We start from the raw sequence: 64,664 nt of genomic DNA, 5'->3' as shown, positions 1-64,664 counted from the left end.
GTAGCCTATGCATAGTTTCTATGCTTGTTTAATGGTTAAAGTGTCCTATGATGGTAAAAAAGGAGCTAAGTAAAGGGGCCAATAAATAAGCGGAAATCTACGATTTCTTGTAACACTACTTGTTTCTTATGAGGAACTGAAATGAGGAATATTCACGAAACGTGCCAAATTAAAAATCGCAATAAAGTGGGATTCAAACCGCGAAAAATCAAAGGACGACTATATATATATATATATATATATATATATATATATATATATATATATATATATATATATACACACATACACGTATGACAGCTAACTCTAGCTACATTTCATATAGATTGAGCGGACCATGAAAGAGTGCACATTTCCATTCAAATAAGTTACTCGTGCAGGTCTCATTGGTGCAATATAGGAACAAAAGTTTATGGACACCTGACCATAACATTCGTAAGTGTTTTTTGAACATCCCGTTTAATATTTAGTCCCTATTTGCAATTATAAAAATCTCCACTAGATTAACATTATGAGTGTGCTTTTGGAGATTTCTGCTAATTCAGCTATAAGGGGTGTTAGTAAAGTCAGGTACTGATGTAGGTGAGGTGAGGAGGCCTGAGGTGCAGTCAGCATTTACATTCATTCCAAAGATGTTCATTAGGTTTGGGAGCAGAGCTCTATAGCTTCAATCTATATCTACACTGAGCTGGCTTTGTGCACGGGGGCATTGGAAAGGGTTTGGGTCTCCTAGTTCAAGTGAAGGGAAAATATAAAATGATACAGCACACAAAGACATTCTATACAACTGTATTTTTGTAACTTTGTGGTAACAGTTTGGGGAAGTACCCCATGTGGCTGGGAATTTCAGGTTTGTTTATATAGTGTAGATAAAATTCAAGGCAAGCAGATTGTGCTGAAATATGTTTTTTTAGTGTATATGTTGACATCTGTTCATTTAATTTTCTTACACTTATCTACTCAAAGCTATGGTAATTTCTTTAATAGGATAGATTAACTAGCATACACTAGCACACACTAGCATACACACTAGCTAGCAAAAGCTAACTCAGTCCATCATGAGTCTGACATCCAAAATCAGGCTTCACAATGGGAGTCAGTGGCAGCATTTGGTCCAGTCATTGCTATGAAATGAATATCATCAGTGGTTTATCAGTAATGCATATTAATCCTACAATACAGTTGCATCATAAATGAGCAGGAAGTGGATGAAAAAATGAAAATGTTCACAAGGCTGCTTTGTGTTTCTTACACTGTTTCTGTGTATATAAACTATATTCCTTTTATTTACTCGTGAACAAATAAATGTTTAGTATGATCTTGGTACTTGTCCCTGTTTTTTTTATATATATATTAAATATAACATTGAGCCAGGCACAGCAAAGAGTTGCTGCATTACTAGCCAGATTTCCTTTAATAGCTTGATAGATTAAAGTTTTTGTTTAGACTTTACATGTTATAATGGACAGGGAAAGTAAGATAAAGCATAAATTGTGTTATTTTATCAGAAAGCATAAATACTATATATATATATATATATATATATATATATATATATTCTCACACCAGCTCTATTTCACTCCACTTTAAAAACAACCACAGTGATGACCTTGAGCAACACACAGCCCTGGATTTAAACAACATAACTTATTTAAGAAGCTGTCATATGACTCATTATATGGGCTTTAAATATATTTCTAAATCCTAGCATTAACTGTCCTGTCTGCTGCTCCTCCCAATCATGGGGCAGTGTAAATAAAATATAATTAATCAATAAACTTGAAATAAATAATCAGTATTAATAAAAAACTGTATTCATTATCAACATCATGAAATTAATAATTCATGAAAATAATCATTCACATTATCATCACCATCTTCATCTTCATTAAATTAATTATCAACAAGTTATATCGTCATTTTCCTCTTCCTCCTCATCATCATCACCATCATCATCACCAACAATCATCATGATTATCACTGCCACCGTCATCGTCGTCGTGGAGACATGTTGAACAGATTCAGATCCAACACTAGATGGCGCTGTGTCAACATTTATCGTGATTATTTTCTAGGGCTTTAACACACACACACACACACACACACACACACACACACACACACACACATACGCATGCACTGACCAATCGATAAAGAATATGTTAATGCTAAGTTGAAGGTGTATGTTACTGTGTGTGTGTGTGTGTGTGTGTGTGTGTGTGTGTGTGTGTGTGTGTGTGTGTGTGTGTGTGTGTGTGTTTTATTCTGTAGGTGTGTGTTACAGTGCTGTGGGTGTGTGTAACAGTGCTGTAGGTGTGTGTTACAGTGCTGTGGGTGTGTGTTATAAGACTGTGGGTGTGTGTTATAAGGCTGTGGGTGTGTGTTACAGTGCTGTGTGTGTGTGTGTTACAGTGCTGTGGGTGTGTGTTACAGTGCTGTGTGTGTGTTACAGTGCTGTGGGTGTGTGTTACAGTGCTGTGGGTGTGTGTTACAGTGCTGTGTGTGTATGTTATAATGCTGTAGGTGTGTGTTACAGTGCTGTGGGTGTGTGTTACAGTGCTGTGTGTGTGTTATAAGGCTGTAGGTGTGTGTTACAGTGCTGTGGGTGTGTGTTTCAGTGCTGTGGGTGTGTGTTTCAGTGCTGTGTGTATGTTATAAGGCTGTAGGTGTGTGATACAGTGCTGTGTGTGTGTGTGTGTGTGTGTGTGTGTGTGTGTGTGTTATAAGGCTGTGTGTGTGTTACAGTGCTATGGGTGTGTGTGTGTGTGTGTGTGTGTGTGTGTGTGTGTGTGTGTGTGTGTGTGTGTGTGTGTGTGTGTTATAAGGCTGTGGGTGTGTGTGTGTGTGTGTGTGTGTGTGTGTGTGTGTGTGTGTGTGTGTGTGTGTGTGTAACAGGGAATCCCGGATGCAGAGAGGCACTGTGATATAAGGGAAAGCACCCTTAGTGCCCATGCTGGGCCAATCGGGTCAAGATTTTACGACCATCTTTCCGACAGTGGAATTATTTTACCATTAAGAGCTTTAATATGTTTATAGTTCTAGTCAGAACTTTGGACACACCTTCTCCTTCAGTGTTTTTTATTTATGTTTCTTATTTTTAACATTGTACATAAATACTGAGACATCCAAACGATGAAAGAGCAAGTACAGCACTATGTAGTCAACAAAAAACGTGTTTAACGTCCAATAATATGTTTTATATTTGTAATTCTTTTAAATAGCTTGCTTTTGCTTCCCAGAGGTGTTGAGTGTTTGTTCGCTGCTTTTCATTCACTCTCCAGACCAACTCCTCTCAAAACCATCCCAACCGGATTGAGATCGGATGATTGTGGAGGTCATCTGATGCAGCACTCCATCACTCTCCTTCTTGGACAAATAACTCATACATGAGGTAGAGGTGTGTTTAAGGGTTTTGGAGACTGCACTTGGGGATGCATTTAAAGTTCTAGAGAATTTTTTGACTGACTGACTTTCATTTCTTAAAGTCATGATGAAGTGTCTTTTTTTTTTCCTTAACTGTGTGTTTCTTGCCATAACATGGATGTGTACAGTATTGTAGAAGCACTAATAGGGATACTGACTCTGTGCTCTCGCTTTCCTCTGCACGAGACACGTGATGATCTAATGTACATTAAGAAGGCAAGAAGGAAAGAAGGCCATGACTTTGCCAATCTAAATGTTATTAAAGCTTAATGGAGCTACTTTTAACGTTTTTGTTTACTACATAATTCCATACAGATTCTTTTATGGTTTGAATATCTTCAGTATATACATATACAGTAATCCCCCGTTCATCGCGATGGGTACGTTCCACCAGCGATAAACGAAAAACCCTGATAAACAGACACCACCCTGAAAATGCTATTTTATGTATACGGTATTGTTTTAACTTTTTACCTAATTTTATAATTAATAATTATATTTATTATTTCACCATAAAACTCCATAAAAAACATTTTGTCACTAATTTCATTTCATTTTCTTTTTCAACTCTATTCTAATGATGCTTTGTAATGATTTAATGATTTGGCAATATTGAATGTTTACAATCCGATAGATAGATAGATAGATAGATAGATAGATAGATAGATAGATAGATAGATAGATAGATAGATAGATAAAAGAAAACAGAGAAAGAAAGAAAGAAAGAAAGAAAGAAAGAAAGAAAGAAAGAAAGAATAAAAGAAATAGATAGATAGATAGATAGATAGATAGATAGATAGATAGATAGATAGATAGATAGATAGATAGATAGATAGATAGATGAAAACATAGAAAGAAAGAAGAAAGAAAGAAAGAAAGAAAGAAAGAAAGAAAGAAAGAAAGAAAGAAAGAAAGAAAAAGAACGAGACAAGCGGTAGACACAGCGAGCGCGTGTCTCTGCGTGCGTGCGTGCGTGCGTGCGTGTGTGTGTGTGTGTGTGTGTGGAATTATGTCACTGTTGACGCCGCATAAGTGCAACCTGCGCGCTGGCGTCGGAGCTCCACACAGATCATATGAGATCAGACCCAGGCGGAGAAAGTGCGCTTTCTCTCTCTCTCTCTCTCTCTCTCTCTCTCTCTCTCTCTCACACACACACACACACACACACACACATCTGAATACATGCAGCGGGAATTTATTCACATTGGAATATTAACCCGAGGTAAGAATCTGTGGTTGGATTTCTTTCTTTCTTTCTTTCTTTCTTTCTTTCTTTCTTTCTTTCTTTCTTTCTTTCTTTCTTTCTTTTCTTTCTTTCTTTTCTCTTTTCTTTCTTTCTTTTCTTTTGTTTTTTTTTCAGTGCACTAAGTACAGAAGTGTGTTGGGTGATATTTTGACCCAGCTGCAATACAACTGCACGCGCAGCTCAGATCCCACCTGAGTGTTGTGTTTGTTTGTTTGTTTTTTAGCTTTTTATTGCATCTCCAGGAGGACATGCACATGCAACATACAACCTGCATTAGGTACTCATGCAATGAGTGTGTAATGCATGGGAATGAATGTGCATCAGTGCGGGATAATAGAGAGGAGATGTATTGTACAAGAGATGTTTAGATGTATAACTGTGCAGAGTTTCGCACGCGCTTTTCATGTACACTTTGTTTCATAGAAATTGCATGGTCTTTACCCAGTGTACATGGTGTGTGCATATACATACGGTTGCCTGGACACTTAAATAGAGTGTCTGGTGTGTTACAATGATTTAATGCAAAGTAGTGAAGCCAGAAAAGTTGTGTAAGTCATACTTAATAGTATTATTTATATATATTTATATGAGTTGGGGAGTCCATAGGCAGTCAGAATTCAAATTTATATCTCTATAGCAGATCTTCCACTCCAACCCATTAAACCATATCTTCATGGCGCTGCCTTTGTGCACAAGGGAATTGTCATGCAGGAACAAATTTGGGTCTCTGAGTTCAAGGGAAGGAAACAATTTCATGCTACGGGATCCAAAGACGTCCTATACAATTGTGTTCCTCTGAATTTGTGGTAAAAGTTTAGGAAAGAAGAACATATGGCTGGGAAAGTGGGGTGTCCCAATACTTTTGGCATATGGTGTATGTCATGAAAAATGATTTTTGGAAAGGAAACCAAAATCAAATGGTAATGCAGCCTCTTTTTGGTTGCACGTGATGAATGATTACTCTTTTATGTGTTTTATATATGTTGTAGTTTGTAAAAAGGATTATTCTATTCGCAAGCTAAATGAGTTTTTATTATTGTGTGTGTGTCTGGAACACTAGAGTTCTCAGAGTCAGCGATCCCTTTCATTGTAAAGTCAATTTTACTTAGATTTATGTGGTGGACAGTAAAGAAGTTTATGTTATTGTACTTTAATGTTTTCAGTTATGTGCATTTCACATACATTTCTACATTGTTATGTTTTTTTTTCTGATTCACTACATTTCACAAAAAACAAGTGAATTCTGTAATCTTACATTTCTCTTGAGTAATAGAGAGTAAGAGTTATTTTACTATGTGTGTGTGTGTGTGTGTGTGTGTGTGTGTGTGTAAAACTATGGAAAACTCTATCCTTAGAAAGGTCTGATGTGCATGAGGAACACACAGCTGCATCCATTATTCCCATTGAGTTCTCATAGATCATGACTTTTTGTTTTCCATCCTGAAGTTAAAAACTGAAAACTTTTATACTTTTTACTTAAATAGGAATCAGACATTTTGACTCAAATTAAATAGTTTTGCCTAGTAATTTAATGTATATTTTTTATTGCTCTAGTTCCAACCGAGTACATTAAACTCATTCACATCCCATAATAAAAGAAAAAAAACTATTTTGTGTAGATTTGTGCTCATTCAGCCACAAGGGTGTTAGTAAAGTCAGGTACTGATGTAGGTGAGGTGAGGAGGTCTGTGGTGCAGTCAGTGTTCACATTCATAAATAGGGTTTAAGCTCTATAGCAGGAGATCGTCCACTCCCACCCATGTACAGCATATTTTCATTGAGCTGGTTTTGTGCACAGGGACATTGTCATGCTGGAACTGGTTTAAGTCTCTCAGTTCGAGTGAAGAAAACTGCACCATAGACATTTTATACAATCATCTTCCTCCACCTTTGTGATAACAGTTTTGGAAAGATCCATCGATGTCTGGAAAAGTCAGGTGTCCCGATATTTATAAGAACTTAATTATAAAAAATAAAACCCCGGGAAATGATCGGGTGTAATTTCCATTTTTCAGCTGGACTAGGTAGCTCGTGTAAGAGATTTATTTAGTTTCATGGTGTAAATAAAAAAAAAACAACAGATTATAAAGTGTGCAAAAAAACAACAGTATTAGATGTACAATGAATATACACAGGACAGTGTCTGCTAACCATGGATGTATGGATGGATGGATGGATGGATAGATGGATGGATGGAAAGAATCTTGTTTGCATCTTTATTAAGTAAAGTCAGAAATGTCAAGTGTCCAAATACTTTTGACCTTATATTGTACTGTACTGTATAATGTAACGTGTTTGAAGTGGTGTGTGTTGCTGATTTCCTATATCCTGCTAAGAGTGAGTGTGTCTGTGTGTGTGTGTGTGTGTGTGTGTGTGTGTGTGTGTGTGTGTGTGTGTGTCTTTATGTAAGAGTGCCTTGAAAGTAAATGAAGTCAGAGCAGAATCTTTTCAAGAAGCTTTGTTCAGATTTGGCGTCTTTTCCTTTGAATGAGGAAAGATAAATTCCTCATACACAGATGACGAGCTCTAGTTTTTCAGGGCACTTTACGGAGGACGCTCTGATATGTATCACAAACTGAACATGTTGATAAAGGAAAACTCCTGTTTCATTCTTCTATAACGGCGACAGCTGGATCGGAGACAGAGCGACGTGCCATGGGAGCCGAATAAATCACGTCATGTAATTAATTTAGAGCTGTTAAAGGGAACTGTTGATTTGTCTGTTGGACATCTGCATATCTGAATTACTGTGTGTGTGTGTGTGTGTGTGTGTGTGTGTGTGTGTGTGTGTGTGTGTGAGAGAGAGAGAGAGAGAGAGAGAGAGAGAGAGAGAGAGGAGCAGAAATGTCAGTAAAGCTTTAATGTGTGTGGAACAAAGTGAGACTGGGCGACATTGCAGAGAACAACTGAGACATCACCATGACTCTCATCCTGCTTTAGATACACAGATAGAGAAAAAAAGATAGAGTGGTGGAGAGAGAGGGATTGGATTGGAAGACAAATGGAGAGAGAAAAACAGACAGGCAGAGAGACAGAAAAAAATGACAGCGAGTGACAGAGAGGCAAAGAGAAAGAAAGAGGATACACAGAGACAGAATAAGGAAGACAGAAAGAAAGACAAAAGACAGGAAGACAAAATGTAAGAGACTGACAGAGAGGCTGGGAGAGAGAGATAGAGAGAGACAGAGAGACAGACAGAGAGATAAGGAGACAAAGACAGAGAGTGGCAGGAGAGAGAGAGAGAGAGAGAGAGAGAGAGAGAGAGAGGCAGGAGACAAAGAGTTAGACAGAGAAAGAGACAGGAGACACAGTCATAGACAGAGACAGGAAGTCCAAGAGAGTTAGACAAAGAGAGACAGGGGAACAGAGTCAGAAAGATAGAGAGAGAGAGAGAGACAAAGAGACAGACAAAGAGAGAGTCAGACAGGGAGACAAAAAGAGAGACAGGAGACTCAGAGACAGGAAGACAAAGAGAGAGTCAGACAGAGAGGGACAGGGAGACAAAGAGAGACAGACAGAGAGACACAGAGACAATGAAAAGACAGACAAAAAGAGGTCAATAGAAAGAGATAGAAAGAAGTAGGGAGACAGAGAGAAAGACAGAGAGACAAGAGAGACTAATTCAAATAAAGACATCCAAGTAATTATGTATCAGTTTTAAACACATCCATGCCAACATGCCTTTAGTGGGCTGTTTATGCTAAAATAAGTGTGTGTGTGTGTGTGTGTGTGTGTGTGTGTGTGTGTGTGTGTGTGTGTGTGTGTGTGTACAATAATCAGAAGCTCATGTGCCTCTGCTCTGTTGGGAGTCGATTTAAAGCTCGAGCACTCTCACTTGTTTACACAATGTGTTTAGTAAAGCGCAGGAAGTTTTAAGTCTGCAGTGTGTGTGTGTGTGTGTGTGTGTGTGTGTGTAGTGGTGATGGCATTGATAGAACACATCAATCTGCAATAAGTAAACAGTCTCCAGCCTCACAGATGTGTCAGTGTGTTTAGCTTTATCATTGTGTATTTGTTTCACTGCGCTGGTGTGTGTGTAATTTTTTAGATAGATAGATAGATAGATAGATAGATAGATAGATAGATAGATAGATAGATAGATAGATAGATAGATAGATAGATAGATAGATAGATAGATAGATAGATAGATAGATAGATAGATAGATAGATAGATAGATAGATAGATAGATAGATCATACATTAAACAAGGTAAAACTGCATTAAAAATCTATGCATGCTTTTAAATTACACTACACTGGCCAAAAGTATGTGGACACCTGAACATTAGATAGGTGTTTTTTGTTTAAATGACCATTAAAACCATTATAAATTTAGTAAATTTATTTTTTCAACATGGCCTACATACATGTAATGAGAGGCCACACTGCACTGTTTTTTTTTTTTTTTCACTTTTAACAATGAATCACTGACGTGAAGTGGGGACTGAAGAAATATCAGCCCACGTGCAAAATAGAAACGTTTCCATGCGCTTTGGTTTTTTTGGACTTATATCTCATTTGCATAGAAATAAGATCGCCCGATCGAAACTCGTACAGAATCGCTGATTAGCATTTGCTAACGTAAGCACAAACATGCTAGTGTGAGTCACTTATAGTAGCTTATTCCTGGAAAAGCTAATTTAGACAGACGTCCTCCAGAATAGACGTTCTGACGTTTTAATAATAGACTTCGGCTCGATTTTCTCCAGGTCCAGAGAGACGTAGTATATCTGAGGCATGTGTTCAGCAAGCGAGGGTATTTATTCCTGGTTATTTGTAGCCCGGGTTAGCGGAGAGCTACAGATGGCTACGATGACACATAGCGTGAAGGAAGTGAAGTTTATCTGTGTGGGAAGCTGGATGGTGGAAAAACAGAACCAAAGAAGTACCTTCATGCAGTTATCAGTAGAAAAAAACACCCAACACCACTAGCAGCTGTCAGATCACTCGTTTTCTTTGAAGCCTTTTGGGGGAATGTGATGTGTAGGCTTTATTAACGAGGAGCTGTCATGCTAGGCTTTAATGCTAAGCCTTAATGCCTTCAGTGCAGGACGCCGGATGACACATAGCATGCGTTTGTTTTCTCACTCAGCGAATCACCCTTCGCCCCGTGTTGTAGCTCAGCCTTGTTTGCATGCAGCGAGGACTGATTTGCATAACCCATCGAGATAGTTTCTATTGTGCGCCCACACTCTCTCGCACAAACACACAACCGCAGGATTAACGCAGTAAACACAAGAGTCCTGTCCACTCCCGAGACCCTGGCTTGCAAACTAAACAAATCTCTTGACTATTTCGGCTGCTCGCGCTTATTTTAATGCTGGGAGGTTATAGTACACGAGGGCCTGAGAGGATACCGATGAGGCGTTAAACATTGAATCCTTCATTGTGATGGGTTGATGGACAGAAGTGTTTTCTCATGCGTCTGTGGAGTTTTTGTGTGTTTTTACACTCGTCTCAGTGGTAGTAGAAGACGCCGTGCTTGGGTGCATTTGCAAAAAAAAAAAAAAAAAACAGACACAGGTAGACAATTGGGTTCAGTCTCAGAGTTAAAATTTTACTCAGAAGGCCAAGAGTTCCCTGTTCTAAATCTACACTATGTCTATGTTAGTAGTTGAATATTCTTTGTGTTTACTCATCATGTTGGTTGATTTCATTGCAATTTGGAAATCCACCCATATCTCAGATGGCTTTCAAATCAGTGTATAGAACCTTCATTTTAGACAATGTATAGAGCACTGTATAAAATGTGTATACACATACACACTGAAATTCTCTCTTTGCATATCCTGCTGATGTTAGAAAGCTGGGGGCAGAGCACAGCTCAGTCTCTGGTTCACAGAGGGTTAAGGGCCTTGCTCAAGGTCCTAGGAGTGGAAGCTTGGCGATACTGGTGCCTGAACCCCCAACCTTCTGCTCAGTAACCCAGAGCCTTAATCACTGAGCTACCACTTCCAAAAAGACAAACACACAACCTGGACTCTGACACTGGGTATAACTGGACTGATTAATCTGTCACAAAATTTATTTAGGAATAAGCTAGCTACAGTAAAAATCTAGATATTTCTACACTAAAAACACACAATCTGCAATCTGACACTGGGTGGTTATAATCTGACTGAAGAACCTGTCACAGAGTTTATTTAGGAATCAGATTAGCACAAGGCATCCTAGGCATCCGGTCCTAAATTATACAAAGCTCTGGTGTAGCCTACAGCAACCACACATTATTTAGGTCATGTGGCCATGTGTGATTCTTCCCCAAACTTAGCACAAAGTGTATTGTATTGTGGTCGCATGGAATTGTCTCTTCACACAAAACCTGTTTCATCATGACAGTGCACCTGGGCACAAAACCAGCACCATGAAGATATGCTTTACATGGGTTGAAGGTGTGTAGAAGATCTTGAGTTGCCCTCTAAATTGCTCTCACATCAAACCTATGGGTATGGGTGATGTATTCTTTCAAATAATTATTTAATATTTTATTATTATTATAATTTTTTTTCACATTTTAATGAAATTCTATTGATTTGAGGAAAATAAATCTCTTTTTTTGGTAGGCAGTAAAGTACATAAGCATTATATTCAGTTTAAAAGATTTGGTTCTTGTTTGGTTAGCTGAATGGTATATCGTAATATGGTGAATATTTTCAACCTTGCTACCTGTAACAACAACAACTTCTGTTGGCTTGGAAAAGTGTCTAATTTGATCGTATACTATGAAAAACTAAAATAGAACCTTATCTGATTCCCAACAAAACCATATCAAGTTCATAACCAAGTTATCTCACAGATTTGCAGATAGACAGTGCTTTTTGACATTTGGGATTTTTATATAAATTAGAAGGACAAAACTGTTACTGGGAAGGAGACATCGACTGTGTAAGAGCTGTCATACCATGATAAAGTGTTTTGGCTGTACAACAAAACTTGTGAAATCCCATTACACATTTCTGTCCAGAGTTGAAGGAAATCCAATTCTCTGCTGGTCCTGATCAACTAAGAGCCCTCGAGCAAGTGGCAACGTTTCCACATCGTTTAGGAAGGGAAAGCAAATTACCAGGTCAATTTCATGTTTCTGTCGTAGGAAAGTAAGGCTTTGGCCCTGTGTTGCAGATGCTGCGACCGATTGTGCACATGTAGGATAAAGATGATGTTACATTGTTTTAAAATAAACCATCTTGTATTGAACCATAATCATTTTATAAATGATATCATTTTATAAATAAATAATTGCATTCCGAGTTGAAATCACAATGATGGCCTGAAGAATTCAAAAGTGTGAAAGTATCTGTAGGAGCTAAAATCAGGAATAACAAGGGGTCTAAAAATGAACTTGGTGGAATACCAGATGCATGTCTTTTGTTAGACTGGGTAGGATCTATTATACAATACAGAAACTAAGCTCAGTGGTTACATCTCTGCTAGGCCCTTGAGCAAGGCCCTTAACAGTCAGTTGTATAAATGAGAAAGATTTTGTTGAATAAGGGTGTCTGCCAAGTGCCATCATTTATTTATAAATTATGCCATTTGGCAGACACCCTTATTCAACAATAATTTGCTAATTTATACAACTGATCAGTTAAGGAACTTGCTCAAGGGCCCAGCAGTGGCAACATGGAGGTGCTGGGATTCAAACTCACAACTATGCAAAGGGTCCACTGTCCTAACCATTTAACTTCTACTTCCTTACCAGCTACCACCAGTAGGCTACTACTACCCTAAAAACAATCAGCATTAAGGTGCCTTTTCCTACCAACTATATCCAATGAGCTGTCACTTCCCTAACATCTACCACATCTGAGCTACCCCTTCCCTAATAACTACCACTACTGAGCTACCCCTTCCCTAACTACCACAGCTGAGCTACCCTAAAAATTACCACCACTGAGCTACCACTTTTCTACCAAGTACCATTACTTTGGTACCATTTCCTCACCAACTACATTTACGGCATTTGGAAGATGTTCTTATCTAGAATGACTTACCAGCAAGCAGTTGAGGTTTCAGGACCATGCACAAGGGCCCAGCAATGGTTGTGTTGGGATTTAAACACAAACCTTCCCAACCAGATTCCAATGCCTTAACCACTGAGCTACAACCTCCCTACCACTACCACCATTGACCTGCCACTTCAACTACCCTCTATCACCACTGAGATATAATTTCCCTACCATCTATCACCATCACATTATAACCAACTTTGCACATGCACAGTTGACCTACCACTGACCTACCACTTCCTAACAACTATTACCACAAAGATTTTTAGCCATTTACCTACCATCTACCACCTCTAAGCTACCACTTACCTGACAGCCACCGCCTTTGAACTAGCATTTACTTATCATCTACCACCACTAAGGTACCACTCACATACCATCAACCAGCACTAAACTTTCACTTCCCTACCACCTATCACCACTAAGCTACCGCTTACCTACCAGCTAACACCGTTGTATATTGATGCAACTATCCAATGAGTGATCATGCAGCACACCATAACTGTACAGTTGGAGATCTTCTCAGAATCTTCTCACTTGTTCTATTTTTTTTCATATCCATTTTTGGTTTCCATGGGTACATCCGTGTGTCCAAATCCCTTTCTTATATTTCAAAAGTGGATCCTAATGTGGTTTTGACCTGTAATATATTCTTAGATTCTTTTTTGCTTACAACATTCAGAAAGTTCAGACTTGATTGAAGAAATCCACGAATCAGAATCTAAGAACAGTGTATTTTGTTACGATGGCATTTCCGTGGTCACTTCCAACGCTGACTTCCAGGAAACGGTGTGCCATCCTGCTTTACTCGTGTTAGCTCAGTGACCGTTATGTCGTGCCCTAGTTTCTTACCTCTGGAGATTAATGTGCTCTGAAGGCTTGCATCCCCGTAAATGACTCTAGTCCTGGATGATTCCTTTTTTCCCCCTCTGTGTGTTTGCTAGCTGTTATTTATAACTGTGACATAAAACTTAAGACCATATTGGGTCAGACAACATGGTGGGGTCAGCCAGATGTTGAGATTTAGAAGATAAATTAAAAGCAGAAAACAGGCTGATGATGTAAATGATGAAATGGAGAGCGATGGAGAGAGAGAGAGCCTGTATTCGGAGTAGGTGAACGTGTGGGTGGCTGATGATACATCGTGAGAAACGCTCAATGAGCCATCCGCATGCCAAGGTTTTGTTTTCTCCCAGGCTTGCACACCCTTCTGCATGCAAACACAAAGAGGGGAAAATAAATAAATAATAAATACATATATATATATATATATATATATATATATATATATATATATATATATATATATATAACATGCTTTTACACTTCATGCCCTATTGTTCTTCTGCCATGATTGTGAACCCTTTTACACCATGCAGCACGGATGTGGGCACTCAGCAAGATTCCCATGATGAGGAAGGATGTTGTGTAACAAGCCTCTCTTTCATGTGATGTCCTGCAGAGTGCATGTTCATGTACTGAAAGAATGGAATGCAGTGCCCAAGAAGGCAAACTTAAAAAAAGAAGACGATATCATAAAGCAGAGCAAATTGAATTCCTGAGCCCGTATTAAAGGGGCGGTCACAATACACTTTTCCTTCCATTGACTCACATTATAAGAGTTAAGGGTTGAGGGCCCAGCAGTTGCAGCGTAGTGGTGGTGGGATTTGAACTCATAATATTCTGATCAGAAGTCCAACATCATAACTAAGCATCACTGAGCTAGCCCTTAACAACTTTTGACCTTCTTAATCATTACATTTATGGCTTTTGGACAGCCTTATCCAAAGTGACTTACACCTGAAGGGCCTTGCTCAAGGGCCCAGTAGGGGTAACTTGGCGCTGATGGGATTTGAACTCGTGATAATTCGAGCTGAAATCCAAGGCCTTAACCTACCACCTATAACCTTTATATATTTTTTATCACTTGTTTAAAGATTGAAACCCGATTGGTGATTGATACATCTTTGAAAGAATATAAAACCAGAACACAATTTTCCTGATTTGGGTTTGTGTCGCTGCCTATAGGATACAGAGGGTAATCTTTTAACACCAGTGTGCGATATCATATCCGGTTGTTGTGCCGGTTGCTAATTTTTTCAAAGGAGACTGGCAACGATTCCACCATGCCATCTGTCTGTATACAAAAATATCTCTGTGCCTTTCCTTCACATCAACCAAAAGAGATAGACAGCACATAAACAACAGAAGAATGTACAACAAACCAAGAATTGTGTAAGGTGAAACTTGTAGTTAATGTGAAAGTAGCAATCGCTGCTCAAGCAAGAATCAGCAGAGGAAAAGAAGTTTAATTTCCTCAAATGTCTGGAGGAGAAATAGCTTAAAGCTCATTCAGATGCTAGAATGTTGTTAGAAATCTATTCACTGCAAAACAGCTACATTCAAGGTACATTCAAGGTTAGTCTACACTAAAACTTTTAAAACATTTAAAAGCGTTCAGCATCCGCGAAAACTTCAACCTGCATCATTTCCCCTGGGGTTCACAATTATACCGAACAAACTTATAAATTCTGTATGAATGATTTATATCTGTAAAGCTGCTTTGAGTCAATGTCCATCATTTAAAGTGAGATACAAATAAAAATTTATTATAAATAAATCGAATTGACAAAAAATGCATTATCGTTTTTCGAAAGCCTCCATTTTCACAGTCCACACTGCAATGCAAAAAACTTGAATGAAAACACTGTCTCAGTGTGAACGAAAGGTCAGAAACGTAGAAAAAAATATGCGTTTTCAAACGAAAACCTATTAGTGTGGACATGGCCGAACCCTAGCCAGTGACACTAAAATCTCTTCACGATAACAGGAAACAATGAATTGGCGATTGAACTGCATCGTAATTCTTAGTTCAAAACAGAATTCCAAACGCCTGTGACCTTCACAAATGCTGTTTAATGATAAATCGCACTTCCAGAGCCTCTGAGCGTCAATTTGATGAACAAGCATGTGTAAAAGTGCAGAAAAACAGCTTGTGCAAGCTACACCTACTAAAGCATTGAACCAATGACGTAAGACTAATTGCCTCTATTCCTGTAACACTACAGCTTTATTGGTTTGGTTTAGTTTATTAAGTTGCAAGTTGGTTAGTTAGTTACTTATTTCTTTTACATTTGTAAGAGTGCGATGGTGTCAAGATGTTAAAACACTTTTAGATGCAAATGAAGGTTCGGATTTTTTCCTAAACAAACGCAGACAAACCTAAAACGCAAGTCATAGTATAAGATTAACAGTCTGGCAATGCACAAATGAGATACACTTGGCTAGGATAAAAATACCAAAAAAATAAAAAAAATCAATATTTACATTTTATTTGTATTTGTAAAGCACTTTTAACAATGTATATTGTCTCAAAGCTGCTTTACAGATATACAGAGGTTATAAAGGTGTATCAGTTTGTTCCTTATAATTGTCAGTTTATCTCTAATGAGTGAGCCAGTGGCAATCTCATGAAAAAGTCCATGAAATCCCACAAGAAAGAAACCTTGAGAGGAACCAGACTCAAAAGGGGAACCCATCCTCATTTGGGTGACATCAAGAGTGTGATTATAGTTTTTAAAACAATAAAGAAACACTGGAGAGTGAGAACTAACATGAGCACTGGAATGTAAGATTATGAGTAAACACCAAATGTCCATTCATTACAGTTCCATCATTGTTGAGGTGTTTAGTGATGGGCACATAATACAAAGCTGTTCATGCAAACTGTGGCCCTGAGCCATTCTAACAGACTGTTGATATTAATTACAGTCCAAATCCATCCTCAAAGGGGAGTAAAAGATCTAAGGTAAGATCTTGATAGTCATGTGTATGGAAACAAACCATGAGTAAGATTTCCTGTTGTGAATGAGTTTGGAGTACTGTGTATGAGTGTATAATTGAAAACAGGTGTATTAGGGAAGTGGTGGCTCAGTGGTATAAGGCATTAGCTCTCTGCTCATAGGGTTGTGAGTTCAAATTCCAGCACCACCAATCTGCCCCTGGGTTTATGAGCAAGATGCTTAACCCACAACTGCTCAGCTGTATAAATAAGATTGTTATAAGTAGTCCTGGATAAGTCCTGGGAGCCTGCCAAAAGACATTTACATTTATGTACTGTTAATATGTGAATGATCAGATGAAATCTATGATGGTGCCAAAGCAAAGAAAAGAAAAAACAAGAACTTCCCTTTCTGCTTGTGGATCAGCGCTTTAATACTGGAAGCCTTGCTGATTAATGAAACATTTGATTGCTGTTAATAAATTAGCACTTTAAAACATTCAAAAACAATCCAGCAGCATGTCAAAATGATACCCTATTAAATGCTCCATTATATTTGTTCTGCTGGCTCCCTGTAGGTACGGATAAATCCTGAGGTGACAGCACGACACCATCACTTCTGTACGTAACTACTATAATGGTAACTGGTGTGATCACATAGAGACCTGAAATTCTGGTTTATGTGCTACGGTATAATCCTGCAACAATGAGGTGTAAAGTACTGGGGTATAATGACTTCTAGTCTGGCAGGGTGTGTATAGGATGAGCCAAGCTCTACAGGGGTGCAGTGTGTTTTAGATCATCATAGTTTTTCTGTTCGCCAACCAATTTAGGATGAAACAAATATTTTATTGTCCTTCAAAATGGCTTTACACACTCATCCATCTATGAACTCGTATATTCTTTCATTTTACAATCATTTTACAATTTTGTATAAGAAATGGTGGCTCAATGGTTACAGCACTGGATTTTAGATTGAAAGATCATTAGTTCAAATTCCAGCACCACCCATCTGCCACTCTTGGGCATTTGAGCACTGCCCTTAACTCTCAAATGCCCAGGTGTATAAATGACATTATTGTAAGTCGCCCTGGATACGAAAGAGCATCTGCCAAATGCTGTGTATGTCAATTTATTTTTCCCCATTAGCATGTGGTGTTTATTCACAGCTGGCATTTGGGATTGTTTTGTTTTAGAAGTGCATTATAGATTAGATATCTAAATACATTTTCATTACTTCTTGATCCTACTCACTCGTTCCAAACTGTTTTCATGGCATTGTACTTTGGAGCCGTAGATCATGAGTTTTAATCGTAACCACTACTGGGGCCCTAAACAAGGCCCTTAACTCCGTAGCTGCTCAGTTATAGGAATAAGATAAATGTAAGTAGCTCTGGAAATGTAAGTCTGCAGAATGCTGTAAAAATGCTGTGCATGGCTCTTTCTGTGGAATTTATATGTCTCGGATCCAACTAAGATCAATGATCGACATCTTAGCTTGTAAATCGTGCTTTTCAAAAACTTTAGTACTATTTATAGATGTTCTCGGCTGTTGTTTTTTTTTCAGTTCAGGCAGCTGGGATGTGTTAAAAACCATTTGTTCAATGGTAAAACTTGTAACATTTGGCAAATGCCTTTTCATCAAAGCAACAGCGATTTTATTATTTATACAACTGAGCAGTACAGGATTAAGAACCTTACTGAGGGGCCCAGCAGTAAAAACTTGCTGGGCCCCTCAGTGCCGGGATTTGAACTTACCACTGTCTGATTAGAAGTCTGACATCTTAAAAACTGAGCTACCACTTAGATTTACCAGTTGGATCTCACATCAGGAAGATTTCAGACATTGGATAAACAACCTCTTACCAACACTCAAAAAACATTCTACACATGCTGTTTCTCCATCAATGAACACTGAAAGGCTCTGGCATGGAGGAGTTGGTGTTGAATCTATAATGATCTCAGATCTTGAGCTAATTTATGAGTTGCTTAGGAGCTCTTGGTTCAACAAATCCAACTGACTGTATAAAACCGTAGAAAGGACATAATCACATTTCTCACTCCGATATTTGTAATGTTTTAACAAGAACATGGTGCTTACTGAAACTTAGCTTACTGATAGCTATTTATCTATGTAAGTGAAATGTTTTTAGCACTTTTGGAGGATGTTGAGCAACCTGTGTTAATGGCTTTAACAGATTTAACATTATTGCATTATTCTCCTGCAGCTAGCTAAATTTTACTGACATGCAAAAGCTGGATGCTAACAGAACAACGCCATTTTGGGCTAGCATCTCGCACTTGATAATGCCATAGAAATTATTCTGTTGCTGAGAATGTATGCAGAGTTGGAAGTCAAGTTGAAATAAATTCAACAGCTATAACATCAAGAAATGTAAAATGGTTTGCAAACAGTTTGTAATTAAATTTTTGTAGCTGACTTGCATACTTGTAGTATGTTATGCAAACAAAAAGCTAGCTAGTATGTTTGAAAAGGGGTTTGGGGTTAGTGTTACTGTTAGGGGTTAGTGGATTTAGAGGTTAGTGTTAGAGTTTGGGATTAGTGTTAGGGTTTAGCGGTTATGGTTCAAGGTCAGGGTTTAAAGGTTAGGGTTAGTATCCGAGTTATGGTTTAGTGTTAGGCATTAAGGTTAGGGTAGGGGTTAGTGTTAGGGTTTAGAGGTTAGTGTTAGGGTTCGAGGTCAGGGTTTAAGGGTTAGGGGTTAGTATCCGAGTTATGGTTTGGGGTTAGGGGTTAAGGTTAGGTTTAGGGGTTAGTGTTAATGTTAGGGTCTAAGGGTTAGGGGTTAGTGTTTGGATTTGGTAAGGGTAATGGGTTTGTATTAGCGTTGGAGTGCGTTAATACCTTTTGGTTAGTGTTAGGGTTAATAGTAAGGGGTTAGGATTAGTGTTAGGTGGTTAGGATTAGTGTTGGGGTTAGTGTTAGGGGTTAGAGGTCAGGGTTTAAGGGTTAGTGTCAGAGTTATGGTTTAGTGTTGGGGTTAAGGTTAGGTTTAGAGGTTAGTGTTAAGGTTAGGGTCTAAGGGTTAGGGGTTAGCGTTAGCATTAGGTACGTTAATACTGTTTGGTTAGTGTTGGGGTTAATAGTTAGGGATTAGAATTAGTGTAAGGGTTTGGAGGTTCGTGTTAGAGGTTGGTGTTAGGGTTTAATTCAATTAAATTTTTTATTAATTTTTGTTTGTATAGCACTTTTAACAATGAAAAGCTTGAAAGCTTTACACAGATAATGTAGTGATAAAATTAATAAGGTGTTCTTTATAAGTGTAAGTTTGTCCCTAATGAGTGAACCGGTGGCGATTCACTGAGGTTAGTGTTAGGGTCAGGGTTTAGAGGTTATTATTAGGGTTAAAGTTTATTGATTTCGTGTTAGTATTTGGGCTGGGGTTAGTGTTAAGGTTGGGGTTAGTGTTGGGGTTTAGTTTTAAGTTTGGGGGTTAGTGTTAGGGTTAGGGTTAAGTTTAGGGGTTAAAATAACTGTTGTGGTTAGTGTTAGGGTCTAAGGGTTAGGGGTTAGTGTTTGAGTTTGGGGTTAACAAGGCTTAGGGGTTAGTATTAGGTCAGGGTTAAGGATAGGTATTAGGGTTAGTAATTAGTAACGGTTAATGTTAGGGGTTAGTGTTGGGGTTAATGGTTAGTGTTAGGGGTAAGAGTTAGTTTAGTGTTAGGGTTAATGGTTAGTGTTAGGGGTTAGTGTTAGGGTTATTGGTTAGTGTTAGGGGTTAGTGTTAGGGTTATTGGTTGGTGTTAGGGTTAATGGTTAGTGTTAGGGGTTAGTGTTAGGGTTATTGGTTAGTGTTAGGGGTTAGTGTTAGGGTTATTGGTTAGTGTTAGGGTTAATGGTTAGTGTTAGGGTTAGAGTTAGTTTAGTGTTGGGGTTAATGGTTAGTGTTAGGGGTTAGTGTTAGGGTTATTGGTTAGTGTTAGGGTTAATGGTTAGTGTTAGGGATTTGTGTTAGGGTTAGGGGTTAGTGTTTAGTGTTTTAATTGTTGGGGGATAGGTTTAGTGTTTGGGTTTGGTGTTAGAGTTAGGAATAGTGTTAGTGTTTGGTGTTTTGGTCTCGCTTCGTCACTTCCTCAAGCGCTAGTGAATGCTTTGCCAGCTGAACAGGTCCATGAGACACGTGTTGCTGATACTGAGTGTGTGTGTGTGTGTGTGTGTGTGTGTGTGTGTGTGTGTGTGTGCGCGCACAGTGTGTAACATAACTCCGAGGTCAACACGCTGTTTACCGACTCAGCATACACCCGGCTAATACTGGAAACATGGAAACAAACTTCCCGGAAATTGCATTACTAGACAGATTGATGCTTCACTTTTTCATCCCACTATTATACAAATGAGTCTCATTTTACACACACAACAAAACAGCGGCGCGTCGTTTTACCGAGAAATCACATGGAAATATTTCATTATCTGAACTGTTCTGAGTAGAGAGAATCATACAGAATGAATTCTTATTGTTTATTACTACGGGAATAATTGAGTTCAATCAGAACGAGAAAATGGGTTCACCCAGAGTTCATTCTTTTTTTTAATTTTGAAGCTTATGTTGAATTATAGATTGATTTTGGATAGCGATTTGAAACCAAAAACACTGCTGTGATCGATAATTGGCTAATATTGTCTAGTTTGTCATTTAACCAGCTTTAGATTAAGGGCTGTAAACCTACTGCAGGAGTCATCAATCATTTATTAGGGCAGTGACAGACGTAAATATTTTAACAGTTTAATAATTGAGAAAGAGAAAGAGACTGAGGCAGTTTTCCGTCTCATTCAGGTTTTAGATTATTTTTTAGTATATATTTTCAAATGTATTTGGTTTATTAGGCATATTAATGTCGTTGGTTGAAGCATGTAGCATGTATCAACTAACGGAGGTCATAAAATATACAGTATACTTTGCCTATTGTCAGGAGAAATGTGTACAAACTGACATTGTCATAGTAAAACAGGTTTGGGTTTTCTAGATCAAGCAACGGAAAATTTTAACGTAACTGTATCTGAAGACATCCTTCACAATTGTGTGCTTCCAACGTTGTGGTAACAGTTTGGGGAAGAACCACATATGGCTGGAAAAGTCAATACTTTTGTCCACATTTTGTCTATTTTATTTTATTCTTTAATTTTTTGTTACGTTACATTCAATTTTATTTCGTTTAGTTTTGGGTGTCTAATCAATTGCATTGACTTTTTGGGTTTATTTCATTTTCCTTTAATTACATTTATTTTTGTTTTGCAGATGATACAATTTATTTAAAATGCTAACTTATAATTATTCATTTTTTTTATTTGCAATAGCTTAATTTTAACACGTTTGATGATAGTAATACATTACACTTTTTAGCAAAGAAAATATCCATTTGGTTATTTTTAGATATTTATATTTAATTATATGTTTAGGTCCCCCGGTGGTCTAGTGGTTATGATGCGGGTTCGATCCCCAGTCAGGAAACCAACACCGGCCACTCTTAGTGCAGGTCTCAAGCCTGGATAAATGGGGAGGGTTGCGTTAGGAAGGGCATCCAGCGTAAAAACGTGCCAATTCAAACATGTGGATGGTCCGCTGTGGCGACCCCTAATGGGAGAAGCCGAAAGAAAGTATGTTTAAGGTTCCCTGGTGGTCTAGTGGTTCGGATGCGACACTCTCACCGCTGCGGCTCGGGTTTGATGCCCGGTCAGGGAACCAACCCCAGCCATTAGGGTTGCACAAGCCTTAGTGCCGGTCCCAAGCACGGATAAATGGGGAGGGTTGCGTTAGGAAGGGCATCCAGCGTAAAAACATGACCAAATCAAACATGCGGATGGTCCGCTGTGGCGAAAGAAAGTTTTTATATTTGATTATATGTTTGGAGTGGAGTGGGTGGAGTGATTTGTGATAGAACAGTATCTGTGATAGTGAAAGGGAACGTTTACAGGACTGTGGTGAGACCTGCAATGTTGTATGGTTTAGAGACAGTGGCATTCGGAGAAGCCAAAAGAAGAAGAAGAAGATATTTGATTAAATGTTTAGTAAATGCTAAGATTATCTTATAACATACATTCTAGCAGCAATATGCAGCAATTACTCTCTTTTTTCTCTCTCTTAAAATAATGTAAAAACTTGCCCTGAAGTCTTCAACCTGGTGGAAAACTAAAGCAATCAAAGTGGAGACTCCTTCATAAATAATAATAATAATAATAATACATTGTATTTATGGGCACCTTACATTACATTAGAGGATTCACCTTACAAACAATAAAAACTAAATTAACAACAGTTTTTTAACTACTTAAAGATCAGTAATTACTAAATAAATGTCATGTTTAAACAAACACATTAATATTCACCTGTGATTTGCCCTGAACCAGTTTATAGTTATATATTATATACAGTGGAACCCGGTTATGTCGATGTCCTAGGGGGTCGCCAAAAAGCATTGAGGTAACCGATGATCGAGATAAACGAAAATCAAAATGGCGGCAAAATATTAACGTGCTTGAAATTTCTTTATGTACATGATGTGCGTTAATAAATGAGAATGCACATGCACGTGTTTTTAAAGGGTTTTTTTACACAACAGCGTTGCCGCGATTTGTTTGATGAAGGCATGCTATAAAAATACATACAGTACATGTTTATCTGTCATGAATCCACCTGCCACGCCCCCTTCGGCCCCCTTCAGCGTGTCAGGTGCTTTCTCGGCCACTTTCTCTAAAGCTCCCGGCTTCAATCGCGCACATATGGTGCTTGTTTATAACCCATCACCAGCTCCTATTTAAACTTCCACACTCTCACCGTCCGTTATTGTTGGTATATGTTGGTTCACGGCGGTCGTTGTTATCGCGCATGCGTATCCCGGTACGTGCCTTCCCACCGGCACTCTCTCAACGGCTGCGCTTTTCTTCCCAAAGCGCGCCGCGCCCCTACTAACACTACGAACACTAGCACTAACTACACAACACCTGTAGCAGCTGTAAGTCTTGATTTTTCCACCACTTTCGCGAGTTCTTCTGCGGCTGCACCGAGTTAACCGACGTTAAATGGCAAAATTTTTCCCCCCTTGTGCTCGAGATATTAGGGTTCGGCGACATAAAAAACATAACCGATAAAAAATGCTTAGAAAAAGCGAGAATTTGGCGGTTCCACTTCAAAAACGTCGACTTAATAGGGTTGTCGAGGTAACCGAGGGCGAGATAAGCGGGTTCCACTGTACTGCTATATATACCCGAACAATAGGAGGTGGGAATTCCTCAGTACTGTGTGAAGTAACACAAAAGTCATACACTCCAGTGCTTCAAGATAAATCCTTCTCACAAACACTTCCTTTTCCTGTCACTGTGGCTACTAAATAATATACTTAAACATGCTTGGAGTTTAAAACGGTAAAACATTGATTGGCTCACATTCTTCATTTATACGTGACATGCTGTACATGATACATATCACACTGAACCTGTATCTCAGGAAGGTTTCTCACATTTCATCTTGGAGGTTTTTTAAATCAGTATGATTATCGACCAGGCAGGAAGCCCTAAAGGCGGTTTGTGGCGTCCTTATTTCATGCTTGAGTGAATTTAGCTTTGTTTGTGTGTAAAATTGCAGTTTGTAACAAGGTACAAAAGTGCCAAGTGTATAGAAATCCTGTTTTGGGTCCCACATGGAATAAAGGTTTCTTGTTGGTTTCTTAAATGTTTAATGTTTTTTTATAGCTAGGTTGTGGTAGCATTACATTTTCCCTCCACTTAAATTGGGAAACTCAAACCTGTCCCAGCATGAAAATGCCCCTGTTTTCAAAGTGAGCTCCATGAAGATATGGTTTGCATGGGTTGGAGTGGAAGATCTGCTATAGAAGATCTGACCAATGGAACATGAATGAATGTGAACACTAAATGCACTCCAGGTCTCCTCCCACTCACCTACAACATGACCTGACTTTACTAACACCCTTGTGGCTGAATAAGCACAAATCTCAACAGTCACACTCCAAAATCTAGTGGAACATCTTTCAAGAAGAGTGGAGGTTATTATAAGAGTAAATGGGGACTAATTGTGGAATAGGATGTTCAGAAAGTACGTACTGTACCAGTCTTGTGGTAAGATGTCCACAAATCTTTGTCTATATACAGTAGTATTAGCTAGATAGGTAGATACAAATGGATGGATGGATGGATGGATGAATGGATGGATGGATGGATATGGATGAAATAAAATACCCAGGGTCATGTGCTGGAGAACAATCACGATCAGGGAGGTGTGAAGTAGCCCAGCTCAAATGCGAGAGTCAATTACTTTCCTTGACCAGCACATCCTGAAGTATGTTATTTTTCTTATACAATAGCACTTATATTTCTTTAGCACTTTATATCCCATAGAAATGATATATTAAAACACACCCTTCTCAATAGCTCATTTGTGAAATAGCTCAAGATGCATATTTGTTCATTATTAAAGTGGCTATTTACTTGCCAAATATACATTACAGCAAAATGTTTTTTTTTTGCATATCACAGAGATGTTAAGAAGCTGGGGTCAGAAGGCAGGGTGATACACCACCCCTGGATCAAAGAGGGTTTAGGGCCATGCTTAAGGGCCCATAATTGGCAGATTATTGATACTATATATATATATATATATATATATATATATATATATATATATATATATATATATAATGAATAAAATGTATATGGAAGCTCTAAAGCAACTGCTCCGTACCTCTGCTATGAATAAAACTACAGGATTAAAATATATCCCATTAATTAGACTGTATAATACAGCCTGACACAAATGCGCTATGAAAATGCCTATGGAGAAGCTTTTTAAAGTAGCCTGCAGTCCCCACCAGTGCCAGTAGGACACATTCAAGTGTTTAGAAAACAGCAAACACTATGCCATCTTGCATTTCTCTTCGAAATTCAGTTTGAAGTGCGGCGAAACATCATTCGGTCCTCACCATCAGGATAACCAAAATAAATATACCCACAGCAAGCTGTGTGTGTTCTTCGTAGCTGTTATCTCTACTCAACAGTGGCAGCAGTTTCAGAGCAAATAACGCAGGGGTTATCAGAACAGCCTGGTGGTCATATCGCTGACCCGGGAGAATTGCGACTTAAAAAAACAGGGGAGCAGAAAGGATGGAGTGTAAACATCCTTTAGATAATATATGGCAAAGAATGGAGTGTATGCAGGACCTTTAAACTGATTAGGATACAGACAAAATATACCATCAGCCTAAATATTTAAGGAAGCAGGAAGGATGGGGTGTAAACATCCTTTAAATATTATATAAAAAAAAGAATGTATACAATAAACTGGAGTGTATGCAGGACCTTATAACTGATTAGCATATAGACTAAAATAGCATCAGTCTAAAAACTTTAATACGATAGAATATGGTAATTTAATTAACATATGAGAACCTTTAAATAGGAGAATTGCTAATTAAGTACTGCTGAAAGAAGTAGGTTTGCTAGGGACCCAGACATGATGTAGAAGTTTGTTCCACCACCAAGGACAAAGAAAGAGAAGAATCAGGAAGCATGGCTTCTTTGTATCTTGAGAAATGGGCAGGTTTTAGTCAGTTGCATTGACAATGCAATATAATAATATTAATATTGGGATAAATGATATAAAAATCAGCTTTTTTCAGAGATATTGTGCATGTCATAGGATCCTTTTATACATTTTTATACCATTTCATTTTAATTTGTATTTTTTTTGTATTTATTTATTTATAAGACTTTTTTTTAAATACTGTAATGCTTAATACTATAGGCATTATATAATACTTTGATCATACAGGGAAATTGTTATGTCTTCACGTATCCTTCTAGGGTTAAGGGCCTTGTTTACAAAAAAAATGGTGGTCACAAATTATTGGTCACTTTTAAATAATAAACATATAACACATCAACTAATAATTATATATGCACATTGTATAAAAAATCTATATATAAATAAATAGTTATTTACCGATGGAAATGCGTTAAAAACAGTGCATCGATATAGAAATGCTAACTTGTATCCGATGCACACTTTTTTAAATCGATGCGTCACATCGTTAACCTTTTTCCACTGCACTGATGCGAATCTCACTTTCCCAAGTCTGTTTAACACACTTGAGTTCTTCCAGTCCAACCTTAACACAGCATGTCTGCAAAAATGGCAGTAATATTACACATTGAAGTGTCTGTTTTGGAAGTGATGCTTAACAACGAAGCTCCCTGATGTCATTTATTTCCAGCAAAAGTTGCCAATTTACAGGCTGTGTGTGTGTGTGTGTGTGTGTGTGTGTGTGTGTGTGTGTGTGTGTGTGTGTGTGTGTGTGTCAGCATGGGAAAACTCTTCACATAGCTACTTTCCATGTGCTTAGCTATATATGTATATAATATTCTGGAGTTGACAGAGCTTCCATAATTGATGTTTTAGGATTGTGAAGGTTCGAAGAAATGTGGTACGTTTAAAGATTTGATTTCAATTCTACTAGAAAAATACTCTGCCTACTACTTTTACAACTTTAATTAAACAAGTATACGATTATCACAACTACTGTCATATATATATATATATATATATATATATATATATATATATATATATATAGAGAGAGAGAGAGAGAGAGAGAGAGAGAGAGAGAGAGAGAGAAACGGTATATGTATTCATACCAAAATAATTCGGCACAGGTCTTTCGGAATGCATTACTTATTACATGTGGAGCATAGTTAAAATTCAAGTTTACTCATGAACGTATCAAGTGGTAGACCACAAGTTTGTTTAGCGCATATATTTGACAAATATTTTTACATTTAAAACATATACAACAATGCCAGGGTATAAAAAAAAATAGAGTTAGCGCAGTGTCACTGTGACTACTCACTCTGTAACAGAAATAAGATTTGTCTTGCGCTAAACAATCATTACCGCTAGCTGACCAGGAAGTGGCTAGTGGCTAAGGCTAGTGCTATTGATTCAAGATTTTTTATTTGTCAAATACATACTTTTATGCAGGATACTGTACAACTTTTAGTGTAATGAAAAGTTTAAAACTTTCTGGTTAGCGGCTAATGCTAGCGCTATGGACTCTTTAGCATTTAATTTCCAGCTTCAAGAATTTTGCTTAAAAGAAGGAAATCCTGACAATTCTGCATATCGAGGGAGTAAAAGAATGAAGGATGGAAGGAAGACATTTGTATGCTGAAATAAGTAGAACAGTTAAATACATCAGGACTTTAGAAAATTAAATATTACATGTAAAACACACACACACACACACACACACACACACACACACACACACACACACACACACACACACACACATTTGTATAACCCACTTTTTGTCTAACAAATGTAAACGATTTAATTACATTTTTTCCATTTGTTTAATTTAATTTAATCAATTTCATTTGTGCCATTTTACTCAACTGAATCAATATAATAAAACGTTTATTGCATATATATATATATATATATATATATATATATATATATATATATATATATATATATATATATATTATTTTTATATATTATTTAACCAAGTAGGCATTTTATTTAAAATAGTTTTTAAAATGTAAACTTTTAAAATGTTGAATAATAATGTTAATAATAATAAAGTGTGTTTAATAAAATGGCAAGAAGTTTTGTTTTGCATTTCTTTCCCCTAAACGTATCAAAACGTAACCAAACTGTGACTTAAAAACCGAGGTACGAAACCAAATTGTGAATTTTGTGTACTGTTACACCCCTAATACTCATTTCATTTCATTCTAATATTTCATTCGCCCAGTAGGCTACATACTGTAATGCATGTATTATTACTTCACCATGCTGCATTGTGCTCAGATCAGTGTGACACTGGACAACAACTTCATGTTCATCATCAAAAACAAATAAAAGCCATCAAAAAGTCTTTGACGATACTTAGGCTGACTTTCCACACTGTACCTCACTAGCTTACTTGTTTGCATATTGCTCAGGGGAAAGTAGAGCTAATCAAATTCCAATGCCGGTCCTGAGAAAAAATCTATAGGAGCAAAGGATACAACAAAAAGGAGAAATTAAGCTTAAGAGCTTTTATCAATGACCCAAAATTGGTAGCTTGGTCCTGCTGAGGTCTGAAGTCTTAAAAGTCTGAATGGTTGGTCTAACTACTGTGAGGGGAAAAATTACTGTTATGTATAATTAAATTAAGAGTTTTTGCTGATGTAGGGATTAATGTTGTTAATGTTAGGATTGGCTGTAATGTGTTTACTTATTAAGAGATAATTGTCCTTAATTTGTGTTTAATCTATGGGGAAATCATACACAGTGGTCCCCCGGAACCCAAGGTAGTTACGTTCTAATCCGCACCCCCGCAGCCCCTATGGCACTTCAGTGAATTCATCTAGTCATTATGTCACTTTAATACAATAATGTGTTTTAAAAGAATGTATGAAATTTGATAGTAAAAACATAATTTAAAACGTTATTCCTAACGTTCCTAAACATTAAAATAATTATTTTAAAATAATCCGCAACTTGCTGTTAGTTAGGTTTCAAACGAGAACCCGCAAATTTTCCGAACTACTAATTATCGGGGGGTTGACTGTATAGCAATTATAGATTACTTTGGTCGTCATTTTGATGCTATCTCCTCCTGCTTATAAACACCAGATGAAGATCAGACATTTATAACTGTGTGAGGAAGACTCAGAAGGGTGAAGACAGACAGGAAAAGGTATGGTTGAAGAAAAATGAATGGTATATGGTGATTAGTTAATTTGTCTATCCAATCAACTTTCCTTACTTTTGTTCAGTAATAAAATAAATATTCATGATTGTGACTACCGTATTTTTCGGACTATAAGCCGCTAATTTTTCCCCATGTTTTGAACCCCGTGGCTTATTTATGATTTTTCCTGGGTTGTTCACAAACTTCAAGCCAAAAAATTGAACCCCATAACATTAGACCAATGAAATTTATGAACGGAAACGCACCTCTCCTGTGTTCTGAGCTGCACGGCATCGGGAGAAACATTTTTTTTTTTAAACGCACGACGATGCCAAAAGATAAACTCCAGAGAGAAATTGTTGTGAAAGGAAGGAGGAAGACAGTGAACAATTACTTTCTTGATAGGCTACTGTTTAGGTACAAGCCGTTGTAACGCGTTGAGTCTGAGTCATGGGAGAGCTCACTAACTTCAGTTGCAACAGAAATCATATAAGCACAGACATATTTTTCTTGGCAACAGCATTACAGGTTAGTCAAAGAAAATTAGAAATGAGCATCAGAAAATAATAAGGACATATTCCTCGGTCTTGCATGCATGCAGTAATACCGGAAAAATGCGCCGGCAAGCTATTCCCAAAATACCGCTCTGCTCTTAAAGGAGCCACAACATATTTAACCCGTTACACCGTGTAACAGACCCTGTCTTTCGTTAAAGCCTGTGTAAAGTTCATTAGTTTTAGTGTAGACACCTGCGGCTTATTTATGTTCAAAATAAAAATCTTTGTCAAATTCATTGGGTGCAGCTTATATATGGGTGCGCTTTATAGTCCGGAAATTACGGTAACAAAGTCATTGGTGATGGAATTCCAGGTTGGTAGTTCTTTGAGATTTTACATAAGATACAGAGCTAGCCAAAATTGCAATTTTTATAGCTTAATAAATGTTTCCAGGACTGGCCTAATGACACCACGTAGCCACCACTTTCAGTTCTTTTCAATGCATCGGGATGGGTTTTGTCAGCATGGTCTAGAGATTTGTGTGGATAGATTTGTGTGGATTGCCATGGTAATACTTCCACATGAGATATAATGCTTGGGCAGAGGTTCACCTTAGACTGAAAAACAAATTCCAGTCCCATGCTTTGGTTGCTCAGCAACCTGAGTGTTAGCAGATGATTAGCCAGTGCATCAGCTATGAGATGCATCAGCTGTTAGCTATGATAGTTTGATTCTGGCTGATATTTCTCTATCTCCACCCATCGATTGTCTGGACCCCTTACTCTTCATGTGGAGCCTGGATTCTATCCCCAGGGAATTAAGGGTATAAGGCAATGGTGCCAACTCATTACAGGGCACAATCGCACACACTGTGGACAATTGTCGATTGACAATGTCTTTGGACAGAAGGGAGAAAACTGAAATACCCTGGGAGAAACCCCCAGGGTGTGACGAGAGCATGCTAATCTTAAGATTGGAAAATACTGTTTAATTAACATTTTAATAAATAGTAAGCAGACTGGGACTATCAAGGTGCAGATTTATCTATAGACAAACTAAATTTTTAGGGGTAAACATCTATATCAGTATAAACATTCTATATTATACATCAATAATTTTAGGAGGTACATTATAATTTTTTTAGAAATTAAAGGAATAGGATGGACCACTCAGTAATTGAACAGCTACATCGACTTTTGAACTTTATACATTCAAATGACTTTGAGAAAACTTTTGGACCGTAAGAGAGATATTTTTCTTTTTTGGACCGTAAGAGAGATGCAGACTGACCCAAGCCTGCGTGTGTTCATCCATATTTTATACTGCATTAAGCTGAGACAAGGAAATCATGATCTTTCCTTTATAAACAGCATGTTGAGTTTTCAGTGGGCCGTGATGGATGGGAGGAATATTGTATTTTTTTTATTCAGAGGGGGGAGAGATGTGATGGATGGCAATTACCCTGAAGGAGCAGGGAAAGGAGATAGATTCTTTGTCATTTGTTTTTAACTTCTTGAATTATTGCTGTCTTGAACCAGCATGGGTGTGTTAAATTTAGCCGAAAGGGGGTCATTAGTTTAACTAAGGACTGGCTGTTGTTAAGACAAACAGTGAACTCGATCATTTTTCAAACAGGACTTTCGTCGTCAAAGGCTGTATTTATAAGCAATTTGTTTTGTTTTCTTTAATCGTTATGAAGCTGATATATTTACAGTCTGTTATGATTATTCTTTTGGCAAAAGGCTTTTGAACAATTTATAGCTTAGATAGAATAAAAAACAAGCATACAGTTGAGCAGGTTGAAGGTCTCGATTAAGTGTTTTTTTGGCAGCTAATAGGAGTTCACCTTTACAGTGACCCTTACAGAACATTAACAACTTAGCAACCATGACCAACAACAAGCACAAGTTAACAAAAACTAAAACGACACAAGCTTGACACAAGCACAGGCTATGCCTTACTCCTTAATGAGAACTGTTCAAACTCTGTGAATTATTAATGAACGTGTCGGCTTCGAAGAGCCTCGGAGGAATGTGTGACTAGGTATAAGCTGAACTAAGTTTACACAAACAGACTGTCCCTCTTTATCTTCAAAACAAGGCACTGGATCAAAGCTGACTTTTGCGTAGTGCTGCATATTTGTGTTTAGAGGTCGACCGCATTATTGTAATAATCGGCATTGGCAGATTTTGCTGCAAATTAGGCCGATTATTAGGCAGCATCTGCATCTGACACACCAAACCGTGCTTGCGTAAGAGAACATAACTCTTCCATACCAGCGGGTGGCAGTAGTCTGTATTCAGCGTTCAAACAGGGAAACCAAGAGAACTGGAACTGTAAATATATAAATTAAACAGCGTTTTCACTGGCCATGATCATTAGTAACAGATTCAGTCATGTCTGCTACGTTGCGAAGACAGGAATGCGAAGTGTTTGTGTGTTTCCTCTTTACTCACTCATTGTTTGCTTTTCTAAGTTCGGAGTTCCCTTTCTTGCCCCCAACAAGCTAAAATGCAGAATGGGCCGATAAACAGCTGACACCGTCCAACTAGAGTTAACGATGCAGAACACACCAAAAAAACTAAAGCCGACCGACGCTCAAAAACCGAGACTTTAAGTTCTTAGCCTTCATTCTAAAACTAGCTTTATATATATTCCATTCGTTAAATATGATGCTACTTTTGGAGAGAGAATATGAGCTGTAACCAGCTGTAGTTTAGGTTACAGGTAGGCATACGGGTACCAAAACTAAAACTGCTAACAAGTACGTTGATGGGAGGGGCTTGTGTTGTTTAATAAATGTTACATTTAAGAAATATTCTATTCACATCTTATTAATTCATTGTTAGATTTTATGAGATGATAGGGATTAAAAAAAAATCGGCCAAAAAATCTGCATTATATTGGCCATCGGCTGCCCTGATTTCTAAATATCGGCATCAGAGAGAGAAAAACCATACCCGGCGACCACTACTGGTGTTTTAATCTTCTTCTTCTCTGTTTATTTAGCAAATTATTGTGGATTGTTACACCCAGCCTACTTAGTCCATATCCACACATATTTTTCTCTTTTGGCCTTCTGTCCACACTAAGACCTTTTTGCATTTCGTCCACACTTAGTCAACGAAAACGTAGCTTTTTGAAAAAATATAAATTAATATAAATTTGAAAACTCCGTTTTAGAGTCGTAGCGTGGACGATTTACGTGATACAGTCATGTGACACATTCAGCCAAGAAGATGGATGACATTGTTTTGGCTGCTCTCCGTTTTGACAGCCTTGTTAAAGATTAATGTCAGTTGTACATACTCCAAATTGCATTTCTTCAAAAGAGACGGAGCGGCATCAACAGGATAAGCGGGCAAGTATTTCGGCGTATTTGCCATGTGTTCCAGTCTATATTCTCAATTGCTTTTGCAACTTTATACTTCTGTATTACTCAGTGCCTTTCCTCGACATTGCCACAATGTTTCAAAAAGCCGGAAAGTCGCAGGTCGAAGCTTTTACCCAAGCGCAGTACAGGGGTATACACGTTTTCACTCGTTTCGGGGTGGATGAGCAGCTTTTGGGAAACGACTAAAAACAATAGTGTGGACGCAGAGCCACAGGTGAGAATCACCTTCTCTCTGCCCGCACCTGGTTCTTGATCACACCCCTACTGCCAGAAATATATTTTTTTATTCAATTCAAGTTATTTCTATAGAGCTTTTAACAATGTACATTGTCTTAAAGCAGCTTTAGAGAATGTAAGAATTATAGAACAAAAATTTCAATATAAGAAAACTATGGGTATTTATCCTACATGAGCAATACTGGGGTGACTATTGCAAGGGAAAACTCCAGACTCAAAAAGGGAACCCATCCTCATTTGGGTGACACCAAGAGTGTGATTATAAATTATTAAAACAATACAAACACTGAGTTCATTTTAGATTTAACAACAATTCATCCATGCCAGAGTCTTTAATAAAATATTTAGGGATAATATAAGAGATAACAGAAGAGTCCTGCTCCATCTGCAAAGTATTATTAGGCAGACATTGGGGGCATATGACATTTTATAAATGTATTTTCTACCTCCCAATGGTGGTAGTAGATCATTGGTATCACCCGGCCCAAATTTGCTCAAAATATGTATTAGGCTGTCTCTAATCAGTGTAGCTGCCATTTATAGACAAGCAAAAAGAAATTAATGACAATCATGAGAAGAAAAAGAAGCAGATGAAGAAGAGATTATTTGAATACCATACAATTAAAAAAATTGTGCAAACCTAGGTGAAGAAAACCAGTGCAAAGAAAACCACTTCCTTTTAAAAACAGTGCCACGAAAACCACTTGCTTGCAAAAACAGTGCAAAGGAAACCACTTCCTTTTCTGCCACTGGTTTAACTGCTTCAAAACCTCAAAGTCGTGGCATTGCAGTGCAGGCTAGCATCTGAAGTCACTATATCATCCCTTAATTTAAGGAAGACGAACATCTTTGAGGTCTCTAGATTCTGTGGGGAACCTGTAACATCGGTAAGCTCACCAAGAGTGTGATTTTGAAGAACAGGAACAAATTATGCAAAATATATTGACATTCTGCTAATTAGATGTTTTTATACATCTGCTAAATACATGTTTTTACGCTGGATGCCCTTCCTAACGCAACCCTCCCCATTTATCCAGGCTTTGGGACAAGCATTAAGGCTTGTGCAACCCTAAGGGCTGGGGTTGGTTCCCTGACATAATATGCTAGCTAAATTTCTACATAACCAAACTGGTCCTGCAGTGCTTAATGATCTAATCAACTTAACTTAAATATCCAAGTGTCAGGTTATTTTTGTATACTCTCTGAAGCAGTACATAACCTACAATGCTATATATTCCTTAAGTATGTGTATGTGAATTAACTGAATTGAAATTTTAATTGAAATCAAGTTCATGGTGTACTTGCAGATCTATTTTACATGCAGAGGATCTATTCATCCTTCATTACACCACATACTTATGTTTGTTTTAGACCTTCTTTTACTGTACTTCCTTGCCCTATCACTGGTTTGTTACCCTAATGTGTTCACCTGTTTTGTATTATTACTATTATTACTTGAATTATTACTTAATTTATGACTGCGGCTGTTGCTGCTGTTGATTGTCGTTTCTCAGTAGGTCTGTGTCTTATATATGCTTTAAATCCAAAAAATCTGAGCATTTGTTTCCTAACTTGTGATTGGTATTGGTTCTTTAGACTATTAAAGGATAAGGGTGTGTAACAGTTTCTTCTGCTAAGTTCTACTTACCCAAACTGTTACCACACAGTCGGAGGCACACAATTGTATAGAATGTCTTCAGATGAGGTAGCATAAATTATTTCCCTTCAATTAAACTAGGAAACCCAAACCTGTTCCAGCATGACAATGCCCCTGTGCAGAAAGCCAGCTCAATCTAGATATGCTTTACATGGGTTGGAGTGAAAGATCTCCAAAACCATTAAACAACTTTGGGATGAATTGGAACACCGACTGCACCCCAGACTTTCTTACCTCACCTATATCAGTACCTGACTTTACTAACCCCCATGTGGATAAATCAGCAAAAATCTCCACAGAATCCAGTGGAACATCTTCCCAGAAAAGTGGAGGTTATTATAACAGCAAATAGAGAATAAATGTGGAATTAGATGTACAAAAAGCATGTATCTAGTGGTCAGGTTTCCACAAACGTTTGTCTATATAGTTATGTGCAGTAATATGTGCAGTATTAGCGAATGTATTGTTTTTTAAAAAGATCTACGCACTTAACTTCATACAAGGTCTATGTACTGGTCAGTGTTAAACAATTCAGCACTGTATCTGTTGTTCTTGTGCCAATTATTGTACTATGTTTTGTTCTTTATAAGATCCTTAATACTGGAGGAAATATTTTTTTATTCTACTGTGTACTGTAGCAGCTGTACTGTACATGGCTAAAATGACTAAAGCCACTTGACTTCAGTGAGAACGTTAGCATAAACTTCCTGAAATGCATCAGATGATCACAACAGCATGTTGGGGTAACATTAAGGCAACTAGTAAACTCATATGATATTACATATTTAAGACACACTCAGTTCCGGTCTTTGCTCTTGCTCTTTATTAACAGGCACCATTTCTTTACCGTCAGCAAAAAAACCCCAAATCTGTCAGTGTGATTCTAGCTCAAGTTGTTTCTCGGGGGCCAGCTCTCTTCTAGTCATTTTATCCATGTAACCCTTGGGTTATATTATGTAGAAATGCAGTTTTAGTTTTTATTCATGACTGTCTGTAGCACAGAATCTAAAACATGAATCTACCTTCAAATCTATAGGACAGTGGTGGCTCTATGGCTGATGGTCTTGCTTACAGAAGCATCAGAAATGTCTCAAACCCTAGTACTACAGTCTAATAACGTATCATTGTACCTCAAGTTACGAAAGCCTGATAATAGTGAGGTTTATCAAATTTACATCAGATTTTAATGATCATATTCAAGGCCTTAGTTGCTAAACCTCCACATCCTGGTTTTATTTAAAGACTGATTCTTCAAAAAGGGGTTGGCATTACCACAGAAATCGAACTTTCCTCTCAGGTTAGCGTTGCTAAGCATGTTTTTCTTTTGTTTGCACAAACAGTTAATTGGATGCCTCTTCCTTACAGATTGACAGCACATAGGAGATATCGGAGAAGATGATGGCCTGGCGGTGGATGGTTCCATTGTTCCTACTCGGGATCATAGCAGAGGTGAGACTTTCCTCTGCATTATAAACATCCAACTGTTTTTTGTTTGCATTCCTAATAGCTTTGTCTTATCTTCTTTCATTTGTTTCCAATATATCATTTTAATTGTCAGGTAATTATCCAGCTCTATGTTAACCATAAAAAGCTGTAGTGCTTTGACTGATTCATTGCCCTAACCACAGGAACTTGCTAATACTTTTTAATTATTTTCTTTTTTTTTGCATGATATGTTGCTTGGAAACTTCTGAGAAATAATGCAAATGTTTTTTATTCAAATTTGAATGGTCATTGGACCTGAAGAGAACCCTGTGCTCTCAGGTCTCTCAAGCTTTACATAAACTGAGCCTTGAATGTTGCCATAGTAACTCATTCTTGAATGGACTTGCAGCTAAAAGTTTTTTTTGTTGCACTTAGTTAACTCCATAATTCATACATGTACTTATATTTTGTTTTTATAGAGCAATTAACACTTAGTATGTCATCGGTATTAGTTTTATCAGAAATTGAATGTCGTACTTTATCATGGATTGCTAAATTATTTTCACAAGCTGAGTTTTTTATAAATTGTTTAATAGTAATATTTTAAGAAATTATAATCTCAGATAAGTTTGGATTCAACTTCAAGTTTGTGATTATAAAGTAAACACTTTTCCCAAGCAACCAGATTCCACAATACCCAGAAACTGGCCAGAAACCTGCACAAATGCACTTATGCAACTTTTTCTTTACATTTATTGAGACTGATGTATTGTTTTCTTAAAAACAACCAGATAGAAGCTTATAAAACCCAAACAGTACTTTATTTCACTGTATAACCATGGCTGTTTTTCATAAATCCACTTTACTATGTCCCTCTGAATCTTGGTAAAGTACATTTGAAGTAAGACATTTCTTAGTATTTTAGACTTCAGCTAGCTGGAATGTGAAAACCTTGATTTCAACCATAGATTTCAACCTTGTAATCCAAGGCCCTGTAATAACAACAGAACATATTCTAAAGCTATATTAGAAGTATTTCCTTTTTAGGGGAGGCTTTTTACTTTTCTCATGTACATTACAGCACAGTGAAATTCTTTCTTTGTATATCCCAGTGATGCTAGGAACCTGGGATCAAAGGACTAGACCAAGAATAAAAGCTTGGTGATATTTGGACTTAAACCAATAACCAATAACCATAGCCTTAACTACTTAGCTATTATTTCTTTGTAGAGTGAAATTTCTATAATGATCCAGGTGTCTCATTTATCAGTAGTTAGTACGGCGCTCTCACCGCTGCGGCCCGGGTTTGATCCCCGGTCAGGGAACCAACCCCAGCCACTCTTAGTGCCGGTCCCAAGCCCGGATAAATGGGGAGGGTTGTGTTAGGAAGAGCATCCAGCGTAAAAACGTGCCAAATCAAACATGCGGCTGATCCGCTGCGGCGACCCCTAATGGGAGAAGCCGAAAGAAAGTACACCTAAAAGGTACTAAATTTGTCTCTAAAAGCTGCTGGTATGCACAAGAAAATTGATGTTAGCCACTAACAAATCCCTCACTTTTTAAACTGATATGCTTTTGCACAACCATAATTATGCCGTTTCTCCATCATTGAACATTCAGGCTATATAGTATGCAGGAGTTGGTGTTGAATCTATAATGATCTCAGAGTTTCACAGGAGCTCCAACTGACTGTACAAGACTATAGAAAGGACATTACTTACAATCACACACGCCGGTGCTCATGAGATATTCTTACTCTCGAGTGTTTGTAAGGTTTGAATCATTTATAATCACACTGATAAATATACATCCATGTCTAGAGCATCACCCTTATTATAACTGTTGACATGCTGTTTTGCACAATTAATCAGTTGCTGCTGTTGCTGCTTTTCACACGTGTACATGTATACAAGTACCCTTATTTTGCACAATGTACTGTACAACATATTATACAGAATGTAAACTGGTCTGTGCTATTTTGTGTATTTTGTGTATTTGTCCTGCACTGTTTTGTCTTGCACTAGGTTGCACACGATGCACTTTATGTGTTGAGGACAAGTTACTTTTTGTTGTGTGATGTAGCTCTATTTTGTATGATGTAGCACCAGGGTCCTGGAGAAATGTTTTTTTTTCTCTGAGTACTGCGTCAGCTATATATGGTTTAAATAACAATACAACCTTCTTGACTTCTTGAAATCTTGACTTGACTCGGTGTCACCCAAATAAAGATGGGTATCCCTATTAAATCTGTTTTTTTTTCTGAGGGAGTCTTCCATTGCCATCGGGGATAAATACACATAAACTAGAATATGATTAAATTTTGTTCTATTTTTACATTCTGTAAAGGTGCTTTGAGACAATTGTGAAAATCGCGATAGAAAAACTCTTGAATTAAATCACACAAACCCCTCAAATTGCCATATACAGTATACAATTAAACAACAAATAAGTAAACTTGAGTAAACTTGATTTGGGACTCCCAAGCTCAGCTTGAACACTGTGTAGCCTTTAATGTCTCCTCCTGTTATCCAAATTTGTTTCTCTGGGAAACCACCTACCTCCCAAAAACATGCTAGGTGAACTGGCAATGTTAAAATGCCCCTCTAAGTGACTGCAAGCCTCACACATACCCCAGGATTGGCTCTGTATTCACTAGAGCTTATTAGAAAAAAATGAATCCTGACAACATTATCTTTCACGTGCTGATTGTTTAAACACAATTTAAGTTGCGTGTGTTGTATACCTGCAGGTTGCTGTAAGAGCCAGTCCGGAGGTAAACGACAGCCAGCAGCAGATCCCTAATAATGGATACACTGACCTTGGGTCTACCAGACAGAAGATTGTGACAGCGCAGTTCGAGTGCTATCAGAAGATCATAAAGGACACCGATGTCAGAGGTACACCTAATAAAAATAAATAAATAAAAAATGCTAAATCAGATCCTGATCGCAGTCAATGCAGTCGTTAGAGTCACACCTTATTCTTTCTCTCTGAGCAGCAGGAACCTTGCAAGAAGCTTACCAACATCACTTAGCTTAAACCACAATGTTGTTAAAATTCTTAATTCTGATTGGTTTATTAACATTTCATAAGACACTTTGACAGTAGCGCAAGTTGCAGGTAATATCATGTAAAGTTAAAGGCGATTTATTCTTCTCACACGTATATTACAGTAGAGGTCGACTGATATGGGTTTTTAACTTGGCACACGTGCCTACCAGTATCCGAAACTACAGCTTCTTGAAGGCTCGCTCATAACGCAGTTCCAAAAAGTTATTCTCATTCTGTCTCCATATTCTTTCTTCATATATCGCAGAATATTAGGAAGCTGGGGTTAGCAATTATACATCATCCCTGCAAAGAGGGTTAAGGGCCTTACAAAAGGGCCCATCAGTGCAGTTCTGGGGCTTAAACCCCCAACCTTTCTATAATTCCTGCCAACAATTATAAGCAGTTTGTTACCATGGCAACAGTCGACGCCTCCAGTGAACACGCATAAATCTTATGGTTTAACACCCAAGAAAAATGTTCGAATAAATTCCTGCTTCTGCAAAATGATAATGAAGAAGATGAATTCGGATCGCCTCGGGTCTGAATCAGATTTATTCGGTGTTCAGAATGCAATGAAAAGAATAAAAAAACTAATGAAAGGAATAAACGGATTTCTGCGACTTTCACTTGCAAGTTAAAAGTATCTATATGTCAAAAATGCAATCTCACAAAAGTGAGTACTCCCCTTACATTTTAGCAACGATTTTAATGTATCTTCTTAAGGGTTAATAGTATAGAAATGAAAACTTGGATAAATTTTAGTCAATGTGCAGCTTTCCAGCAGTATAGAAAATAACTTAACATACAGCCAAAATAACTGCCAAAAAAAGTGAGTACACCTTAAGTGATAACAGTTGTACGTCATGTAATCGTGCAAAGCCCCACGTCCTATTGTCATGCGGCGAACAAAATGGAGGCGGAAGCCGGAGCACAGTTCGCTATGGTTTAATGAAAGTGAAGAGATTTGCACGCAAAACACACAATCATACGCACACAGCAGTCCAGCATAAGTCCCCAGAGAGATATAAGTGGTACGCCCTGGAGGGGCGAGGTCCACAATTTCAAGAGACGAACGCACGGAAGGAAAGGGATAAATCAGCCGTGGAGAGAGCATGGAGTCCAAAACGGAAGGAATGCGGATAGCAATGAAAACACCTACAAACATGCACCAACTGCCCCAAAAGACAGCCAACCAAGTTCACAACTGCCTTACTGAGGAAGCTGAAGGTGAAGGTGTTGGAGTGGCCATATATGTCTCTAGACCTGAACTCTATTGTGCACATGTGGGGCATCATCAAGCAGAAGATGGAGAAGTGCCATGTGTCCAACATCCAGTAGCTCAGTGATGTCATTATGGAGGATTGGAAGAGGATCCCAGCAACAACCTGTGCAGCTCTGGTGATTTTCATAGCCAGGAGGAATAACCAAGTGCTGGATAACAATGGTGCTCAAAATATTGACACTTGTTCCATACAGTTTTCACATGTTCACTTAGGGTGTACTCACTTTTGTTGCCAGTTATTTAGACAATGATGGCTGTATGTTGAGTTATTTTCAGAACACAGTAAATCTGTACTGATATACAAGCTGAGAATATACAAGAGTTTGCCAAAAGGCACCTAAATGACTGAAGGACACACACATATATATATATACAGTGGAACCCGGTTATGTCGATGTCCTAGGGGGTCGCCAAAAAGCATTGAGATAACCGATGATCGAGATAAACGAAAATCAAAATGGCGGCAAAATATTAACGTGCTTGAAATTTCTTTATGTACATGATGTGCGTTAATAAATGAGAATGTGCATGCACGTGTTTTTGAAGGGTTTTTTTACACAACAGCGTTGCCGCGATTTGTTTGATGAAGGCATGCTATAAAAATACATACAGTACATGTTTATCTGTCAGGAATCCACCTGCCACGCCCCCCTTCGGTGCTTTCTTGGCCGCTTTCTCTGAAGCTTCCAGCTTCAATCGTGCACATATGGTGCTTGTTTATAACCCATCACCAGCTCCTATTTAAACTTCCACACTCTCACTGTCCGTTATTGTTGGTATATGTTGGTTCACGGCGGTCGTTGTTATCGCACATGCGTATCCTGGTACGTGCCTTCCCACCGGCACTCTCTCAACGGCTGCTCTTTTCTTCACATAGCGCATCGCGGATTCCCCCCGATCCTGCCGGTGTTCATTCTATGCTTATGCTGCTCATCCCACGTTCTTCCGTGTGCTGTTCAGCGCCGCGCTTCTACTTTCGCCTCCCGTTCATCGCATAACATTTAACAACAAAAGGCATATGTGCACTAACTAACAGCAGAGATTCACCAGTATACAATACAACACCTGTAGCAGCTGTAAGTCTTGATTTTTCCGCCACTTTCGCGAGTTCTTCTGCGGCTGCACCGAGATAACTGACGTTAAATGGCAAATTTTTCCCCCCTTGTGCTCAAGATATCAGGGTTCGGCGACATAAAAAAGACATAACCGATAAAAAATGCTTAGACAAAGCGAGAATTTGGCGGTTTCACTTCAAAAACGTCGACTTAATAGGGTTGTCGAGTTAACTGAGGTCGAGATAAGTGGGTTCCACTGTATATATATATATATATATATATATATATATATATATATATATATATATATATATATATATATACACAGTGGAACCTGGTTATCTCGCCCTCGGTTACCTCGGTCATCCTCTCCTTAATACAGTGCAGTCGCCCTGTCCAATGTGCAGAAAAACACCCCCAAAGCATTATGCTTCCACCCCCAAGCTTCACAGTAGGGATGGTGTTCTTGAGATGGTACTCATCATTCTTCTTCCTCCAAACACGTTTAGTGGAATTATGACCCAAAAGTTCTATTTTGGTCTCATCTGACCACATGACTTTCTCCCATGACTCCTCTGGATCATCCAAATGGTCATTGGCAAACTTAAGACGTGCCTGGACATGTGCTGGTTTAAGCAGGGGAACCTTCCGCGCCATGCGTGATTTCAAACCATGACGTCTTAGTGTATTACCAACAGTAACCTTGGAAACGGTGGTCCCAGCTCTTTTCAGGTCATTGACCAGCTCCTCCCGTGTTGTTCTGGGCTGATTTCTCACCTTCCTTAGGATCTTTGAGACCCCACGAGGTGAGATGATGCATGAAGCCCCAGTCCGAGGGAGACTGACAGTCATGTTTAGCTTCTTCCATTTTCTAATGATTGTTCCAACAGTGGACCTTTTTTTACCAAGCTGCTTGGCAATTTCCCCGTAGACCTTTCCAGCCTTGTGGAGGTGTACAATTTTGTCTCTAGTGTCTTTGGACAGCTCTTTGGTCTTGGCCATGTTAGTAGTTGGACTCTTACTGATTGTATGGGGTGGACAGGTGTCTTTATGCAGCTAACGACCTCAAACAGGTGCATCTAATTTAGGATAATAAATGTAGTGGAGGTGGACATTTTAAAGGCAGACTAACAGGTCTTTGAGGGTCAGAATTCTAGCTGATAGACAGGTGTTCACATACTTATTTGCAGCTGTATCATACAAATAAATAGTTTAAAAATCATACATTGTGATTTCTGGATTTTCTTTTTTTTTAGATTATGTCTCTCACAGTGGACATGCACCTACGATGACAATTTCAGACCCCTCCAATGATTTCTAAGTGGGAGAACTTGCAAAATAGCAGGTGTTCAAATACTTATTTTCCTTACTGTATATGTGTGTGTGTGTGTGTGTGTGTGTGTGTGTGTGTGTGTGTGTGAGCTTAATTTGTTCGGGAAAAGTTCTCACAATGTGATTTATTCGTAATACATATAGAAAAATTTAGATAATTGATTCCACACACCCAAAAAACATAAAAATATTTATTTATGGTATTTTGTGTACATACTATTGTCCTTGTGTATCTGAAACAAATAACAACGAGTTAGTACACAGTATAAAGTAAAAATTAAACAAAAGATCCTGCACTTTATCTTTGAAAAGAGTCGTGGCTGGCGTGAGGGAGACGAAAGGGAAGAGAAGTGGAATAGGGTTATTGCTTGGAAGGAGAACCTGCTTCCATTAGAACACACGTGGTGTATGTTTGGGCAAATGCTGCCTACACGGGGAATACATGCTGAAGAAGAACGAATTTGCAAGAAGTGTACATGAGCTTCCATTGTTTTATGCAGCGAGAGAAAAAAAAACCCGTCTCATTTGAGCACAAGCCGTTTCCATGTTGTTCGCGTGATGCTCAATGTTCGCAATGGACGTTCTTGCTCGTAATGCAAGTAAAATTTTAATAACAATTTTTGCTCATCCTGCAAAGCTTTCGTAAAGCAAGTTACTCGCAATACAAAGTTTCACTGTACATAAATCATCAGGTACCAGACGGAACTTATGCTGTTTCCACACGGACGATTTTATTTGCCGTATGTGAGCATAATGGCGGATTTTGGGGTTTGATTTGAGACTTCACACATCAGTAAAACAAATGTTTAGTGATTCAATTTTGTTTTAAAGATATAAATGACGTCGTGAATAAAATAAAATTATTCAAATTTTATTAAAGCATACATTTGACAGCTCTAATATTTTATATATGTACAGTATGCAAATGATTCATCAGCATAGTCCTGTCTTCTAAACACAAAGTGCATGGTGAAATGAAATGGACCATCAAGCTGACTGACAGTGCTGAAGTGAAGTGTGTAAAACTCACTCAGACTCTTCAAACATCATCAAGCACTCGGATGGAGTGTTGATTAAAAGGCATCGAGTGGACGCGCTTGTTTTTGTGTTGCTAACGCGCTAAAACCATCACGGTAAAATTAGTTCCAATGACTGCAGCACAATTAGTGACATTCCTTAAATGCCTTTGTTTTAGTTTTCCTTTGAAAGTTCTAGCAGTTTCTGTTGAAGGACAGAAATAAGTGGACTAATCCAAAGCCTTGCTCACACTAGCCAGAGAAACTTCTGATAAAGGAAGTCCTGGGTTATCAGGATACACACTATTTAGACAAAAGAATTGGGATACCTGCTGTATGTGGTTCTTCTCCAAACTGATACCACAAATTTTGCACACAATTGTCCTTGGATGTGGTAGCATCACATTTTTCCCTTCACTTAAACTTGGAGAAGTTGAAGTGAAAGATTTTGAGCTGCTACAGAGCTATGACCTGTGGGTGAATTGGAGCGCTGACTGCACCCCAGAGGTTTTGCATTAGCATTTATGCCACTTATCCAGAGTGGCTTACAGTTACAGTATCTCAGCTACACATCTGAGCAGTTTAGGGTTAAGGGCCTTGCTCAAGGGCCCAGCACTGGCAGCTTGGAAGAACTGAGCTTTGAACCCATGACCTTCCGTTTACAAGTCCAACATTTTAACCACGGGACTACCACGTCCTACATCGGTATCGGACTTTACTAACACCCTTGTGGCTGATTGAGCACAAATCTATACAAAATCTAGTGGAACATCTTCCCAGAACAATGAAGGTCATTATAACAGCAAGTGGACACTAAATGTGGAATGGGATGTTTAAAATTCACATACCTTACTGGTAGGGTGTCCATAAACTTTTGTAAATGACTAGTGTAGTGAAAATATATGTACATGCAAAAAGCCAGTTCTTTATATCAGTGTTTCAACAAGTCAGAGAAGACTTACCTTCTGAGACTTATTATTATTTGAACAGAACGAAAAGTCAGCCACGTTTAGCCAATCCACTGAAAAACATTTGATCACATTATTGCATACTGTTTGTGTTTATGTTTTTACATTATCAGCTGGCCTGATGTGTAACCGAACATGGGACGGGTGGCTGTGTTGGGACGACACTGACATCGGAGTCACTGCTCACCAGCAATGTCCAGACCACTTCCATGACTTTGACCCTGCAGGTAAATGTTTCTATCTACTTTATCTAACCTACATTCAGTGTAACTTAAAAAATAACTTTATAGACATTAAGCTTGTAGGGACCAACATATAAATTTTAATTGTATAACCTCTTCATCTCTTTAAAGATGTTTTAGGACAATGTCCATTGTTAAAAGCGCTCTACAAATAAAACTGAATTAAACTGAATTAACTTGAAATGGTTCTGGTGCTGGTGGAACTGGTGGCAAAAATATTTCTTTGCTTGAGTATTTCAGCCAAGAAACTGCTGATCTCATGGGATATTCACACACATTCTTTTAATAATAATTGTTAACAGGTACAGTATGGTGCAGTAGGTTGAAAGCAGGGCGATGCAGTAGATCCAATTTGTAATACAAAAGTTGTAGTAATAATCGACACAGATTATTGCTGCAAATGAAAAGTGTTTAGATATGTGATGGAGGCCAGCATTTAATGCTTAGATTTAATTTCAGCATTAGTAAGGCTGAAAGGGGAATCATTTTACTGCATTCTGGCAGAAAACCGCCAATAAACAATTATCTCATTTATACAACTGAGCAGTTTTATAGGCCTTGTTTAAGAGCAGCAATGGCAATTTGGTTTTGTTGGATTTAAACTCACCACCTTCCAGTCAGAAGTCCAGCACATTATCAACCACTGAGCTTTAGAGCATTAGAGTTTACCCATAATGATGCAGAAAACTAAAAACATTCTGTTGTTGGCAACTGGTTCCAGCTGACACGAAGTCCATGTGAGTTTAAATAACAATACATTCTTGGTAAGTAGAAAGACAGATCAGAACCCACCAGACCTTAAACTGAATGGGTTACAATAGCAATGATTAGTTGCTTGGATAATTTCCAGAATAAGCAGGACCCAAGGTGTTCTTAATAAAAAGTTTTTTCATTCTTTCACATAATACTGATAGGCTTTTAGGTTTAATATCTGGATTGTAAGAGAAAACCATCATACTAAATGTTAATGCTGTACAGTGTGGAGGAATAGCACTTTTGAGCTTTTTGACATTTGTATCCTTGGATTGTTTTGAACAGAAACAGCCACTAAGGTGTGCATGGATAACGGCCATTGGTTTATGCATCCAGAGAGCAACAGGACGTGGACGAATTACACCACCTGTAATGCACACAGTAAAGAAAGCAGAATGGTAGGTCATGAACTTCTGACTGCCAGCATTTATTGCAACTTTTTCCTCAATTGAGCTGCAGATAAATGCCATATGTATAACAAATAACATACACTGAACACAATTATAAATGCAACACTTTTGTTGTTGTCCCCATTTTTCATGAGCTGAACTCAAAGATCTAAGACTTTTTCTGTGTACACAAAAGGACTATTTCTCTCAAATATTGTTAGCGTTAAATCTGTGTTAGTGAGCTCTTCTCCTTTTTTATTGTGGCCAGCCTAAAGCACCCCTTTGCAATAATCATGCTGTCTAATCAGCATCTTGATATGCCACACCTGTGAGGTGGATGGATTCTCTCAGCAAAGGAGAAGTGTTAATTAACACAGATTTAACAATAACAATATTTGAGAGAAATAGGCCTTTTGTGTACATAGAAAAAGTCTTAGATCTTTAAGTTAAGCTCATTAAAAATGACACAAAAGTGTTGTGTTTATAATTTTGTTCAGTTATTATGTACAGTTGTGTAAAAAAAGTGTCCTTCCCGATTTCTTATTTTTTTGCGTTTGCGTTTTAATGAATCATTAATGTGTAACCAACGCAAAAAAAAAAAAGAAATCGGAAGGGGGCGAACACTTTTTCACACCACTGTATATGGGCAGTGGTCCAGAAAAAATGAATGAATAAATGTTGCACAATAAATTCTCGGTTGGACTTATTACACTCATTTTCTAAAGAAATGTTTAGACAGACTAAATCAAACTTTAACAACACACCACACCTGAGACTAGCAAACCTAAACAAAGTATTAAGCCTAATCCTGTAATGCTTAACGATTATCTGATGATATGTTTATTTTACAGAGGATTTACAGGAACCCAGACGGCCCACACAGCAAACTGTTTATAATATGACTAAACATTCATCCATTTTCATTACTCTCTTGCAGACCGCATTGAACCTGTTCTACTTAGCCCTGATAGGACACGGGCTGTCTCTGGTCTCTCTGTTCATTTCACTCGGGATATTTTTCCATTTTAAGTAAGTGTGTAAATGCAATTTATTACTGTTTAATGTTTTCTTTACCTGCTGCATTCAGGATGTTTTTTTCTTTCTGACAGGAGTTTGAGCTGCCAGAGAATCACCCTGCACAAAAACCTCTTTATTTCCTTTATCTTGAACTCTATCATCACCATTATCTGGTTAACGGGCGTGGCCAACAACCAGGAACTAGTGCAGAGGAATCCGGTGAGCGCTGAATGAAATGGATTCTGTGGACGAATCTGAATTTACATCTGAATTTTATCTGTTCTTTGCTATATGGGCAAAAGAAATTTGTCACCTGACATTTCCAGCCATATGTTGTTCTTCTCCAAACTGTTTCACAAAGTTAGAGGCACACAATTGTTGTATAGGATGTTTTTGGGTGCGGTGGCATTCAGTTTTTACCTTTGCTTGAATTACGAGACCTGAATCTGTTCCAGCATGGCAATATCCCTGTGCACAAAACCAGTTCAGTGAAGATATGGTTAACATTGGTTGGAGTGGAAGATCTCCTGCTATAGATCTCTGACTTTAACCCTATTGAACACCTTTGGGATGAATTGTACCACTGACTGAATGAGCTCATATTTCCACAAGTACAATCCATATAATGTAGTGGAACATCTTCCCAGAAGAGTGAAGGCAGCAAATAGGGAGGAAATATGGAATAGGACATAACAATCGTATGAACAGGTGCCTACAAACTTTTGTCCATGTAGGGTATGTGAACATATTAAATCTTTATGAATCTGATTTTTTTTAATCACTGTCAGATTAAAAGAATGTGCCATGAAAAGTCATTTTAAATTTGATGAATGTAACATGTCTTTAAAAAGTTGGGACAGGGCCATTATTACCACGGTGTATCATCTTCTTCTTCTTATCAAGCATCTGTATACATTTGGAGACCAGTTGCTAGAGTTTTGGGAAATGAATGTTGTCCCAATTTGTCAGACACAGGGTTATAGCTGCTCAACAGTCCTGGGTCTTCTTTGTCTTATTTTTCATTTCATGATGTGCAAAATGTTTTCAATTGGTAAATTGTTTGGACTGCAGTATTATTCCCCTCCCCCCCAGGCTTTTTCAGAATTGGGGTTGTAATCATTTGAAAGGATTATGGAGTGGAGTTTGATTCGATCTGTATTTCTTCTTTTAAATATAACCTGTGTGATATATTCTCTCCCCTTCAGACAAGTTGTAAAGTTTCCCAGTTTATCCATCTCTATCTCTTCGGGTGTAACTACTTCTGGATGCTGTGTGAGGGAATTTACCTTCACACACTCATTGTTGTGGCTGTGTTCGCCCAAAAACAGCATTTGATTTGGTACTATCTTCTTGGATGGGGTAAGTTCTCAGTTTAAAAAAACATTTAGTTTTGTATTTGGTCATAAACTTTTACTCATTCTTGATTTTTTGTTTTGTTTCAGGTTTTCCACTGTTACCAACTACAATACATGCTGTAGCCAGAAGCTATTATTATGATGACAAGTAAGTATTCAATACATTTATTCTGAGAACACTGATCTGGAGTTTCCGATTTTCATACAGTGTCTGCCAAAAATGTGCCAACATCTTGGTATTTTTCAGAGACACATGCATGTTCCCATGCATGTTTATATGCCAAAAACTAGGTCATTTACAGTATGAAGATTTTATTTGACAAAACAAATAATAACAATAATAAATGCCTAGATGTTCCACTTTATTTTCATTGAAAAATCCTCCCTTTGCATGAATTACAGCTTTACACACTCTTGACAAGTAGACAGTTTATTTCTCCAAACATTCAGCTGAAGAACTTGCCTCTTGTAAAACTTGCCAAAGTTGTTCTTCACTAGTTGGAATTCTTTTTCTGACCTTGTGATCCAATTCATCCCAGAGCAGTTCAATAGGTTTTAGGTGCAGTGACTGGGCAGGTCATTTCATGATAGATAACAACCAAGCAGATTGTTTGCCTTCTAAATATCACTTAAAGAGCTTGGATGTCCAAGCATTGGGTCATTGTTTTGTTTTGTTTTAAGTTGGTTCTAATGACCCGCAGTCCAGACGGCATTGCATGGCGCTGAAGTATGGAATGGTAGCCATGTTGGTTCAGTATTTCTTTCAACATTTAACCTACATTAATCTCCATGTATATATAGTTAGCGTGTTCTCCAAATATAGCCTGAAACTTGTGAAGTGGGACATACATATAACTACATGTATTTTATTCAAATCCTACTGTTTTTGCCTGTAGTGACAGTTTGATGAAATGGGATACCATTGAATTACCGGGTTTGTTGCATATAAAAAAAAATAAATGTGCTTGTGTCTCAAAGACCACCAAAGACTTGGTGTTTCCAAACTTTTCACAGGCACTGTATACACTATGTGGCCAAAATTGAGCAAAACCTTGTAATATGTATAGTATGTGTTTTTTGAGCATCACATTCCACATTTAGTTCCAATTTGCTCTTATATTTCCCTTCACTCTTCTGAGGAGATGTTCCACTAGATTTTGTAGTGTGCTTGTGGAGATCTGTGCTAATTTAGCCACAAGGATGTCAGTAAAGTGAGGTACTGATGTAGATGAGGTGATGAGGCCTGGGGTGCGGTCAGAGTTCACATTCATTTTAAAGGTGTTCAATGGGGTTGAGGTCAGAGCAGGAGATCATCCACTTCAACCCATGTAAAGCATATCTTCATGGAGCTGGCTTTGTGCACAGGGGCATTGACATTCTGGAACAGTTTTGGGTCTCCTAGTTCAAGTGAGGGGAAAATTTCATGCTACTGCATCTAAGGATGTCCTGTACAATTATGTGGCTTCAGCTTTGTGATAGTTTGCGAAAGAACCACATATGTCTGGGAAAGTCCCAAAAGGTGTCCCAATACTTTTGTCGATATAGTGTATAACTGAAGTCAGTCATGTTTAAGTGAGAAAACCGATCTCAGATTAGCACTTCCTTCTATCAGCAGTTTACATGTAGCTTTACAGAGTATTGATCAGTGTTTCTTCTAATTAAAAGACCGACATTTCTGACTCAAAGCAAAAACAGGAAACTCCAAAAGTGTGTATAGAACAGAAATGAATAAGTAAAGCAGACAGCATGTAACATATTTTAATTATATTTATTTATTTATTTATTTGTTTGTTTGTTTGTTTGTTTTAGTATTGAAATCTTTTAAATAAAAGGATTATTCCTGAAGTAAATGCTCCTCAGGTGGAGTTTCAGAACTATTAGCAGTCCAGAAATTCCTAAAAATTATGAAATAAGTTATTAGTATTAATTAGTTGTTAAGTTTTCAATTAATTCTTTGATGCATTTTTTTTATTATATATTTCTATGTGTCTTACTGGTGCATGTGAACAAAAACCTTCCCAACTACAAAAGATAAAGATGAAGAAAAATGCTGAGCAGATGTAAATGCAGGTTAGAAAGATATTTAATTAACACCAGGGCAGACACACAACCTTAACGATAATGCAAAATGCTTAAAAAAAAATGGTTACGTCGATTCACAAACAGACTAAAATAAAGCAAATGAGGCGTAAAACCCAGGACAGAAACAGTTCAGCAACAAAGTACTAAACAGAGAATCACAGCTTGGCAATAGTCAAAGAATAAGAGTCAGTGAAAGCATTACTTTCACCGTTTACCTGAATAAAAAAGTGTGTGTGCATGTAATAGGGCATGCCGGTGTTAATAATTAATAGGGAGAGTCAGAGTGTGTGTGTGTGTGTTCTGGTAGTTGGAGTCCTGGGTAGCCATGTTTGAAGGCTGTGGTGCCTGGTGGGAGTTTGAGTCCATGTTTGGCAGCCGTCTGACACCAACACCATCTGTTTTATGCTAATAACATCAATATTGTATTCTTTTTCTGTCAGTGAACCACTATTTTCTACAGAAGTCCTGAGAAGGCATTCATCATAATATTTTTTCCTTTCTTGCTTTCTCATGATCGCAACTTAATTTTCTCTTGATCAGTAGATCATTTTTCTGTGTATTTGGCATAAGAGCATGTTCTGCATGCGTCCCGTTAAGGCTCGTCCATTTGCCCGCTGCCAAAAAATGGTTATGGTTACCAGTGTTGTGTAGTTACTACAAAATAGTAACTAGTTACAGTTACTCGTTACTTCATTCAAAAAGTAACTCTGTTACTTTGTTGATTATTTACACCAAAAAGTAATGCGTTACTGTTAAAAATAACTTTTTAGTTACTTTTTTAAAGAACCTTATTTAATGTTCACGTTAATGCCCTTTTATGTGTTATGGTCTACAAACACAAAACTGACTTAAACACAAAGTAATTTTTAAACACTTTTATTTAAGTCAGACCAGCACAAACTGAATATATCACAAGGATTTCTGAAATAAACAACAAAACAAGCTGAATAATATATTCACAATCAAAAACTAAAGTGGCTTCTGCTGTTGTGTTGAGCTCTTAAAAATGTTCCTTTTACAGCTGAAGTATGAAAACTATCAACAATGTAGAACAGAACACCGGGTTAGCTTCTAGCTTCTAGCTCCTCAGGCATGGAGTTCCTGGAGGAGCTTCAACAGATTGGAGTTGCTGTTTATCGCAGTAGATACGAGCTTCGAACAAGAAAGACACAGCTTACATTTGACTAAAAAGTTTGTCTTTATCCTCAACTAAAGTGAAATAATGAGCATATTTCCACTTTGAGAAACTCATCTTGCTCTCGCCTCGACTCGCCATTACTGCTGCACAGACCTGAATAAACGGAGACACGCCCACAGTGCGTCTTCTTCGTGTTTACAGTGGTTCATCCACCAATCCTACAATGCGTCGCTGCTGTATACAGGTTAGACTGTAGTTTACACTTCAGCCAAAATTCATTCATTAAAAAAGTAACAGGTAATGCACCATACGGTAACGGAGTTACTTTATTTTAAAAAGTACTAGCAACACGTTACTTCCCAACACTGATGGTTACGATCCATGACACTGCCCCTTAGATCATGCTTTTTGCGAATACACAGACAATACATTTTCTGATCAGATGGAAACAATGTTTTTTATGTTAAGTTCACGAGAGAACAAGAAAGAAAATTGTATAATTCATGGGCTCTTAGGACTTCCATAATTTTCAGTATTTTAGGGGTGTCACTAATGTTGCCTCTTAAGTTTTTTGAGAGGGTGCATTAATGGTGAACCATTTTTTGAAAATGATTAAATAAGTTAAAATAACCTGGGAATAAACATTAAAATTATTTTTTTTGTACAAATAGTGAATCGTAGCTCTGGTATTTATGCTACAGATGAGCTACTAAAATGTTAATCATGATATTTTACTTTCAATCTGTAGCTGCTGGATCAGTTCAAACACGTCTCTGCTGTACATCATCCATGGGCCGATCTGTGCTGCGCTGCTGGTGAGCCATCTGGAGTTTTTGCGATTGTTGTTTCGTTGCTACACACAAACTGACAATCCATCATGTTGAATGCGCTGCATTGGTATTCAAGTCTTTGATGGAAGTTTCTCTGAGTTTCTATTAGTTACGTGTTACTAATTGTGTGCATGAATAGAATATAGATTCTTATTATTCTTTACGGTCTGACAGCCGAAGACATTCAACTACAACCCCAATTCCAAGAAAGTTGGACAATTTGTAGACACAGATTTTTACAAATTAAGGAACCTCAATCCTCTATAAGAATTTTCTGGCATTTTGTTGTTCTTTCATTTTTTATTTTAAACATTTTGTGGCCATTAAATTTCAAATGACTTTGTTTTACCTTAAAATGTCCTCAGTTTAAACATTTGCTATGTTTCTATATTCTATTATGTATAAAATATTATGAATAGAATATGGAGCATTTTTTCCAACCTTTCCGGAATTACTGTAGAGCAAAAGAAGGGCCAAGCAAAAATGGCAAGATATATGAATTTTTATAGATCAAATAATTAGTCAATAATTGAACAAGAATAAAACAAATGCACTTCATTTATTTTGAGTACTTTATAGCACAGTGAAATATCCCACCGATGTTAAGAAGCTAGGGTCAGCCACGATACAGAGCTCCTGGAGCACAGAAGGTTAAGGGCCTTTTTGGTTGCTTTGCTACAACAGGGCTTGAACCCCTGACCATCCAATCAGAACCACTGATTTACCACCTTCCCAGGTTATAGGTTAAGGAAGGTTATGAGACCTCTGAATCCCCCAGATTCAATAATGCTGTTCGGATTTTCATTTGCATTTCTGGCATTTGGTCGACACCCTGATTCAGAGTGACATAAAAGTTCGATGAAGTCTCTATCAATAAATACCTTCTGAATACATTAATTAGGGCAATACTCAGCTGTTTGGACATCAAGCGGAAGTTCCACCTCCTTGGTGAAAGGAAAATAGAGTTCTGAAACATGTCTAGCCTGTATCCTCAGAGATAATGGGACTAGCAGAGCAGCGTTTGAGGATCAGATGGAGAGTGGTGCAGTGCGGGTTGAGAGGTAGAACGTAGAGGTCGACCGATTCATCGGTTTTGTCGTTTATTTGCGTTGAGTTTATTGATGGAGCAGCTAAGAAGGTCAGCTGTCATTAAGAGAGCGGCCTCTAGAGGCCAATCACTGATACCAGATTCTGATTGTTTTTAGACGTGAGACTGGGCACTGCATGGAGAGTGCTACAGTGGTCCCCCGGTTATCGAACTTAATTTGTCCCTTAAAACCGTTCGAAATCCGATATGTTCGAAAACCGGACCTAATTATCCCATAAGAAATAATGGAAAACCAATTAATCCGTTCCCGAACTCCACCAATACCCAATAATTAACCATTTTTTCCTGTTTTTAGCCATATTAATAGTCAGGAATCCCCCTGCCACGCCCCCTACGGTGGCTGTCATGGTGCTTCAGGGAATGCCCTTTTCCTTCGCTCATGTGTGCCCCGCCCACATTGAACTCATCGCAATCGGGCTTCCTCCGTAAAGCACCGTGGATATTATTTATGGACTGCCTTTTGCCGGATTATCCCAATCTCTGCGGGTATTTTGTGTTGGCACGGTAAAAGTATAAATTAACAACTTTACAAGAGTAAGAAACAAAATGATTACTGTGCTTACCGCTAAATATCACTTATATTGTTCACAAACAGAAGTTGCGATAGATGCTTACTCAGCGATGGTTGAAGCGGAAGCAGTTTCTTCCCCTCACGCTGGGTTGGGCAGCGTGGGTGGCGTTCGATAACTGGAACTTTGTTCGTTCACCGGACCGAAATTTCGTTCGGAAAACCGTTCGCTAACCGGAATGTTTGATAGCCGAGCCGTTCGATAACCGGGGGACCACTGTTTTAGTACTAGTACTACTGTTTTAGCACTTTAGTACTAGATATGGTTTTACATGGATTAATTTTTTTTTTTAATCCAGTATCCATTTTAAAAATTATCGGTTGATAATTTGGTTATTGTCAAGTACGACCCAACCCAGCTAACGGTGTTGGTAAAGTCCACTATCTGTCGACCTCTAGTAAAAGGCTGTGTCTGTTTTTGGTATTTTAGGAAAACATCATGTTTTTAAATCTGATGCAAGCAGCTGCAGAAAGCTATTGGAGAGACGGTCACAGTGGGGTGGTGTGGGAGAACTTAGGAATGTTGAAGACCAGTCATTCAGTTGCATTCTCGATTAGGTTCATGTCAATCAGGAAACAAAACTGCCAGGTTTATATATATATATATATAACAATTCAGCCTTGAGATGATGACGGACTAAATAAGTGGCCAATGTGAAGAGAAATAAACTAATGATCCTTATATTGTAAAGGAGACACAACAGCATGTTAGATTAGCACTATTTAAAGGCCATTTATTATGGAAACAATCTGTAAATCCTCTTTACATTTTCTTTTTTAATCCCCAGGTGAATCTCTTTTTCCTGCTCAACATCGTGCGTGTGCTCATCACCAAGCTGAAGGTGACTCACCAGGCCGAGTCGAGTCTGTATATGAAGGCAGTGCGTGCCACACTTATTCTCGTTCCTCTGTTGGGAATCCAGTTCATCCTCCTTCCCTATAAACCTTCCGAACGTGTCTTAACCGAGATCTACGACTACGTCATGAACATCTTAATGCATTATCAGGTACGTGCCAATTGAGCTCATAGTTTCACACGGCAGTGCAAAAAAGCACAGAGGATCGCCATCACTGGAGGATGAGTGTGAAAAAAAGCAGAAGATAAATAACTTCTGTTCGGAAATCTCAAAGAAATTAAAGTTTGCATTCATAAAAAGCAGGTAGAGCTCCTCTGAGCAATTCCAGGGGCTCTGGATGTGGATTTTTCATGAGCTGTGAACTATTAAGAACATTCCAGTTGATGGACTGGATTAGAATATTAAATATAGAATTATATCTAATTCCTTGTAAAAGGGCTTAAGGGTCTATTTGTAATGGTTATATCTTCTTAATCATATCTTTTTAAACCATGTAATCTTCTTAATGTGAAATCTGTCATTGCTTTAGTGCACACATGAGCTATGGTTCTGAAAAGAGTAGTTCCAAATGCTGGTTTTTCAGCTCATTTCTGGAGTTTTGATGTCATCCAGCTCCTGAATCAGAAGTCCTACTGAGCAGTCAGACTTTCTGCAGTAAAAGTCTGAGAGGAAATACAAAATTATGCATGAGATACAAATACCATCCTGTCTCTGAGGTCTACAGACAATTCCTGGACTTCATGACTTGGTTTGAGCTCTGACATGTCCAATCAACTGAATTTAGATGGACTTCAATCATGTTGTAGAAACATCTCAAGGATGATCAGTGGAAACAGGATGCACCTGAGCTGAATTTTGAGTGTCATGGCAAATGCTGTGAATATTTATGCAGATTTTTTAAATAGAAATTTGCAAAGATTTCAAACAAACTTCTTTTACATTGTCTTTATGGGGTTTTGTTTGTAGAATTTTGAGGGTAATATTGAATATAATCTATAATGCTGTGAATACTTTCCGGATGCACCTTATAGACAAAGGTTTGTGGACACCTGAGCATTAGATCCTATTTCACATTTAGCCCCTATGTCTTGTTATATTAACCTTCTCTATTCTGGGAAGATGTTAGATTTTAGAGGGAGCTTTTGGAGATCTTGTGCTCATTCAGCCACAACGGTGGTAGTAAAGTAAACTGATGTAGGTGAGGTGAGGAGGCCTGTGGTGCAGCCAGTGTTCACATTCATCTCAAAGAAATTCAGTAGGGTTGAGGTCAGAGCTCTACAGGCCACTCAATATAAAACATATCTACATGGATCTGGCTGGCTTCAAGCTAAATTAAATTCTACTGCATCCAAAGACATCCTATATAATTGTGTGCCTCCAACTTTGGGTAAGAACTACATATGGCTGAAAAAATTTGGTCGAAAAACATTTTAGTCCACATAGTGAATGTATAAATACTGACAAGTGTAGTTTTGGGATTCTCAGGTTCCCAAACTGACTCTAATAAACAAGAAATAATAATAATCGTGGTGTACGTCAATCAATTTAATGTTTGGTCTGCGCAGGAAAAATGCAGTTAATAATCATAACTATGTGTATTACCTCACCTCTCTACCAAAACTCACTTGTCTGGGTTCTAAAATGTTGCACATTTCTTCTTTTTCAGGGTCTTCTTGTGGCCACCATCTTCTGCTTCTTTAACGGAGAGGTAAAAAAACCCACATTCCCTGCAACTAACCTCCCGGTTTCCTGTTTATCTCAAAATCCCCGATGGCTTCCTTCTCGACCGTATGCATTCCTGTCCCACTTTACGATCAGACGTGCGATTAAATCCCCAAAGCTCGCTTACAAAAGCTCATTTCCCCCCCTCAAGTTTTTAGCTAAACGCTGGATAATTAAAGACTTTGGCTGGTGTCCTTATGCACAGATTCATGAGTCACGCTGTCTGAGCTGCCGAGCTGCTGATCCAAGTTCAAACGAGCTCTGTGTTTTTTTAAGTAGCTGCTTTATGAACGCCGCACCGCTTGCACAGATATATCCATTATCGAGTCAGGAGCTAATACAGCAGTTAGCAGAGCTGGAACGAATGACTAAAAGCCGCAATTATTGCTCGACACGATGCGTTACGGAAAAGGGGGGGGATGGGTGGTCGGTAGCACGGAATGGAAAAAAGGAACGCGATACCAATTATCATTATTAACTAATGGGATAATAAGGACCGTTTTATTTGAACAATTACTTCTGACTTTCTGGAACATTTCACACCATTTTTTAACGTTTCTTTTTATTTTTTGGAAGCCATGCGTTTTACTGACCTGCGAATGCATGTAGAGCATGTCATAATGCATTCGCAACTCATTATACATGCTGGTAGAGTTTACAATCATAAATTGGTAATTGAACACATTAGTAATAGTGTCAGTACATAATAAATGTATAAAATGAACAAATACAGATTCCAGACAAGGATAAAGAGAAGCTAAGTTATTAGAAGGTTATTAAGAAGGTTCCGGTTCTGGTTCCAGTTAGATGAGAGAAAGTTCTGAAATAAATACAGATGGTCCCCGAGTTACAATGGTTCGACTTACGATTTTCGGATCTCACGACGACTATAGAGATCTGACAACATTGTAAAAATGAGTACACAAACTGCTCCACTCGCATCCACGCGCATGCTGTCACATACAATTATACTATGCAGTACTATTAATTGCTCTTTTTTTGTTAAATTATGTGCTTTAATTTGTTAAATTATTAACAAATAACAGTACACTACCCCATAATCTCGATTTACATTCGATATTTTAAAGTTACGGTCGTGTCATTGGAACGCATCTCCATCGTTAGTCTGGGACTACGTGTAGTTCCGAATGCTGATTTTCCAGCTCATTTCTGGGCTCAGATGCCAACCAACTCCTGAATCTGGAGTCCTGCCGAGCAGTCAGACTTTCCACAATCTGGCCGTAAGCAGTAAGAGGCTGAGATAAGCACAGATTTGTAAATGAGGTACAGATTCTATTGATTGTTGATCTGAAGTAGGAGGCAAAGGTCCGAAACCGGTGAAGCATAAAACTAGCAATCACAACGGAACAAAGAAATCAAGGACGTAAGGGTATAAATACATTTACATGATTTGGCAGATACCCTTATACAGAGGGACTTACAGTTATCTTAATTATACAACTGAGCAGTTGACAGTTGAGGGCCTTGCTCAAGGGCCCAACAGTGGCAGCTTAGTGGTGCTGGGATTTGAAGTCATGACCTTCTGACCAGAAGTCCAACATCTTAACCTCTTTCATGGGAAGTGAGAAAAGGGAACTATACCTTATTAATAATAATAAAGAAATACTTTTTAAAAAAGTCTACAAATTTGTAGACTTTTTTTTAAATAAAAATATTTTGTTTATTATTCAGCTCTGAGTTAATTGCTATGGTTAAGCTGTTTGTTCTGATTCATTATCTGTACAGTTGTATTTAGAAGCCTGTTTGTGTTGATGTGGGAGTTCTCTTTCTTATCTTAGCCTCTTGTTAGAACATCAGGTAATTCCTTATCTGTGTAATTTAAGATTGTTCTTTGCAGTGTGGAGATGCAGGACATAAATGCATGAACTTGATTGTGACGTCATTAGATCTCAGAAATCGTTTACAGTCCGGAGGTAACGGAGGTTGAGAAAATAAGTCATAGTTGAAAGTAACAGGCTAAAAAGTGTGGATTGAGAGCAAACTTCAAAAACAGAAATTTGTATTCCGAGGATTAAATTAAATATAAAACAACAGATAAAACATTTTACAGGTGAACAGTCAGGAAACAAGCTGTTTAGACAGGACAGGAGTGGAGCCAAGGCCAAAACAGAACAAAAAGCACCTGGTACTTGTTCCTGAAGAAGCTGTATGATAGAAATCATAACAGAGGCAGAGTCTGATATTAAATCGGATCAACTCATTAAATACCATTCTGGTTTTGATTATAATTTTTGATGATGGTTTGTCCAATATTTCATTTAAATTTAGTGGACAAAATTGTTTGTTCTTACTGGTTCCAGATAAAACACAAATTAGGTTGTCTTTAGGATTCAATAAAATTTTATTTGGGTCTTCTTTTTATAGAAGAAATCACCCTAAAGCAGCATTATAGAAATAATTAGATTGCGAATATACATTTTTAAATACAATTATTTAAAATAAATTCTGTCCCTATACATTTATCCCTAATAAGCAAACCATTGGTAAAAGTTGCAAAATTCGAAAGACAAAATGGTGAAGAAACCTTTAGAAGAATATAGAAGATATAAAAGGAACCCATCCTCACCCAGGTGCTATCTGGATTATCATTTATTATAGTTTCTTTAAACTTGAGGTTGAAGTTCACTGATGGACACTTGAATGCAAAGCAGTTTAGGGTAAATGTAGCTTCATCATCAACCATTCTAGCATTCTGTTTATATGAATTACTGTTCCAAACCATCTTCATGGTTCTTGAGTTTAACCCTCCACTGTAATCTTGTGGATTTTTGGGCTATTTATGTGGAGCCATCTTCAGGAAATGGCCTCCAATAGAAAAGAGTATTCTATCTAGAAGTTGGGCGTGCATACAGTATGGATTTGTTTCTGAAGTTGCTTGTTTGGATAAACCTCCTACTCAGGATGTAATGCATGCTGGAGCTCCTACAGTATACTGTGGATAAAAAGATACATTGATTTTTGAATCTACTGACTTCCAACCAAATTAGCAACATCATATTAAAATGAAATGAAATCATATTTCTCAGTATGATTGATCTTTCTTGAAAATCCCCCTTTTTTATGGTGTTGAAAACAGTGTTCCGTTTGTTTTTCATAAAAAAACAAGAATGACATTTATCACATTCATTCTGTACAACTAAGCAGTATGGGGTTTAGGGCTTTGCTCAGGGGCCCAAGAATTGCAGCTTGGTGTGGCTGTGATTTTAACTCATGACCTCTGTATTTAAATTTAATTGCCTTAACCTTTAAGCTACAGTGCCACCTCTGAGGCTTGCAGTCTGTAGGTTGTGAGTTTTAACCCCAATCCCAGCAACACCAAGCGGGCGCTGTTGGACCCTTGAGAAATTCTGTTAACTGCTCAGTTGTATGAATTATATAATTGTAAGTTGCTTTGAAATTATGTGTCTGCCAAAATGGAATAAAATGTGGGGAAGTTGTAGCTCAGAGGTTAAGGCTCTGGGTTAGTCATCAGAAGGTCAGGGTTTCAAGCTCTGGTGTTGCCAAGCTGCCACTCTTAGGGCCCCTAAGCAAGGCCCTTGACCCTCTGTGATTAAGTAACATGGCTGTTCTAATATCACTGGGATATGCAAAGACAGATTTTCATTGTGATGTACATGTTTTTATAAAAGTGTTACATTGTATTTTTTTGTCATTTTCTTCTTAAGAATAAGATCAAATGACATTAAAAAATAATAAACATTGAAATTTCTTTCCACAGGTACAGAGTGTGTTAAGGAGACACTGGAATCAGTATCGGATGCAGTTTGGTAACGCGATGGCCCACTCCGAGGCGCTCAGATCGACATCTTACACGGCCTCGTCCATCACCGAGGTGCAGGGCTGCTACAGCATCGACGGCCACAGCGAACACTTAAACGGCAAGAGCTGCCTAGATGCCGAGAAATGTGAGAATTCTTTCAACTGAGAACGTCGGCACTCTGATCGCGAAGGTCACGTGACACGTAGGTCGGCGCGTCTAGGAAGGGTTTAAGGAAAGTTTACTGCTCTCACACTGCCTTATTATTATTACCTTATACAGCGCTTACTAGATGGACACAAACATGTCTTTAACAAACGACAAACTCAATGGTGACACTTTTTTTAAGAGACACAGAATAATTTCATATAATAATACATTTGTCAGTGATGATCCGTAATTAAGAATTACTATTATTACTCATTAGTATGTAGCCTTCTAACCACAGACACCATACAGAAGTAAGAGACATGTAATCAATCCTGAGTCATATAGGTAATATATAAATATATATATCAAACTTTTTTAATGATGAAAAGCTTTCAGGGAAATGGAATTGTCTGTTCAACTCTCAACGCAAGAGTTATTGTGTCATAAATTATAAAAGCATGACAACCTATTTGTACAATATGCAAATATATTCTGTAATATTTGATATTGACATTGGGGGTGTAATTTGCATATTCATAGAATATACATTTAATTAGAATTTGCGGAAGCAATAGTTTGTTGGTTGGTATTATTACTATGCCCGACGTGTTTGGGGCTCTCCGAAGACGATCGCTTAGAAAACGATTTAACAAAGCAAAAACTAATTAACAATGAGCTACATCTAAACAGAGTGATTCTTTTTGATTTCTAGAGGATTGCAAAAAATTCAGCTGTACAATGTTTATGAATTGAGGTGTTTCAAAAAATATATAATGCATTAGTAACTTAACCCCATGTAAATGTTAATGATTACTAAACTTATATAGCAATTATATATAATCAATAAATCATTAAAATAATACATTTAAACAAGTGATAAATATACTGATTATCCACTATATGGACAAAAGGTGCTTAGGCTTAAACCTGTTCCACCATGATAATTCCTCTGTGCACAAAACCAGCTCCATGAAGATATGCTTTACATGGGAGTTGGAGTGGAAGATCTCCTGCTATCTCCTGCTCCAACCCTATTTAGAAGCTTTAAGATGAATTGGTACACTGACTGTACCTCCAGGCCTCCTCAATACTTGACTTTACTAACTCCTTTCTGGCTGGATCTCACACAAATCTCCACAAACCCACTCCAAAATATAGTGGAACATCTTCCCAGAAGAGTGGGGATTATTCTAACAGCAAATGGGAACTAAATGTGGAAATGGATGTTCAAAAAGCATCAAATTATTTTGAGGCATCCACAAACTTTTGTCCATATAGTGTATGAATGAAGTTTTTGTATTGAATTATAGGAATTGTAAATAATCTATTTTATAAGATGAATTCTCTTTTTTCTCTGGATTGTTCAGATGGATGAAGGCTACATGCGTAGCCGCTGCCGCTAATATGCTGTAAAAGAAAAATATATGTATAAATATATAATTATAGGAAAATATATATATATATATATCCCGCTAAGGGAAAACGCCAGTATCATTTCCTATATTATATTCAGGATAGCGCTGTAAACTGATGTAGTGGTGGTTTTTGTGTTTATGCATCGTGTCTTGTCTGTAAATCACATCAGAGTTTGATGTTATAATACATGAAGCACCCATGGCATTTGTTTTTGTAATATATTCACGTTCAACTTGCACAATGTTGGTATGATGGATTTGTGAAAATGAAGATGAATGAATGTCATTGATTTTGTATAGAGGCCATTGTTCAGGTCAGGAATAAAATCCATTTGCAAGAAAAAAAAAGGAAAACAAGTGACTTCTTGCTTTACTTTTCTTTATTTAACTGGGTGTAAATTCACCTCTCTGTCTGTCTATCTATCTATCTATCTATCTATCTATCTATCTATCTATCTATCTATCTATCTATCTATCTATCTATCTATCTATCTATCTATCTATCTACACTGTATCTCACTAATTTATATCTTTTCAAGGGGCAATGCTAAAGACATAAAACTTGGATATATTTTAGAGTAGTCAATGTGCAGTTTGTACAGCAGTACAGATTTACTGTAACTCAACATACCAACATACAGCCATTATTGTCAAGATTAGCTGCCAGCAAAAGTAAGTACACCCTAAGTGATAACAGCTGTAAATTTTGTAATCATGCAAAGCTACACATCCTATTCATCATGTTCATTTTTTGTCGGCTTGACAGGACCATATAAATTTGTGTATCATGTATTAGAGCAGTTAAAAGTTGGTGCTTTGAGTACAATTCTCTCATACTGACCACTGGATGTTCAACATGGCAACTCATCAGTTGCCACAGACTCTCTAAAGGATTTGAGAATTAGAATTGTTGCTCTTCACAAAGATGGCAGAGGCTATAAGATGATCAGTAACACTTTCTGAGATACAGAGGGTTCCACTTGGAACAGACCTCACAAGGGTCGATCGAAGAAGGTGAGTCCTCGTGCTGGGCATTGGGTGCAAAATCTGGTTTCAAAAGACAGAAGCATGAGTGCTGCAGCATTGCTTTAGAGGTTGCAGTAGCAGAAAGTAAGCTTGTCAGTGGTCAGACCATACGCTGCACACAGCAACAAGTCCGTTTTCATGGCCGTCGTCCCAGAAGTAAGCCTTTTCTGAAGCTGGTTCACAAGGAAACCCACAAATGGTTTGCTGAAGACAACCTGTCCAAGAGCATGAATTACTGGACCCATGTCCTGTGATCTGATAAGACTTAGATTAACTTATTTGGCTCAGATGGTCCTGGTGTGGAGGACCAAGAAAACTATGTTTTGTCTACAGTCAAGCATGGTGGCGGTAGCATTATGGTCTGGGGCTGCATGAGTGCTGGTGTTACTGGGGAGCTTTGGTTTTCCAACGTAATAACGACCCCAAAAGAATATATATAAATAAATAAACATATATATATATATATATATATATATATATATATATATATATATATATATATATATATATATATATATATATATATATATATATATATAGTGTGTGTGTGTGTGTGTGTGTGTGTGTGTGTGTGTGTGTAAATTTAAATCAACTGCGAAAAGAGCAAAATTATTATGGCTGGACAATTGAGTCAGAGGTTCCCTAAAACAACAGGTGCTCTGGGGTGCTCCTGTTCCTGTTCATGTTGCTTTGGCACATACCACCTGCTTAAACATTGTTGCTTCATGGCACTGGCCTTGTTCATAGATTGCTAACCAGTTCAGGAATAGCTTGAGGAACATGACAAATTGCTCAAGGTGTTGACTTGGCCTTCAAATTCCACATACTTTAATCGGATCAAGCATCTGTGGGATGTCCTGGATGTCCAAGCCATGGAAGCTCAGTCACACAAGTTACTGGACTTGTTGTAAAGGCTCTGTTTTGTGGAGTCCTGGCCTCAAGGGGACAGGCCCTTGGCTTTTTGGCGGCACAAGAGGGAATTTCACCATAATAGGGCAGTGTTTAAATGTTATGGCTTGTCGGTCTGTATGTGTATATTTAGCTCTACAGCTGTAAGAGTTCATTCACGAAGCGCAGGCATTGTGACTGCCCACTCGTGTAATTACACATAATTAGCACCTTGTCTCTAGCTGAATGCAGTTGTTGAATACACC

General features: G+C 37.9%; 1 protein-coding gene across 1 annotated transcript; it reads left to right on the top strand.

The window, feature by feature from the left end:
- Positions 1-4,485: 4,485 nt before the first annotated feature.
- Positions 4,486-62,832, top strand: calcrla (calcitonin receptor-like a). The gene is made up of 13 exons (XM_046845560.1): positions 4,486-4,645; positions 36,317-36,400; positions 39,126-39,273; positions 45,194-45,307; positions 46,361-46,473; positions 47,402-47,493; positions 47,574-47,700; positions 48,687-48,840; positions 48,924-48,984; positions 52,805-52,871; positions 55,351-55,569; positions 57,086-57,127; positions 60,881-62,832. The coding sequence occupies exons 2-13, from the start codon at positions 36,347-36,349 to the stop codon at positions 61,085-61,087; spliced, it is 1,398 nt and encodes a 465-aa protein (XP_046701516.1). The 5' UTR covers positions 4,486-4,645; positions 36,317-36,346; the 3' UTR covers positions 61,088-62,832.
- The last annotated feature ends 1,832 nt before the right edge of the window (positions 62,833-64,664 follow it).

Source organism: Silurus meridionalis, chromosome 3, assembly GCF_014805685.1.
Source record: "Silurus meridionalis isolate SWU-2019-XX chromosome 3, ASM1480568v1, whole genome shotgun sequence".
NCBI classification, from domain to species: Eukaryota; Metazoa; Chordata; class Actinopteri; order Siluriformes; family Siluridae; genus Silurus; species Silurus meridionalis.
The sequence above is the reverse complement of the archived record's forward strand: the minus strand, read 5'-3'. Positions and strand labels throughout refer to the sequence as shown.

Bases quoted from the DNA above. Each gene is read 5' to 3' on its own strand.
- calcrla (XM_046845560.1), top strand. From the start codon at position 36,347: ATGATGGCCTGGCGGTGGATGGTTCCATTGTTCCTACTCGGGATCATA. The intron at 45,308-46,360 runs GTAAATGTTTCT...TGTTTTGAACAG, and splicing joins CCATGACTTTGACCCTGCAG to AAACAGCCACTAAGGTGTGC. The intron at 48,841-48,923 runs GTAAGTTCTCAG...GTTTTGTTTCAG, and splicing joins GTACTATCTTCTTGGATGGG to GTTTTCCACTGTTACCAACT.